General features: G+C 41.0%; 1 protein-coding gene across 1 annotated transcript; it reads right to left on the reverse strand.

Moving 5' to 3' along the window:
* Positions 1 to 33242: 33242 nt before the first annotated feature.
* On the reverse strand, positions 33243 to 58087 carry HSD17B3 (hydroxysteroid 17-beta dehydrogenase 3; the record flags this gene model as incomplete). The annotated part of the gene is made up of 11 exons (XM_080363081.1): positions 33243 to 33353; positions 34031 to 34180; positions 35589 to 35654; positions 37315 to 37396; positions 38440 to 38474; positions 40590 to 40625; positions 41587 to 41654; positions 42371 to 42478; positions 48907 to 48982; positions 55830 to 55876; positions 57934 to 58087. 11 exons carry the CDS (start codon positions 58085 to 58087, stop codon positions 33243 to 33245), a joined length of 933 nt encoding a protein of 310 aa, XP_080219207.1.
* Between the last annotated feature and the right edge of the window lie 4530 nt (positions 58088 to 62617).

Raw genomic sequence — 62617 nt, forward strand, 5'->3', positions numbered from 1 at the left:
TGACTTCTCCAATTGTCATAAATTTAATAGAAGAAAGGACTAGATTATCTTGCAGCTTTTATCAGATGCAGATGAAATGAGGAACAAGGAAGAAGAAATCCCCTCTGTGGAGTTAAATGTGTTTGTAGTTCTTTCTTTTAACTATTTGTTTTTCCCTCTACAACATGTGAGATGGATGGAGAATACCGGAATAAATATTAACGAATCTACTTCTCCTGTGTTTATTTGTCATCCACTTATTTTCCAGACTCCATACAACCAGTATTTTATTGTTCAACTGAATAATAGAAGTTAAAAAAAAAAAAAAAATTACTTCCCTAGAAGTAAAAAATAAATTCTGCATACAAAGGAAGAATTTGTTGCACTGAAAAATGTCAAATAGCCCTGCAGAAGAGTGTGCTAATCAAAGATTTGCTGATATGAAGGGAATCATTGGACAGACAAAATGAATGTTCTTCCTCTCATCATTCCTGACACTCAATCTTGCTCCAGATTTGCTTCTCTGTTACATTAAGGAATCTTTAGAAATCTCATTAAATTTTCTGTTATGTTCACAGACATTTGCAGTGTATCTCAAATTGGATGCATTTGCAGGCAGGTCCAGAATCTGCAGAGGCACAGTTACATTGCTCCGTGGAAATGCAGCCAAGGACATGGTCCTCATCTGGGGCAGCTGCAGTTTCCTGATGAAACTATTCAGCATCACTGAACATGGTTCTGGTGGTGTTACACTGTCAGCACTATCAGAGCTAGTAAGTTTAAACTTAACTCAGATGTGTCTTATGGTATTAAACTATTTTTCTGGTTATAGCACAGATCAATCTCAAAGAAAATGCAAGGACTGTAAAACAGATAAATTTTTACAAAACCCAGCCTGTCCACAGTCCCTCTAACCTCCTCTCTTAAACATTCCTGGTCTGTTGGTCTGTCAGAAATACCTCCTTCCAAGGCCATACAGGGAGTCTCTCTGCTGGGGTACACACAGGTACATTACTGCAGTCACAGGACACTTTCTTAAGGTAGAGAGAAAATGAAGATCGATGATATTCACAAAAACCCACAGGAAGCAGAGCAAAATAATTTCTCCCTGTCTGCTCTGAATTCTGTCTTATGCTTAATTCTGACTCATGACAACTCCCCTCAATTTAAGAATATTGTAAAAGTAAATGGTCCTATGGCTGCTTGAGATTCCTGTGCAGAGGCCAAAAGGTAGGAGTGGGCACTTAAAAAAACAAATGGTGAATTCTTCCCAGAATTAAGCATTTCAGGAAAACAAAGGGTTAACAAAAGCTATGGAGGCTCAGGACTACAAAGAAGGACCTTGTGAGGGTTCCTGTTTTCTAGGTAGCATCGCCACCTCTTATAGTTCCCTTACCCGGCCTCCAACTCCCACGCTTCCTGACATATTCAGAATCATGAATGCCATCCTTGCAAACATGTAGACATCAATCCAGTCTTTCTGCATGGCACTAAAACTCCGCAGAGCAGGATTTACAATTTACAGTGTGTGCCAATGGTGGAAATGAAAAGGTACCTTTTCCAGTTTCTCAGTGCCGTTGCATGCCATGAAATTTCACTGGGCTGAGCACCATCCAAGCTGTCTCCAAGGCCTAAGGGACAGTATTGCAGTGAAGTGAGAAAAGGACATGTACCTACTTTCCTACTTCATGCAGCCATGGAATTTAAGCTTAAGTGCTTTCTAGATGCTCCAGCCCTTGCAAAAGGGGAGGAGCAAGCAGCTGCTGTTTTCCAAACCCAATCAGTCCTCATTTTTGACAGTTTGTGCCAAAAAGGCTGTCAAATACAGTGACAGGGCACACTAAACATGGGGGTGGGGGAGGGAAGTTGGATATGGCTATTTTTCCTTCAGAAAACAGGCTAAATCCCAACAAAGAGCCACTGGAATCAAACCTATGACCCTGAGTGTGATACCTCCCAAGTCTGCTTTTGGAAATGCATATGGGATGAAAAACTGTATCCTGGAAAAGCACAGAAAATAAATATTTAAAGAAAAAGAAACACAATGAAACAACTGCCTTGTGTTTATATTTCCATGGGCCACTGCCAAGTATCTCTCAGCCTGTTACCCTTCTAATGTTTAGTGTACCATATGTTTTTTAAATGAGTGGATTAAACTCTTCCATGGTTGTGAAAAGCATCAATGTTTTTGTTCTGGACTTCCTCTCTCTGCATTTGTTGTTAATTTACAAGTTTCTCACATCCCTCTGACAATTTCTGTCTGTCTGTTTACATGTTTTAGAGTTCTGATGGAATGTATATATCGGTCTTACTGCCACCCAGGATCTGTTGCCCATTATTGCCAGGAACATCAAATGTCTGTCAGCCATATTTAAGTGGACATTTGAAAACACAGCCCAGGAGTAACTGTGGTGTCTTTTCAGTCCCAGGCTCCTTTTGCTTGTCTTTTAACACTCAAAGCATGATCTCCCGTCCTTCACAGGAAGACTGTGAAGTCTCAGCCTCTGTTCTAAGCTCAGGAGAAGTTTTTGGGTGAGGAGGAATAAGAACCAGACACTCTCAATTCTAACTTAGCCTCTGTCAACAGCTATTTTAGTTGCATTCTTCACTTTATGACAGTCGATGGTCAAACATCATGTCACAAGCCAGGTAAGGAGATGATTATTTGCACATTGTGGTTTTGCGCATCTCTGCAGATATGCCATCTCAGAAGCTCAGAGACCTTGAAGACACAACCACCAGTGCCACTCGTTTTTCCTCCTCTTGGCTCTCTGATCTGCCAAATGAAAAAAGGACTAATTGTCATTCATATAGGCCTATGAATTACACAGCAACATACTATAAAGCACAGCTTTAAAAGTCTTCAATGTTACTGATATCTGTGCGGAGGCTTGTGGAACTTGGTTGAATGATAAGCGTTCTTCTGTGTGGTTTCCAGTTTCTCTGGAAGCAGAAAATACAAAGCACAAACAGAACTGACGTAAAGACTAGCAGAACTGCTACCTTCCTTTTGAATGTGCAAACAATTGGTGGCATGTTGCAAATGCCCTGGAGAATATGTTTGTTAGTGAAAACCTGATTGGAGAAATGACATATTCTAATTTCTAGATGTGACTGTTCTCTTCACGAATCTTCTTGTCAGAGGGGCACTCACCCTCACTGGAGATATGAAAGTGTGCCACGTGCAACATGCTCTTCAAACATTACAAAATATTTGGCTCTGGGTACCTGCGTGGAAGGAAGTTGGTAAAGAGTGGTCACTTCCACTCCTGAGCAAACAGCCTTGTCTTCTACACGTTCCCTACACAGTCACAGGTACGGTGCTTGAATGTTCGATTGCCTCCTCTGTCAGATGTGGCTGGACATCTCATGCCCTTACGGAACCCCAGCCAGTAGTACATGGATTGCTGGGAACTTGCTCATTCACAGTGGGAAAAATGATAAAACTGTTGCTTCAAATCACAGCAGCAATCCTTTTCAGTGTTAGATCATGGGTGAGAGCTCATTTCTGATGTGAGGACAAGCAGCGAGCTGTGTCTAAATATTCTGAAAATATATTCATTTATTGAAAAGTTCTGACTTGGCTTACACAATGAGATAAGTGTTTGGCTGTCATACTACTTAACCTGGAAAAGTCTGTATCTCTTGCTGGAATCCAAAGTAATGGGAAAAATATCAAAATTTCATTGTTTCAAGAAGGAAAACAAAGTGAAAACCTTACAGGTTTTGTCTGGGAAGAATATTAATTGGCGCTCAGCTCCTCATAAGTGCTTAGTACCAAACTTTCATTGTTTTCAATGACTTTTTCTTTTTTTTTTTTGAGGAACTGGCCTACCTTGCTTGCAGCCTGAGCCTTCAACAGAATACGAGGCATCAAGAACTGTTTTGACCTAAGTACTTTGGTTTGGCTTTTTTGCTGCCATCCCCAGCAAGGACTGTGAACATTCCTGCAACTGTTAGTCAAAATCCAGAGCCAAGACTGACTGACAAGTCTCAACGACACACACAGTGGTTTTCAGAACAAACAGCAGCCTACACACCTCTGTTGACCTGCCCTGCCTAGCCTGGACTGTTGCTTTCCATCAGATGGAGAGAACTGTGGAAGAAACCATCTTGTCCAGACTACATCAAGCTCAAAGCCCACTACTGTTTGAGTTAGGCTTGTCTTTCTTCCCTTTGCCTTTGACCTTGTTTTGCATGCTTTCTGTCCATAAAAGATACAGCAGAACATATTTTTTTTTAAGAAAGTTTGAACATAAAGCCAACTCTTACTCTGAACTTGAGTGGTGGAAAAAAGATTTGAGGTGTCACTGGATGCAAGAGTTATAGAGCAGATACAGTGCCACAGCACTGAGGAGGGCAAAATTTCCATCCAGTATGACATCTTTCTTCTAAACAATCTTCTTTCAGTGTCCATGATGGGTAGGACACAACTGGGTATGAATCATAGCAAGAGATTTGTACATGATTTTAAGAAAGCATCTCTAATGGTAGGGCTGGTGAAGCACTGGCATAGATCAGCAGGGGAGAATAGGAGTTCCTGGAGCCGGAGGGTTTTAAGAGTGGGTTTGGCAAATGTCAGTCAGGAATAACATAATTCGGGGAGATATTTGGGTCTTATAAGGCTTCTCTTCCTATGACTAAGCTTTTCAGAAACAACCCAGGTAAAAATCTCGTTTACTCTGTAGAGCTAGGCAGGAAAGCACTACGGCTTTTGAGGAGGAAAGGTATCCTCTAATCACCACACAACAAATCCTGTCAGCCTCATACCAGCTTCCTACATCATGAGAGCCCATCTCCCGGTGCTGCCGGAGCAGAGACAGAAGCCAGACTGCTGCATTTTGTGCAGAGGGCACGGGGACCAGCCTCCCGCACTGCCCATGAGTGTCTGCAGCTCTCACCAGGGCAAGAACCAGCAACGCTCTCTGTGTAATCATTATTATTATCTACACGTAAGGAACAAAAAGGCACCTTTGGCCTAGATGGTCCCCACACCTTCCTAACACCCTCCTTCCATGCTGGACCTGGACTTAGTCTGAAGGGGGAGAGATATGTGTAGAGCCTGGGGATGCCTATCTCAGGCCAAACATGTGTGTGCACACACGTTCAAATGCAGCTGGGGTATCAGACTATCCCTGCCTCCAAGGTTATCTTGTTGGTCCTTCAGGCAAGAAAATTGCTGTGAGGTTGCAGGTGGGTCATGTTTGTGTGGTACAGTGTGAAGGGACCGTGCATTGTGTGGTTCTGCCTTGGGACAGCCTGTGTCCCAAGAATGCAGGTGTTGCTATCTTCTTTACAAAACAGCCACAGGAATGTGAAAGTTGTTCAAAAACTAGATAGGCAATGTCTGGTCGAAGTGCTGTCTGGAGAAGTGGCAGGTGTTTGTTCTCATGGGACCTCTTCATGTCACAGCTCATCTGAATATTAAAAGGGATCATTTTTGTCTGAAGGGGTAAAGAAGGGTCAGGGTCACATTGTTCTTTGCTCTCTTTGTTCTGTTAGAACAAAGCAAGGAGTCAAACTTGAATCTACAGAGCAGAGGGGCAGCTAAAGTGTGTTCTTGGGAACCTGTTTGCATTTGTAACTAGCATAGTGTTAAGTTGACATGAATTCACAGGCATACTTTCTGTGCTGGTTCGCTTTTCTATAAAACTATTTCAGGGATAGGAGGGAAAGAGGAGAGACATTCCTTTTGTGCATATGTGGGACAGCTTAAGCACTGTTTCTTAACACTCCAGCCTTTTCTGCATGCATGGTGCAAATCACAAGAAGACAATTCACAGTCTGGAATATTATTGTAGTTCTTACGTTAAACATACTTTAGCTTGGCTTTTTCACCAGAAATTGTATAAGGAGTCATATAGAATAGTTATATTGCCAGTAAAACTTGGGCTTTAGCTAAATTAAAAGGTATGATTCCTACAAAGAACAGCTCCAAACTTCAACTGGGATTAAATTGGTATTCAGCATCAGCACTGCAGCCTTCAGTTGCAGCTCTACTCTATAAAATATTAGTGTGAACACAGCATTGAACAGATTCTGTGTTTCTAAATCAATCTATATAAAGTTAGTTCGGTGATACACACACAGAACAGGCCTTCTGTCTGGTGCACTGCTACTAGTCTGTGCTTGCAAGGCCAAAGGATATACACAGCATATTTGACTTCAATCTATGAGATACACAAGAAGCACATTTCCATTTTAAAGTCATTCTCCAAAGCGGAGCTGAACCTGAAACAGAAATATGTTGCTCCAATAGAGAGAAAGATGGCATTTAGGCTATGAGATGACCAGCACTGCTGTGTCTTTAACATCGTTTGTGTCTGGTTTGGCTGTGAGGAGGGCTATACAGGGAGTTGTGGGACTTATTGTGCTCTGAAGTGTTGCAGCCAAAGCCAGGGTTCACACAGCAGGCTAGAAAATCTGGCTTCACCACTGTCCTACCTATCACTACAGCAAGATGCTCCAGACCAGCAAGATCACTCTATGGCTCTGACAGTGCTGTAAAGCAAGGAGTTGGGAGGTAGTGGAGGATCTGGCCTCTGAGAAGACCAAGGTCTTCTGCCTCCTGCCAAGTCTTCAAACCAGATGGGGAAGGGAAGAGATGTTTCCATGCTTGATCAGGAGAGGAAATCCCCAGTGCCACTAAGACAGGAACTTGGCCAATAACAGGGACCAGAAGCACTCTCCATTTCTATAGAGAGGACCTGGCCACTGGGAACAGCAGTGTCTTCCCACTCTGAAGGGGTTGGAGAATGGGTGGCAATGGCCAGCTGCACCTTGTCATTCCTGAACTGACTGTCCACTGAGGCTGAGTACAAAACATAGAACAAAATCTGTCTGCAAAACGTGACATACTTGATCTAAAACTACATTTCTCTCAGCTTCTTACAGATGCATCAATGTACATGTGGTCTCTTGCTAAATACACTGAGCATCCAGTTAACGACTTTTATATGGATGATTTATTAAAAGGAAGGATAGTGGCTGTCTTGAAATCAAACCAGCTCTTTGCCTATTGCATTGGCAAGGATGTTGAACCCACTTATTTGTAATTGCAGCAGTGGTACCCTGACTCCCATAGCCAGTATGATTCCAAAAGGCTTTGGGCCCTATTATTTGGTATGCTTTCACTAATTTACACTCCTTCAATTATGCCAGTAGTGGTTTAACCTACCACCTGAGGGTTCTTTTCCTGCATGAGGACATCTGACAACTAAGATTTTCTTTTTGCCTTTCATTAGAAGTTCTGTATTAAATGAAATTAAGATTTTTTGTGTGTGTGGATCCTATTTGCTCTAATTTTTTGTTTCAGACAACTGAGTACAACTGAGACATTAATTTGATTCAAAGGGAAGAAGGAAGGAGAAGTGTGATCTCATTAAGCCCTTTTATTTCTCCCTGGGAGCAATAGATTTTCCTTCCTGTGATTTCAAAGCTTGCTTAAAATTTACTGGAATCTTTGGAAAATGCAGGATGCAGTTTCATAATTGATTATACAGCTAGGATTTTGCAAAGTTAAAAGCAGGCCCCCAGCAACTGCTAAAGATACTGCTATCAAGCACTTGTGACTCTGTTTACACTCTCTCTCTCTGCTTACTCACTATGTGTCCTAAATTTGGCATTAAACTGATTTTCTTTCATTTTGCATATTTGTAGAAGTGAAGAACACTTCCACGGTCACAAGACACTCTGTTGAGGATTGTGGGAAAGAAGTTGAAGGATAAAAATGAGTCTTACTTCTAAGTGTTGGGCTTCCAGGGTTTGGTGGTGGCTTTTTTGCTTTTTGTATGAGTTTCAGACGCAAACTGACAGAGTTCATATGGTGGCATACAATGCTGAACTCAGGAGCAAGTCAGATCTGAGAATCTGCCTTCAAGGTTTGAAACTCGCCCTTTTGGGAACAAGAGATAAAAGTGGTATGACGAGACACAGGGCAATTTGTGTGGGCCTGGGATTCAGAGAGATTTCCAGTAACCTGTTGGTGTTCACAGCTGCTTCTCTTGACAAATTCCAGGGACTGATCCCTCCCAGACTGTGGGCTCAGGCTTGTCTAATTGAGAGGTGCTGATAACTGTGACAAGTGTCTTTTTCAGATTATTTATGAGCAATTGTATTGAGAGACTGGGGAAATCAATGAACCATCACCATAGCTCGCTGCGGCTAAGTCAGGATTTATGACATCTTCACTGAATCAAGCACTTCTGGAAGCCAGTTTTGCCAGGCACCCTACAAAAACATTCAGTTTAGCCACCCTGCATCTGCAAGATGCATCTAGTGACAGAGTTCATCTATGCCTTACCTCCTATTGTGGTTGAGGTTCATCAGCCCTCCCTCAAATCAGGTGAACAAGTTTAAGGAGAAAGCAGAACCAGTAGAAAAATCCCTTGTGACCGGTCTTCTTTCAGCATTTTTCCTTCAATCAACTTTGTTTGCACCATGAATAGACAAGTGATTTCACCAGAAGCAGTGTTGCAGTGTGAAACTTTCTTCCCAGGCAGCAGGTAGACAAAAAGACTAATGTGTGAAGCGATAATTTAATTTATTAAATCACTGTCACTTTGTAAATCCAGCAGTGCAGAAGCAGTGGGGAGGGAGAAGGGAGAAGGAAGGAGAGAGGGTAAAATTATGCAGATGGTGATTTCAAAGAGGATTTACTAGAATTATGGTAATTTACCCTGTTTTTTTCTTACTGACACGTGGAGCTAAGGGTGGCTACCCAGCTGATTTAGTCAATGAGGTTTCTGCATTTGAGTGATGTGAATACCCATGGATTCAGCAACTGAAGTATATGAAAAACTATATGCTGTGTCAGCCAATACGGAAAGTTCCTATTAACTCTAGAGAGCATCTGTATTGTAGCAGACATCTGTTTTCCTTGTTGCAGTTTAACATCAAGATAGAAAAAAGAGACAGTGTAAATGCAATAAAACAACTTAAACCTGTTTGCAATCTGTTTGTACACCCTTGATAAAACAGGTGGAAATTCATGATCTTGCATCTCCCTTCTACATTGAATACATCCTTTAGCCTAGAAAGGAGGCAAGCTGACGACAGGGCTTCAAACAATATTCCTTCAGTTTTGCTAAAGCTGACCACTGGCTTGGAAGGTGAAAGGTTCATTTGGAAGAAGCAAGGAAAACCAAAGTATCTTGTGATGGCCATTTCCCAGAATCTTTGTTTTGAAAGAGACAGGAAAGGTGGTTTCGAAACCGCCTCTGTCATTGACTTCCCATCGGAAGGCCGAGTGCTGACAGGATGTTGGGGTCTCTAATGACACCATTTGGTCATTGATTATTTGTAGGCTGCAGCTTAGTGGGTGGCATTGGAGGTTTCTGTGAACTTTTTCATCTTGTTGTTGCTTTTGGCTGTTTTGTTGTTGGGTTTGGTGTTTGTTTTTTTTGTTGTTGCTGTTCATTTGGTTGGTTGGGGTTTTTTCCATCCGTTCCCTGGAGTGGCCAGGAAAGGGTTGTGGTGGGAGAACACAGCATTCACAGCGAGCCTTAGACACTGGCCAGTTTATTTACTTAAACAACAAACATCCAGCATGCCAGAAGAGCAGTGACAGAGGGCAGTTCCTGAATGGGATGAGACAGTATGTCTTCTAAAGCGCCCACCCACGTTGCCTGAAAGGGTTTAGTGGTGCTGACTCCTTGGGAGGAAATGACAGCTTGTGTGTTCAGAAACGTCACAGGCTACCCAGCAATGTGTGTGATGTGAAGATCTCACAAGCTGTTTGCAAATGGCCAGAGGCAAAACTCTGCTTATTTTCCCTTTATTTCCTTCACCCCTCTGTTTCCCCCTCCCCTGGCCCCCTTTTGGGGGCTGTCATTCTTCTCACCATCCTGTGTGCAGCTGGCATTAAGCAGCAGAGCTCATTCTCCATCAGATGGAAGGAGAAGGGGGTTGTATAAACAAACAGAACAACAAGAACATTTCTAGGAGCAACATCAAACCCGACCTTTTGTTTTATGGCAAAAAGTAACAAAGATGTTCTTGGGAAAACAGCTTAGCTGAGAGGGGAATAAACACGAACCCTTGAACTGTTGTGCCTGTGTGGAGCTGACCAAGCAGTGCTTTGCTTTCTTACCAGGGCTCTGAACTCTGCTGGACTATAAAAATGTACATTGTCGTTGTCATTCTACAAATGGCTGGTAACCTCAGAACTCAGCTGAAATGAAGCAAAAGAAACTTTTTTGCTACGTGTTGTTTTTCTAGTAAGCCTTGAATTGGATTTCTGCTGACAGCTCCTCAGCATGGCAACGTGTGACACCAGTGCTCTGTGATCTCTGCTGCTCGCCTGCTGCTTTTCCAGATTGAAGTGAAGGTGTTGACTTTGACCTACAAATACCTAAATGGCTTTGGACTTCCCTACTCAATTTTCTCCTGCTATCTGTGACCAACAGAGGTGCCCCAGACGCTCTGTTTAAGAGAGTGGTGAGAGCAGTTTCTCATTAAGGATGCCTGATAGATGTCATAAACTCCTCCATACCCACTCCAACATATTCTCATGAACCCTTATCATGAGAAAAGCTTGCAAAAGAGCAAACCATTTCCTGAATCCTGTCATAAGCCTGATGCACACTTGAAAGAGGACCAGGGAATCAAGTTTTGCCCTGGGTCTTCTAAATACCAACTCATCAACTCTCTAATAGAGAGTTTTTTACTACTTGGACACTGGCAATGAAGTACCAACTGCAATTCAGTTTCCACAGCATTTGAGAGATTCATTTTCTCAATCATAGGAAATGAAGTTAATATCTTTTAAGTTCAGGGGCCTGGAATTCGGACATCAACATTTATAATCTAATTAATTAGTTCTTTTCACTTATTATTGCTGAATCTAAACATTAGATATGAACTATTAGACTGAACTTATTCAGCAGTCAGTGGGGAGGAATTTCTGTGACTTACTTAAACATCTGCCATGGGATTAGAGGACACAGAACTTCCCTTTTCTCTTCACTGGTTAAAGAAAGTGTCAGCAAATATTCATATGCATCTGAAACTCAATAACCTACATAAACTTAAACAGATAAATATCAGACAGTGGGTTACATAAACTATTTTTTTTTTCACCATTCCCTGTTAACTTAAATACTGTTCTGCGGTACATATTTTTTCCCAAAATGTTTATGACTGCTTCCTGATGCTGTGTTCTTTTTAGCCACAACCCATAGGTCAGGATCGACAGCAGTGGTTAGCTGTATTATACCCACAAAGCATCAAAATATCTTTCTGGATCTGGACTTTACTATCCCAAGTCACAGTCTATCACGTCCACTATTGACCAGTCAGCCTCGGCTTTATAGAAAGCCATACGCAGGCATTGCCTTCTGTTCCTTATTCTTGTGAGAAGTAGACAAACCAAAGCTGATTCTCCAAGCACACATCCTTGGTCAGTTTTGAAATCTACCAGAACAGAAGCAGCAACCCCTACTTGTGCCCCATGTGTTTAGGGGACCAGTGAAGCTCTGAAGTGGCTTCAGAGCACTACTCACCAGCCTTCTCAGAGAAGGGCACTTCTCTTCCTGATTATCCCACAAAACACTGCAGCAAGCTAATAAACACTTGTTACATCTCCTCCAACAAGCTTCACAGATTCATGTAATATTCAGAGTTTAACAGGAGGCTTGTAAACTACAGAGAATGATGTTTTTGAAGCAAGGAAGGCCAGATTTCTGTGCACCTATGTAGACATGCAGTTGTGAACCAGTTTCTTTACATGCGAGAACTACAACTTTAGATGAAATAGACTGAACTATTCAAATAAATGGAAAAACTGAGTTCCACAACTGAGGACAGACAGAGCTGATTCTCTGTATTCTGACCACAGAAACACACGATTATCTGTAAAATGTGCCTATGTCACAGATACTGGCGTCTGCCTGACAGCAGTTCATTTTTACTGTTTCACTGTATCGAGCAGAGAAATTAATCCATGTGAATCCGTATGCATGCTCTCCAGGTGCTGTGAGTGCTCCCTTTTCCATAGGGAGCCATGGCATAAAGAAAGGTACAGCTGCTCTGACACCTCTATGGTCTAGTCCACTACGAATGTTAAAGGTATAGAAATGCCTACATACACACCCAAATTAATCACACACTCATAGAGGTCTATTGACTGAATGAAATGCATCAAAAAACAGTACTCCTTGTACCTGGCTATTTCAGAAGAGGCCTTGAAATAAGCAGTGTTTTTCCATTCCATGTGGACCATAAAGATACCCTGCCTCTTTTGTGAAAACTGAGATTTATCAGCAGTCACAATCTCTCTTGATTGTGTCACTGAACACCATTTCCTAGATTGTTACCTGTCCTAGAGTTGTCAACTGGTGCTTGGTTTTATCATCAATCAGTTTTCCTATTCTGTAGTCTGCACACTGATCTAACACACAACTAAAGCGTCTGTCTGAGAGATGTAGCCCTGCATCCCACCCTGTACATAAGGTATAGCTTTGTGTATTGAGAGATGAAACCTCTACTAACAGACCATTTTAAACTATGTGCTGCTACTTCAGTTTGTATTTCTTCAATTGTTGTTTGCTGTGTATGGATACTGAGTCTCACACAGCAAAAATGAAGCACCAAGCTACTGCTAAATTCTCTCCTAGAAAGGGCAAGGGGCATTTATAAACATTGCTGCCTTGCTTTGAGTCTCTGAAAACCTTTGCTCTGAACATTACACTATGCAGACAGTATTAATGGTCAGATGCTTGAACTACAGTAAATATGTGGTTTTACGTTTCATCCGTGAATGACAGCACAATCATTCCCTGGTATAATTTTAATTGGAGCACCTGAATGTCCCTGGGTAAGGGAGAAGGAGATACTAGTCCATATTTTTAATCAGACATTTCTACTACACTCCACCTGAGGGAGAAGACACTTGAATTATCTGACAAGTAATGATTGATCCTGAAAAATTACCTTCAGGTGTGTGTTTTAACTGGCAGATTTTGGCCTATTTCAAAGTGATCGCATGAGAAGTAGTAGGAATCCTGTTTGTTCACAGGCCTCAAGTGAATAACAAACCTCTAAGTTAGTGCCACCAGTGGCAGGCATCTTAGTTGTGCCAAGAGTATGAACACCTGTCCTCAAGGAGGAAAGAGGTGAGTGACCAACACCTGTAATCTGTTTGTAGTTCAGTAAAATATTGCCTTGTGTCCACACCAGCCAGGGGTGACAGAGCTCTATGGAAAGTACATTTTGGGAACAAGTGTTTGTCTCCAGAGTGTCACTGCCCACTTCTCAGTGCAGCTTTGCTCGTGGACTTCTGTAGACAGTGTTAGGACTGCTGTGCTTCTTGATTTTGTGAGATAGCATGCAGCTCAAATTATGTAAACTACATGACTTATTTTGGAGCTAGAGTGGAAAATCTGATGGCAAAACAGCAGGGCAGACACAGACAGAGATGAAGAACATTTCTCCCACGTAATAAGAATACCCTTAATACTTTAATCCTAAAATATTTAGAACAAAATGAAGAAAAAGCATATTAATACACGCACTGGCACTCAACCATGTGAATATATGACTGTAAAAATGACTTGTCATCTCTCATTCTGAAGATCTTGATGTGGTGGAAAGTCTCCTGAAATCTATGTGGAACGCAGATAAATTCCAATTGCCTAAGTAGCTCCGGGACAACTAATCCAAGAGTCATGATTTCAAATAAGTTCAAATACTCTGTGAGTTTTAGAACCGAAAGATATGCCTGACATCTGGGAAATCTGAAATTTGATTGCGTTAAATCTGACCCATCTGAGATTACCACAGTGCTGTATTACTGATAGCTCTATTAGGGATTTACAGTATTATCAAATTCAGACTTTTGCAATCAGAGATACAGTCCACCCAAACCATGTATCTGCCAGAACAGAAAGCAGCTGTTTTCTGCTAAAAGACTTGCCACATATATTGATTTTACCATTCTGGATTGCAAGATTTTGGAAGAGACTGGGTAACCATTAACTTCATTAAAATTCTCAGAGCAATCCCTACACACATGAAAAATCTCCAAATGGGGGACCAGAGTATTGTAAATTATGCAAGATTTTTTCCAGGGAATTATATTGCCTCTGTTACATAGAAGGTCAAAATTAATGATAACAAGTCTCCCGTGGCCTTACAATCCATTAAACCTAAATAAATCTAGACATAAGTGCAGTTCGAGAGAGATGAACCACATTTTCAGTAAAGTTCTTTTATGCTGATGTTTACTTTCTAACAAGTAAGCTGGAATTTACATTGAACTTGTCAAGCTGTTTCAGTCACACAGAGGAAAGCAAAAGTCCTGTTAGATATCTTAAATCAAAATCTGAGAAGTTTGCTTTGGTATTTTGAAGTGACATTCTGTTTAGAAATTTATCCAGCTTTACTGTATGAGAGAGAAAAATCTCTGAATGAAACACTTTATTTTCAGATTAAATAATATGCCTTGTACATTCTCTTCAAAATTGCTTTTCTAATTTAGTGGTCTGCCTGTGATTGAACACCCAATTGATCCTACAGGTGGACTACAGGAAGATGCATTTTTTTAAAAAAATGAAATATCTTCTCAGGAACACTTCCTGCCATAGCACAGCAGTAGCAAAAATGCACACACAGCAGCATGCCAATGAATCTCTGCACTCTCAGCAAGAGACAGCAAGGCTGTGAGGTACCTAATCCATTGCACATGCCCTTTCAGTCGGGGAAAGCAAGGCAACAGATGATCTTATACTGTATGAAGTGAAAATATACTTAATATCCATTGTATTTCTAATTTACTCTCCCTCAGATAAAGGAGAACAGGATTGAGACTGTAATAATTTATAAACTTTTTATAAACTTTTATAAACTGTTGAAATAGACACAAGAGTTTCAACTTCTATAGAAAATCTTGTGCTACATTTATTTGAATTCATCATAGTGTTCATAAGATAATAAGTAATACCCACATCAATCATCATATGGGACTGCAAACCACATGTCTGCTTCAGGAAGCTCAGATAGTTCTCTTTTGAATTGCCACACTATTGCAAAACCATTTAAAGCCTTAATAAGTGGGACTCTTGTCTACATCCCAATGAAGAAAAAATATACAGGCATTGCCACCCCCTCTCCCCAAGTGATTTTAAAAATTTATCTCTTCTGTGTCCAGTCTGATAGACAAAATAATGGAAGTCTGTGAAAAACATGACAAAATTGCACACAGATAGACAGACCCACAACAGAGCACGTTGAACAGCTGCTAAACCTATAGAAGTCACTCTGTCTCCTGCACTGATTGTTTGAGGATCTGAGCTTATTGAAGCCAGGGTGATTTGGAACAGCTTAGAGAGGAACTATTGACTGAAGAGCCCTTTTGTATGGAAAACTATTGTTGGGTAAAATTTTATGACTTCACAGCTTTTTAACAAGAGGAATTTTAACATGGAAAGTTTCCTTCGAGGTTTCTTTATGAAGTGGGTGAGCCGAGTTTCCCATTTCTCCGCAGATTAAACTCTATTCTAAGAAGCTTTCTCATCTTTCACCTACTGGAAAAAACACAAAACATAGCCCGGGTTTAGGAGTGCAAGCCCCTCATCATTATTTAATCCCACCCACATAAAAAGAGAAAAAAGAGTTACCAGCATGATGATTATCAAAGTTCTGATGGTTTTTAGATGAGCTGCTGGTGGTGACTAAGGTATCTGCCCTGGCTAATAGTCACATTTTCAGCAATCTCCTCCCTGTTGGGCAGGATATTTGCCAGCAAAAAAAGCTTCAAATTTCTCTTCAGCACAGTGTCATTCCAACAGGGGGACAGAAGGGCAACTGTTGACTCTCATATCACCTAGGGTCTGGTCCTGCATGGCATTCAATGATCCAGAGGTAAAGCTTCTTTCACCAGATGCAAGAAGGTGAGAAGACTGGGGCTACCACAACAGACTGTGAAATACACTCTGTGTAAATGTGTGTTCCCTTGACTCATCCCACTGCTGTGAGGAGGTTATACTCTGTGTCAGGGCCTTCTTCAGTGGCTTGTCCCCAGGGCACAATCCACCAGTAAAAACTGTGCATTATCAGCTGCACAGGAGCATTTGTTCAGCACTTCTAACACTGCAGCATTAGCCCTGGAGCACATGGAAGGAGAAGCAGATACCAAAATAAGTAGACATCAAAAGTACCCTCATTACATTCCAAAGTCTTATTAAAATCCACTGTAATCCTCCTTCCCAGAATCCTTCTGCCAGACTATCACTCATGGTCTTTACAACCCATACTAAAAAAACTGAAGAATTATGTTCCATCTCACAGTAGATTTTAAATGCCATTTCTAAAATGTTGTTCTGTGTCAGGACCCACCCGGGACAGTATTTGAAGAGAAACTAAAGTGTAACTCTTTATTATACTTTCAAAACATATCTGAATGGAGGCCAAAAGTCTTTTATAATTCTACAAGCATAAAAATATTCTGAACTACTGTATTCTAATAGGGTGTATATTTTTTCATGCTGTCCTTTTTCCTTGATGCTGGAAGCATCTTCCCAGTCATATGTCCTTTATGCTTCACTCTGATGGGGGTTTTTTGTTGTTGTTTTAGGGTGGTTTTTTTTTCCCCCGATTCAACAAAACTTCATCTGAAATAGAATACATGAAGGTCAAAGCAGAAGATATGAGTGAGCCTAACAAAATAAAGACCCTTTTTAGTATATCTTAATATCCTAAATCTTCATGCTTTGTAAATTGCATCATTGTGGGATTTATTATCCACATTTTTTCCAGTGTTCAGACTTGATAGGAAAGCCTAATGGTCTCAAAAGAAAAAAACTGCATCTTGAAAGGCAACAATTACTCCCTATGTGGTAGTGAACTCCCACAACTACAAATTGATGTCAATGCACCACACAGCCAGCTGTAGGGGGTGGGGAGGGCAGCTAGAAACACACCTCAGGGACAAATGCCATTTATCTGTCATTTTGTTGATGAGGCACCATGCAGAATCATGTCTAAGTTGAGCAGTGAAATTATGGGTTGATTGGCACTCACTTTTTTGGGTTTTATTCTTTTTTTTTTTTTTTTCAAAATTGCACATATATTTGAAGTAGCACCACAGGAAATATTTGAAAAAGCCATGAGCTTATTTCTTTTTCCTGGCATTTGAGGCTCTGTGCTGTACCAGCAGAGGGGAAACCTCAGAGAAACCCACCTATAATTCCCTGGCACTGTGCTGTGTGGGGGGTTCCCTAACACTGCTGTGGGGGGAGCAGTGGCAGCTACAGCAGCTTCCTCCTACGCTTGCACCAGATCTGCAGCTGCAGCTTGAGTCATTTTGCATTCTGGATTTGATAACTGCTGCCGCGGTAACTGTGTGAGATGTGTGGTCTGAAAGGGAAAAGGCTCTTCCCTGGGAGACAGCGGCACAAGTGCCACGTACTTCAAGCAAGACAACTTGGGGCTGACATAGTGTCATCCCACTTTTGTACATGGGAGAAAGCTGCCTTATTTTATTCACTTATACCTTTATTCTTGTCAGGTTTTTACTTTTAAGATACTTTCTTCTGTTAAACAGTCTGTGCTATGACAGCCTTTAAAAGTGGGTATGAGTTTTATGAATTACAGAGTGCCATGAATATTAATGGTGCCACAAATACAAGAGAGGTATAGCGTCCCTGAAGCTTTTTATCATATCAAACAGCAGCAGAAGTAAAGAACTGAATTCCAAAGATTAGCAGCCCAACTATTTATTTAATATTGTTAATTCTGAATTCAAAGCATATTTGATAAACAAGTATTTTACCCAGTAACTTGTCTTTATTTTCTTCTCTCAGAGTGAAATAATTGTCATACTTCCAAAACATTACAGATCAATACTTCACTTTTAAAGGAAATGATGGGAGAAAGGCAAATGGGATATATAAGAATTGCAGCACCATTACGGCCAGGTGCATGAGAATATTTATTGCTTTATAACAGCTGAAAATAATTTGTGAATATGCAAGATGCATACATGACAAATTTTCTGTCTACTTGGTAATAAAAACCAAACAGCATTATAAATGACCTGACATTCTCAGAGCATTCACGTCATGCATGTGCATGGTGGGGGGGAGGTATTACATGTATTTCACACGTACTTTGTTCGTGTGAATGCTAAAAGGTCTGGTCCCCTCAGAAGCTGAAAAGGACTTACATGGTCCTGAGACTGCTTGGGCTTACCCAGGTGTTACACTGACCTCCACGCTGAGGTGCAGCATTCCCTATGTCAGCGCTACACGTGATTCTGCTGGACCCATCAGGACTGTCACCCCAGGTGGGCAAAAGTAGCTGACCAGCGCCTAGAGGAACTCTGTCTCCCTCCTGAATTATGTTGCCACGTTCAACAGATAAAGTAGCTTCTAAAGATAAAATAACCTGAATTTCACTTTTGCATATGCAGGTCGTGTCTCTCTCTGTCCAGGCCCATCCACAATAGCTTGACCAGTGCTGGAGCTGAGGGGCACACCTCTGCCCCAGAGGCTGCCCTGTTGTCTTACATCAATTGCATGGCCCAGTTTCAGGCTGGCCAGGGCCAGGGTCAGCAGCACAGTTTCTGAGCACCAAGACCCCAAGACAAGTCTTGTGAGAAAGAGAAGGGATGATGTCCCATGCTGATGTCCACCCTGGGCACAACAGTGTCTGGCAACAGTGACCAGACCAGGAGGACAGCACCCCAAAACCTGTGGGAGGCTGTACCTGCTCTGTCTGCTGCTTCCTTGAGGAGGGGAGAGGTATCCCACAACAGAAATGGAGGGTGGTTGGTGACAAAAAAGAAGGCCAAATCCATATACAGGACCAGTTTTGAAGCAGGAGTCAGCCACGTTCAGCATCAGCATGGATGCACCAGCTGGATATCTACAGTTACTGAAGGGTGTGAAAATGCACTGAACAAGCAGTTATCACCTTTTTGCTGTGCTTGTGAGCACACCCACAAGTCAGTGCTGGGTGGCCTTTCTCTTGGAGAAAAGGTAGTAAATTGCTTCACATTTAAATGGGATTAAGGATATGCCCACTGCAAGAACTACACCACACCTGGGAGAGCCAGAGCCTGTCTCTGTAGAGTCATTAAGAAGCCATTAAGGAAGGCAAACCTGTTACTGATGTTAAGCAGAGGTCTGCATCTACACTGGAGAATATCCAAGAGTTTAAGAATTTAAAAAAAAAATATTGAAAATACATTGATTTTATTTTTTACAGTGAAGCCTGTAACCTTGCAGGATTTAAAAAAAAAAAAAAAAAAAAAAAGAGAGAGAAAAGGAAAAGTAAGGCATGGCTGAGACTCTGTCCTTAGAAACACCAAAAGCAACATCCGAAATTTTCAACTAGCAAATGAGTATGTGTGCCTGTTGTTCATAAACATACGAATTCATTATACTAACAGTTGTGTTGACGTAGTTGTGATGGTACCAGGATAAAAGCAGTCAAGGTTTGTTGAGAGAGGTAATATCTTTTATTACACTAGGATATGAAGAAAGTCATATGTGCCTGTAAGATTACCTGTTTTTTCCAGCTACACCACTCAATCACATAAAGGACATTATCTCTCCTGACAAATTTTGCCTTGCTTTTATTACACTGTGCGGTTTTCTTGCTTTCTGACAGACTTGCTTATATTACAAATAAATAAACAAACACCACCCCCCCAAAAAAACCCACATTGTATATAACTTTTATTTAAAATTGCTTTAATATTATCCCAAAAGGTGACTGGGGGAGAGAAGAGGGGAGGATGTTCCTCTGCCATAACATCTTTTTCTCCCAACAAACCATCACAAGTCATTTATTAGCAGTGGATTTGTCTGGACTGAAACTGCTGGAAACAGACTAAAACAATAGGTTCAGAGTACAACATGTTGTTCATGTGCTTGCCATATGCCTGTGTTGCAGGCACTGCCAGGTCCACACACAGTTATTCAATATTGAAAGAATATTATTCAACTTTTACTGAAATCCTCTGTGATTTCATCAGTACGATGGGTTTCTGTAATCCAGATGGGATCAGTGACATGGCTTAATAACAGAGGCAGCTCTGGAAATCAAGGTGATTATCAAGGTACGGGCCACCCACTCTGCCCCATTCATGGGGATCTGCCAAACAGAACAGGAAGAGAAACTGGCATCTACTGTGTATCAGCAACAGAGACATTTTGTTACTTTATTTATTGATCTATTTATTGATTTATGATGTGGGTGGAGCTCTGAGGGGAAGAAAGCTGCCTTTTAAAGTCTGCATCTATAAAATCAGCATGTGAGGATAGTTAGACACTGTTCTGTGAACATTTGTGTCAGACACCAAGAGCTTCTGCAGGTTTTTTTTTTTTGTACAGAATACATCATTAAACATCCTGCTTTTCAAAATTGTTGCTGCTCTGGAAATAAAGCGTAGTGTGCTTTGTTTATCCACTCTGAGCAACTCACATATTTGCAAATCACATATTTGGGTGCAAGTGGTTAAGTGTGATATACATAAAACTTCCTCAGAAACTTTTAGTCACTGCAGTCTGGGGAACTTCCTTACCAAAAAATGTCAAGTTTTAATTAAAAATGTGGTCTGTGGGCCATACTATGTTGTCTTGTAGGAAAACAGCCCCAAAAGAGTGATTGGAATAGGTACATTTAGAACACAAGTGGAGTTACTGTAAACTATCAAAACTAGAAGACACAGTTAAACATGAAATTGCCCTGGTGCTGTCACAGCTGTACACCCAAACAGTGCATTTCAGTGGCTCACATCTCAAGGCAATATTTCTCAAAAATGCAGAATTACAACAGTTGTCATGCTATGGGAGAACTTGCTGAGGGAGGCAGTCCACACAGCTCATTGTAGGGAGCAGCAAGGGCCACATAACCTCCGACTCTTTCCCATTGTGTGATTGAAGTCATGTTTGCAATGTGCACCAAAATTGCAGAGGATAATGAAGAAGTGGGACAGGCCTGGGTTTTGGCCACTGATAGGCATATACGTAAGCCGTGTAACAGGGATGAGTTTCAGGACCCTTAGGAGTGAGCTGCTAGAGCAACTCCACAAGTCTGCAGCCTTGTGGAGAAGGAATGGGACAGGCAGTAATAACTGAAATGTTTATAGATCTTTGATTGCTCTTAAAGCACAGGCACCAGAAGCAATCTTGACTGTTGCTGCTCATTCAGTTTCCCCTCTACAGAAACCCCACCCACTTGCCATTGGGCGTTAGGCATTTGCCTCACAAGCTGATTTCCCTCTCTGTGATTATTCCTTTCACCCTCCTAGGTTCTTGTTCTAGTCCCTCTATTGTGGCACATCCCTCATCTTTATGTCTTCAGCCTTCATCCTCACGTTGTCTTGTTGGAGGTTATGTCCAGAGCTCACATCTTTCAGGCATCTCTACAAACACCTTTTGCAGCCAGGCCCACTTCTTCTCCTGTAAGTCTCTCATCCCTTTCTCTAGCTATCTCTTGTTTACAGATTCCTTTCTTCTTCACGAGATGCCTTCCTGTCATGAACACCTTTCTTCAGTAGAATGCTCACTTTCCATGTGACCTAGGCATTTTGCCCCTGAAAAATACAGGAGAGAAGAGAGAAACTAGGTAACGACAGGCCCTTGGTTGAAGCTACGAAGTGTAGGACTCATGCTAGGAAAGAAGATATCATTTATCTTCATCTTAAAGGGGCTTTAATTTTCCCAGATTTTGGTCCCATCCAAGAACCAGAACAAATTAAGGAAGACAAAAAGCCAGAAGGTAGAAATGATCCACCTATGTGCCTGAGATCAAAGAAACACAAGAAAAGAAGAAGACATAGCATAAAAGCTGCAGCAAACCCTGGAGAATCTTAGTGGGATGTTTGAGTTAACTCAGATTCTTTACACTAAAATATTAGGGAATCAGGACTTACATGTTTTAAACACATATTACGCCCTCGGATTATTTAAACTGACTCAAGTGACAAGTTACAAGTTTTACTTGTATGATAACTCTCACATGGACTCAGAACTCCATTTATATTTTTAGAAAGTCAGCTCTGGACTCTTCAGTTCAAGGTGATTTAAGGTTGAAGCACAATTGAAAAATGCTGCTGAGAAGCCTGTGTGTGATGGACTGTGCCACTGAGGGCAGCAGGAAGCCTTGCTCCGTGACCTTTGTGGCCTCTGACAGTGCCCAAAATGCCTCTACGCAGATAGCAGCTCCTGATGTGCCCAGGGAACTCCAACCTCTCTCTGGCTGCTAATGCTGAAATTCAGTTCCTTTCCTAGCCTAGTTCTCTTTCCTACTTTTCTTTCTCCCACTCTTCCATGCATACTGAGGTCCCCTGTCACTGTCCCCTTGCATGTGAAGGAGAATGCCATTCTGGCCACATCTGAGAAACTTCCAATCTGTTTGAAGTGAAGTGTTTACTGTCATCTTACATAGTCAGTGCTGCTCAGCTGATACATATAGGCATGGCAGTAGAGGGTGGAGTCGATTAGAAAGGAGATGTAGGTGAAAAAAACAGGCTAGAATTAAAAAGGACTGTAAATACTCAGTTACATTTTCATGCTAAAGCTTATTGGTCAAAGTAGAGATAAAACAAATGCCAGACAAGCTAGGAAATGTGAGTGACAGATTAAAGTGGCCTTACATGCTGTAAATATAAGACAAATAAAACAGTAAATCTGTATCTCTAAGAAAAAGGGCAATATAACCACCTTTGATCAGCAAGAAGGTATACAACATTCTTTCATGTTCTTCAAAGGTAAAAAGGTATTTTATTTACCTAATGCCACATATGCCATTGTTTCCTCTACCAGACTAAGATCTAGAAGTATTTCTGCTTGTGTGGAGCACAGTGAAAGATAAGAGCCCATAAAGCAGTCAAATGATCTGACTCCTAGCCATGTGTTAGCCTGTGGATGGGAACAGAACAACATAGGGGATTTAGACCAGAGTCTGCAAGCAGAGCAGATATAAACCAGAACCAGGTGTGCCCCTGCGGGCTGATCTCCTGTAGCGTTGATCCTTCTTCAATATTGTGTTGACATCAGTGGGCTTTTGGCGTGAGCATGCCCAGTTGGCTCTTTTGGAAGTTATTAATGTGGACGGCAAGCTGTAGAGAAATGTATGAAAGGCAGGACTTTCTGCTGTGTTGTCAGACTTTCCAGCTCAGTTTGGAGCTGAAATTTGCTGTGGTCGGTGTATGGCTGAGATCAGAACAAAGATCACAAGCTCTGATGTCTTTACCTGGGCTTCACTGAGTTCTGCCTCAAGAAAAACGCCCTTGAAATCAGTATTTGATTTGCTTTTTGATCTTCTCTGTATATACTCGGAGAGAGGAGTTGAATGGAAGTACAAAGCTTACAATGACTTTAGAAAGAAAAAAACCAGAGAAATAAAATAATAGGGAAATCTGTCAGGGTTCTATTTTGGAGTCATAGTGCCCCCCTGAGGTATCTGTGTTCAGATAGTTGTACCGCTCTCCATAATTTTTAAGCTTTATTTGTACAGCAGCGTTTATAAACCCTGCAGATCTAGCTTGTTCTCCTGACCCTGACTTGTTCTGCTTTTCGAACCATTCGGTGTGCCCCTGAATAAAGCGAGTTTCTGTAGATTTTAGCGTCACGTATTTCCCACGCACAAGCTGCAGTTAGGCTGCCACGTTTCAGTTACATGCTCTCACAGCACCTCTTAGTGGCCAGGCCATCTCTTGAGCCGCTGCTTCCCGAGAGGCAGCCTCACTCGCCAGGCAATGCTTCTCCTTTTCAGCCTGACAGGAGAAGGAGTCAGTGGCACAAAGGCAGCTCTGCAGCGCTCACCTACCTCGTCCTGCCTGCTTCTCTTCAGAGCACATCCTTGGTGGGGCTGAGGTCCATCTCCGGAGTAGGGCCACCTACACCTTGTTCCCAGAAAGAGAGTCTGTGGTCCCGGCCTGCGTTAGTATATAAGATCTGATGTTTTGTTCTCTTACAGAATCACAGAATCACAGAATGTTAGGGATTGGAAGGGACCTCAAAAGGTCATCTAGTCCAATCCCCCTGCTGGACCAGGAACACCTAGGTGAGGTTACACAGGAAGGCGTCCAGGCAGGTTTTGAATGTTTCCAGAGGAGACTCCACAAGGCCCCTGGGCAGCCTGTTCCAGTGTTCTGTCACCCTCACCATGAAGAAGTTTCTCCTCAAATTTAAATGGAACCTCCTGTGTTCCAGTTTATACCCATTGCTCCTTGTCTTATCGTTGGTTGTCACCGAGAAGAGCCTGGCTCCATTCTCGTGACTCTCAACCTTTATATATCTGTAAACATTAATGAGGTCACCCCTCAGTCTCCTCTTCTCCAAGCTAAAGAGATCCAGCTCCCTCAGCCTTTCCTCATAAGGGAGATGCTCCACTCCCTTCATCATCTTTGTTGTCCTGCACTGGACCCTTTCCAGCAGTTCCCTGTCCTTCTTGAACTGAGGGGCCCAGAACTGGACACAATATTCCAGACGTGGTCTCTTAGTTTCAATAAAAGCAGTTCAGTATTCACTATGAGGTATGAACTGGTCTGGATAACACTATCAGTCACACCCCTGCAAGTAATTTGTGCTACCTCAAATACCATATTAGGACTAAGTAAGTAAATTCAATTACAGCACTGCATTTTTGCTTGAAGTACTATACCCCTTCTGAGAAGATGATGTCTATTTTCAGGCAAAAAGTCATTCTGTCTCACTAGAGACTGAGCCAAAGTCCACTGAAGTCAGTGGAATTCTTTCTCTGTCTTTCTATCCATGCTGACAGATCACTACTTTCCAAAGAACACTTGTAGAAGTTGGCCTAGCCTGCTCAGCAGAATTTAAGCAACTATAATGCTACTACACTACTATACACTGCATCTTTTTTCTTCAGTAAGTTATTTTAGGCTGTGCATTCTTTAGGGTAAGAATTAAATTCTCCAGCACTTGCAGTGCCAACACATTCTTAGTCATTAAGCACCAGTAATACTAACCAGCTGTCCCTATACTTGTGTTAATAAGTCTTCCAAGAAAGTTGATTCCCATCATAGTATCTCTGACATGGGATGAACGTCCTTGTCTGCATGGAGGGACACTTTGCCCCAGAGACCTCAACAATCTTAATGATCACCTCTGACCACATACTGAGTCCGTGCCAGCATCAGTCCTCAGCCTAGATCACTTCCCTTCCATTGCTCCAGCTCAGGCACCTGATTCATACACACACACACACACAAGTATGCATTAGTCTGTGTCAAAACAAAACTGCCTTTGTCTTCTTCCTCCATCCTTTCGACAAGTATTTTTGCATGAATATGATTTTACCATTATTTCTTTCCAGTAGTTATTTATATGGTAAATCCTAGGTTACCTGACTATTTGAAGACAGTGAGCAGAACTTCGACATCCGTTTATTTAATTCTCATTGAGCTATTGGCTGAAGACATTTTCCCATCACAAACTCACACTGTGTTCACCATGTAGCAAGGTCTTGCGTTAGGAGGACATTTCCTTCTAGGTCACAGCATTTCAGCAAAGTTTCTCTTTGTACTGAAATGGGCCTTTATCACCTCAGACAGTAGCAAGCATAATTATTTGTCCGCATGGAATTTTGCCATCCTTGACATTTCCACAAGGTCCCCTGGGAAAGCCAAATAGATTTTTAATCTGTTCACAGGGAGCAGCAATCCTAGTTGCCTCGAGACTTCAGGGAGGTACAAACTGCAGTAGGTCTACCTCCAGCAGATTTTACACACTCTCCTTGTGCAAGCAAAGCTATGAAGTTGGGACTTTGGTGTGTAAAGCCATGTTTGACCTTGCTCCCCACTCCTTCTCGCTGTACCATTCAGCTCTGAAGTCTGCAGAGTGACAGAGGGAAGAGAAGGGGAGAGAGGAATGTAATAGCCCTCCTGGGCCGGCTGCCTTTCCTGTGTTTTCCTTCACTGAGCAAGTAGCCAGTAATGCTAGCTAGACTTTTTTCATTCAGCTTTTTTTCTTGGCACCAAAAAAAAAAAAAAAAAAAAAAAAAGAAAAGAAGAAAAAGAAAAAAAGAAAAAGAGGTAGAACCATTTGACAGGTTTTTTTCTTTTTCAGTCCAATTACTACAGTTTTTCATTCCAAATGCCTGTATTCCCTTAAATTTGCAACACTGGAGAAGTTTAGATAGCTTTAGTTTGAAACATGCTTTATATAAACATTTAAGTTACTCTTGTTTTTCATAGTTTCTGAAAGGTTAAAATACATCAAAATCAACATATGATATTTTGGTCAGAAGCATGCTTTGCTACCACTCTCTCAAGCTGCTAAGTAACCTGGCCAGCATATTGAATGTAAATCACCCATGCTCTTCTAAAAGAGAGACCTAAGTGTGTGTGGGTGTAGGTACCTAGCTTTAACATTCAAGACTGAAAATGGGATTTAGAAAGCTCTCATTGTCTCACAGATGTCCTAGGAGATGCAGAGGGATGTAAAGGGGCGGTTTTTACCAGCTGTCTGCCATGCTTCTGCTGGAGCCACAAACAGTGAGTGATAGTCACTCTCACCTTGGAAAACTCTTATTTGTAATACTGAACTCTGTCTTCACCTCCAGAAAGCCCAGCATACTGAGATGTATGTTATCATGACTTAAAGAACATGCAACAGGATCTCTGAGTATGCTCTTAACCAAGAAAGCTCTTTAAAAATATTAAAAAAAAAAAAAAATAAAAAAAATTGGCCCTTTACACACAGGTTATGATTAATTAGTGATTCTTGAACTGCCATTTTGATGGAAAGATGAGAGGACACAGCAGAACAGCCAAGGAGACCATTTGCAGACTTTCTGCTGTGTTTTAGGAAGACTGACATTTTCTGAAGTGCACACTGCAGTCACTGTCAAGGCCAATCCCATCAGCTGCTCCCTCAGCAAAGCACTTCTCCTCACTACTACAGTTCCTTCATGCTGTTACCACATACCAGTATACAGCAAATAAATTTTTTAGGCAAGCTGCCATATCAAATTCTTTCTCTTGTGGGTGGTCCTTGAGAACAGTAGGGCCCTGTCTGTATTACCAGTCTTGATAACAGACTGTTTACAACATTAGGATTCAATGGTTTAGATTTTTTTCCTTCTGCTGTAAATTGCTTGTCTAGACAGATTTGGAGCTCCAATCTTTGTGAAAGTAAGGCTTTGACTCAGTTACTGATGTAATCCACTGATTGAGCACATAATATTGTTAAAAGTAGTCTTGCACTGAGTAGTTCCCATTTTCCTTAATCTTGCAGGCTAAGTAATTTTTTTTTCTTGAGTGTTTAGCTCATTTGCCTGAACATGTGACTAGCTCAATAACTGAAATCAGTGCGAGTCAAAAATTTGCTGTTTGCAACCTGCAGCTGTAAATTCATTATTCAACAAACAGTGATTCGGGGGGGAAAAAAATCAAGAGTCAAAGTAAAATAAATAAATAAATAAAATCCCACAGCTCTATATTGGCCTACACATACAAAATCCTTGTTGAACGCTTGCACAGTGATGCCTAAAAGGAGCCTGACATTCAAAAGATAGAAGATCTGATTTTCTGCAAACTGGTGCCCTTATGGAACCCCAGCTTCAAGGGAACCTAAGCCGATAACACTTTGGCATCACCCCTGGGTGACCAGGCACATGCACACCCACAGCGGCAGAGTGGGGAAATTAAATCAGTGTGAGTGTATGAAAGGAAGAAAAGGAGATTCTTAACATACTTTGCTTTATGTGCTACTTTGTACTTTCAGACCCCGTTTGCTTCTTTCTATAGGTCCAGTGCTTTTCTTTCTATCTTCCTTGCACTCACCAATCAATCAGAAAAACAGACAAGGTTTAGTTCCCTGCAGTAAAACTACCAAATAAGCCCTTTTGGGAACAACAGTGGGTACAACACACTCCTGAAGAGCTTTCCATCCCTTGCCCTTCACTCGAGCACTTTTGCATGGCCATCAGTTGGGTGATGGTCTCAAGTCCCTGAACAAACCTTCCTGGCACCCAGACAGTGAAGAATGTGGCCATGAGCAAGCGTCTTATGCCATGAAGGTGACAGCTCTGAGGGGAATCGGAACCAATGGTTGCCTTTACTGCTTCCTGAATGCCTGGCAACAGGGTCTGCAGGCAAGTTTCAGGTTTGTTTCCATTGCACAGCCCTGACTGGGGCCAAAATTGGCATACAGTGGGTATGCAGTTGCTGAAGTGGCCCCGAAAAACACAGGCATCACTAGATGGATCTCTTCTTGCAGCTGAAGGGACTGTGAAATGTTGAGGTGTCCTGTGACTTGGGACTGGTACTGTTCAATATCTTCATCAACAAGATTGAGTGCACCTCAGCAAGTTTGTGGATGACACCATGCTGAGTACTACAGCTGATGTGCTTGAGAAAAGGAATGCCACCCAGAGAGACCGTTACAGGCTTGAGGGTTGGGCCAATGTGAACCTCATGAAACTCAACAAGGCCAAGTGCAAGGTCCTGCACCAAGGTTATGGTTATTTCCAATATCAGTACAGACTGGAGAATGAGTGGATTAAGAACAGCCCTGTGGAGAAGAACTTGGAGATACTAATAGATTAAAAAATGACATGTGGGCTGGCAATGCGTGTGTGCAGCCCAGAAAGAAAGCCATATCCTGGGCTGCATCAAAAGGAGCATGGCCAGCAGGTCAAGTGAGATGAATCTGCCCTTTTGCGCTGTTGAGACCACACCTGGAGTACTGTGTTCAGCTCTGGAGCCCTCACTACAGGAATGACATGAGCCTGCTGGAGAGGGTCCAGAGGAGGCCACAAAAATTATCAGAGAGATGGAACACATGTTCTTTGAAGAAAGGCTGAGAGAGTTGGGGTTATTCAGTCTGGAGAAGGGAGGGTTCTGGAGAAACCTTCTTGCAGCTTTTCAATACGTAAATGAGGCTTCTAAGAAAAAGAGAGAGACTCTTTACCAGGACCTGTAGTGACAAGATAAGGGATAATGGTTTTAAACTGAGAGAGAGTAGACTGAGATTGGATATAAGGAAGAAATTCTTCATCATTAGGGCGGTGAGGCACCAGAACAGGCAGCCCAGAGAAGCTGTGGCTGCCCCCATCCCAGGAAGTGTTCACGGTAGGGTTTCGATGGGGCTTTGAGCAACCTGATCTGGTGAAAGACATCCCTGTCCATGGAAGGGGGTGTGGACTAGATGATCTTTGAAGGTCTCTTACAACCCTCCCGATGCTGTTATTCTGTGACCCTGGGGAAAAGGGCCATAACCCTCCATTTAAGGCCTGGAGGGCAGTTTTTCCTCAGACAGAATCACAGAATCACAGAATGTTAGGGAATTGGAAGGGACCTCGAAAGATCATCTAGTTCAATCCCCCTGCCAGAGCAGGAACACCTCGATGAGTTTACACAGGAATGTGTCCAGGTGGGTTTTGAATGTCTCCAGAGAAGGAGACTCCACAACCTCCCTGGGCAGCCTGTTCCAGTGTTCTGTCACCCTCACTGAGAATAAGTTTCTTCTCAAATTTAAACAGAACCTCTTTTGTTCCAGTTTGAACCCATTACCCCTTGTCCTACCATTGGTTGTCACTGAGAAGAGCCTGGCTCCATCCTCGTGACACTCACCTTTTATATATTTGTAAACATTAATAAGGTCACCCCTCAGTCTCCTCTTCTCCAAACTAAAGAGACCCAGCTCCCTCAGCCTTTCCTCATCAGGGAAATGCTCCACTCCATCATCTTTGTCGCCCTGCACTGGGCTCCAGCAGTTCCCTATCCTTCTTGAACTAAGGGGCCCAGAACTGAACACAAAATTCCAGGTATGGTCTCACCAGGGCAGAGTAGAGGGGAAGGAGAACCTCTCTCGACCTACTAACCACCCCCCTTCTAATACACCCCAGGATGCCATTGGCCTTCTTGGCCACAAGGGCACAGTGATGGCTCATGGTCATCCTGCTGTCCACCAGGACCCTCAGGCCCCTTTCCCTTATGTTGCTCACTAATAGGTCCCCATGCTTTATTGAAGTCAAGGTAGACCACATCCACCACTCTGTCATCATCTGTCCACCTCGTTATGTCCTCATAAAAGCCTAAGGTTGGTCAAGCACAACTTCCCCTTGGTGAAGCCATGTTGACTGTCCCTAATGACCCTATTATCCTTGATACGCCTTGAGATGGCACCAAGGATAAGTTGTTCCATCATCAGCCGGAGTCAGGGTGTAAGCCCAAAAGCACAGGAGGGTTTGGGTCTAGGTGGTTAGCCTTTTTTTTTTTCTGTTGTTAATTAATTTGGGGGTATTTAACTTTCCCAGCCCTGGGTCTCCCTGCCAGGTAAGGAGTGCAGCTGGGTCTGAAAAGAGGTGGATGGTATTGTCTCAAGGTGATTCTTTTTCCCCTTGGTAGCTTGGGGCAGACACTTTGCCTCTCTGCACCTCTCCTTCCTGCTCCATAGAACAGGGGAAACACTGTGTCCTTCCACAAACTCCAGGGAGAGCCACTGCTCCACTGTGAAGGTTTTTTTATTGTAATTAGCAATGTTTTATCACAAAACAGGAAATTCCATGCAATGGGTGCTGGGGAGGAAGCAGAAGGCCCAACCTGCTGTTCTACTCATCCACCTTCTCCACAGTCAGGAAGTACTTGGAAAAACTCTGCTATTTTCCCCCTCTGTTTCTGTTTCCCTATCAACCAAGTCCAAGTTTAGCAGCAAGAGTGGATGATACAACTTTTGAGCTGTTTGGCACTCAGAAGAGACATGTGGCCTACAAAATGAAGGAAACAGCACGACTGCTTCCCCTCCAGGCTTACAGACTGATGGCTGAAACAGCCACTGACTTCTCTGAAGGGCCAAAGGAAGCCTTTCTCTGCAGCCTTACATTAACATAACCTCAGAGAGAGCGCCCCAAAGACCACAAGTCAGCAAGATCCCAGCCTAAGAGTGTGTAAACAACAAGCCAAAAGGTCAAAACATGGCTCCTTTAGTAGAGTGACCATGCAAGAGCAGCAAGTGACAAGATCCTTCTGTTCATCAAGAGAAACAAATCTGCTTTGAGCTGCTAGCTCTACTTAAGTAACAGCCTGCAAGACTCACACAGCATGCACAACCATAAACAAACGTGAGACAAGAAATATGGAAATGTCACTTGTCATAGATTACAGGACTTGTACACTTTGGAAACCAAGTCTCTGTTGCTCACTAATCTCTTCTTGTGCCAATGCTACTTCTGTGTTACTGGGGTTCTTGTACATCAGATAAACTGGTATTTGCCTCCAGTGGCAAACATACAGGTATTTTTTTCATTGTGGGAAGGCTAAAAGGGTGTTCTTTAACCTGAGTTAGGAAACTTAGGTGAAAATCAGAGAGAAAACAAGGGAATTTGTAGCTATATATGTGGTATCGTGACAAGCTGCAGGCAAGGGAGTCCTCTGGTCTGCTGCTGCTGCCACTGAATCCCACAAGTCACCTCCACGGATGAGCAGAGCAGGAGCAGCCATTGCTCAGTAGGGTTGCTTCATCCTGCTGGGACTACTCGCACATGTAAATCAAAGATGCCAAGAGCTGCCTGTGGACAAGGCCTCAGTATGTATTTGGAGGGGAGGAACAAGGGAAAGAGACATGCGCTGCATTTCATGCTGTATCTGAGAAGGTATTGCTTGAAAATATGCATGCACGGAGAAGTGAGCACTTATAACAATGGCAAACATAAACTCTGCATTCCACACTCAGGCCTCTTATTGAATCCGTATTTCCTCCAGGGACTTCAGCTTGTGGCCCACACATAATATGTATCATATATTATATTCCGTACTTATTTGCTGTGCAGCTGCACAAATATCACACTTAGAAGAATATAGTTTAATCATTCAAAAACTTAGTCTTTATGGAGTGATGAACAAACCATTCCTATTCCTTGCTTTTCAAACCAGCAATGCTGAAATGTCCAGCACAGATGTCTCATTTTCACTTCCAGATGTTTTCTACATTGGGTGGTAATATTCAGTAGCAGTTTTATTTGAAGAATTACTTTATATTAAGGCATGGAATACAAGAGGCCGTAGAGAAATATACAAGTGAATTAATTTAAAAGGCTATGAGATGTAAGGGCCATATAGTACATGAGAAGGTTTTTAAAAATTTCTACGGTCATAGAAATGTTTTCTTGTTCCAAGGAACAGAATGTCATCATTTGATGATGAGACACAACCTGAAAGAAATTAATTAGGAAACGTTTTGAAAAGACTGAACTGATTGCACACTCTAAGAGTCAGTGATAGTTTTGCTCCCAAACCACATAATTTGTTTTAAAATTTATTCACAGCTTTTATTTCTAATGATGATTAAGAGCACAAAAAATAAATGTCTCCCTCACTCCTTCCTTAACAAACAGCAAACCTGTCTTGAAATATACACTTCCACATGCACAAAGTTGAAGTTAAAAACTTCTGCTTACAGATCATTAAAACTAGTAAGCAAAATTTCTTCTGGAGGCTGAAGGTAATATTTATTAAGCTTTATTCCCTAGAGATGCAATCATAGATATTTCATCTCAGGGGTATTCTGGAGAAAGGTTCCACCATGGATACAACCTCCCAAGTGCACACTGCTGCTGGGACATGGCAGCACTTTCACACCTCAACATTTTTTCTGCTGTCCTTCAGGATTGTGGCTCAGGTATTTTTTTTTATTTAAAGACAGGATTTCACTTCCAGCATAGTCAAAAGACTCATTTAAAATCCTGTCTCAAGAGAGAAATGATGATGTTGACACTGACATAATTTTTTCAACATCCATGTTTGCTTGTGTTTTCCTTAAAGCACCAAATTCCTGAATCATGCCATTATATATGAATTGGAGCTTATCCTCTTAAATTTATATAAAATAAATGTTTGTGGGGTTGTTTGTTTTTGTTTTTTTTTGGAGGTGGGGCACAGAAAAAGAAGAAGAAACAAAAGACACAAAACATTCACTGAAAGCATCAAAATACACTGTGAACAACTTTGGAAATTAAGCAAATTATTGTTTTATTCACGAATATCAAGTAAGTGTAAATATTTGTGGCCTCCAAGCTTATGTTAACATAGTAACATAAATTTCTTAGAACATATCTAAGGTTCACAAAATTCACTGAAACAGCTCTAGCAAATTCTATGATCTTTGGAAAGAGACAGGAATGAAGTTACTTAATAGATTCTTTTGATCAAATCACTTATCACTTCATAGGTCATTTGGATGTAATCCAATCAAACTGATTTGTTTGCTTCCATATTCACACATACAGAGACACAGTAAAAGGCATCCTGTTGGGATTTCCCATTGCATCTTCCGAAAAAAATGATTCTGCTACGGGTTCCTCCACCTCTTCTTCAGATAACTGGTAAATGCATGCAGGACTGCTTCTTGAAGTCTGTCACTGTGTAATACCCATAAAGGGATGAACCGCAGGACACATGCCTTCAGAATAATCAAGCAAAAACAATACAAAGGCAAAGGGTTATAGAAACCTCTTGAAAGAAATTAACTGAGAGTTCAGAAAGTCATAGAAAACAGTAAATGCAAAAGCTTTTATTTCATACTTTCAGTATGTACTTTTCTCTTAGAGTGAAATGTTTGTTACTCTAAGTTTTCAGCAAATCTTTTCTCTTCCCTATACTTTCATTTAAAGCTCATCATTAACAGCTGCCATGTATAAATATTTATTCTATTTTGTTAGCTTGGTGTCCTAAGGAAATGATGTTTATATGATAGTACAGTCTGGTTTTATGTCCTTCCCCTTCCTCACTAATAACTTTTGAATCTGCTGGCCAATTTCTGGTCTCAGAAATATTCATAATAGGATCATGAAAACAGGCAGATGGAGAAAGGATAAAGACTAAGCAGATATAAAATTGAGCTGAGCTCAAGACACGAAAGTGCAGAAAGCCACACTGTGCTGATACCACTATGCTTTAACTGTGTATTCCTCCCTTTGTAGTTTACCAGTGCCATGTTAGCCTTAAAAACCTTAACAAACTGTTTCTTGTTTGATGCCCAACCTTAAGTTCTCTGAAATCAGTCAAAAGAACCTGCTGAGCCCAGACAGCCTTGGTTCAGCCTTTGAAACACATTTACATGCTACCAAATTAAATTACCAGCATTTCATGGGCTAAACATCCAAAAATCTCATCTCCAAAGGTGACATAATCCAGTGATTCACTAACAAACTCTTCCGCCGTCTTGGTAATAAGACCAGGTTTTTGGTACATCGTCATTGGAGTAGAAACACCATAAGGAGCCACTACCTAAAATAAGAAATCGTAATAACAGTTTAATGTCCTCTAACATTTACATAAGGCCATTCACTTTGAAGAATCCCACAGCATCTTACAAATTATGGATTTGTATGGTATTTGTATGGTATGGATTTGATGAATGGACTGCTGGGTGGATAAGGAACTGACTGGATGGTCACATCGAGAGAGTAATAGTCAACGGCATAATATCTGGATGGACACCAGTGACAAGGGGTGTCCCTCAGGGGTCCATACTGGGGCCAGTACTGTTTAATATCTTCATCAATGACACAGACAGGGGGATCAAGTGAACCTTCAGCAAGTTTGCGGATGACACCAAGCTGAGTGGTGCAGTTGACATGCCTGAGGGACAAGGTGCCATCCAGGGGGACCTAGACAAGTTCAGGAAGTGAGCACAAGCAAAGCTCATGAGGTTCAACGACACCAAGTGCAAGGTCCTGCACCCAGGTCAGGGCAATCACAGGTATCGATACAGGCTGCGGGATGAAGGGACTGAGAGTAGCCCTGTGGAGGAGGACTTGGGAGTACTGGTGGATGAAAAATTGGACATGAGCTGGCAATGTTCACTCGCAGCCCAGAAGTCCAACCATACTCTGGGCTGCATCAAAAGCAGCGTGGCCAGCAGATTGAGGGCAGTGATTCTGCCCCTCTGCTCTGCTTTGGTGAGACACCACCTGGAGTCCTGTGTCCAGCTCTGGAGCACTCAGCACAGAAAAGACATGGACCTGTTGGAGAGGGGACAGAGGAGGCCACAGAAATGATCAGAGGGCTGGAACACCTCTGCTGTAAGGACAGGCTGAGAGAGTTGGGGTTGTTCAGCCTGGAGAAGGTTCCAGGGAGACCTTATTGTGGCCTTTCAGTACTTAAAAGGGGTCAATAAGAAAGATGGGAACGGACTTTTCAGCAGGGCCTGTTACAGCGAGACAAGGGATGATGGTTTCAAACTTAAGGAGGGGAGACTCAGGCCAGACATGAGGAAGAAATTTTTTGCAAAGAGGGTGGTCAAACCCTGGCCCAGGTTGCCCAGAGAGGTGGTAGATGCCCTAGCCCTGAAGACGTTCAAGGCCAGGCTGGACAGGGCTCTGAGCAACCTGATCTAGTTGAAGATGTCCCTGCTCATTGCAGGGAGTTTAGATTGGATGAACTTTGAAGGTGCCTTCCACCCCAAACTATTCCATTATTCTATTGTTATAACAGATATTTGCAGTGGACTAAGGCAGCATGTGTAGTAAGTAATGGTACTAAGGAAAAAAGCTGCATATGAGGTGAAGACAAAGCTTTGACAGGGTCATCCAGCACTTCACCAAAGACAGCTACACCGTACAGATTTAGGCATCTCAGATTTTCTTGAAGGATTTGTTAAAATGAAGGCAAGTATGGCAAGATGTAGCATCACCTGTATGATAATTCCCTTTTCCTTATACTCTGCTTGTAGTGCTTTGGAGAAAGTGCTTATAAAAGCCTAGAATAAAATTAAACAAAATAACATTAGCATAGGAAAGTAAATACTTTCACATATGTTCACAAATATGTGCGAACAGGACTTTAGCAAAAATAGCCAAGCACCACACAACATAAGGCATACTGCAGTGGTGGAAAACATAGAAACTAACTTTTCACTATGCAGTTTCTGCTGGTGCACATGAGCAATGGCAAGATTGACTCTCTATCTGCACCAGAACAGATGGAGCCTGGCATTGGCCCAAGCCAGAAATGAAACAAGTACTTCTGAGGAGCAGACAGAAAGCTTTGTCACATTTATGAAAATGCAAAGACATAATTACTGGACTCCCATTTATTCTAGCTATTGTTTCATGTGGCTCTCATCTCTGGCTGACACCTGCCCTCACAGTTCAAGGCTTACACTGTTGCTTTTCTTGCAATAAAAAGGGGTGTGTGATACAACTCGTGCCTTCAGTGTATACCTATCAGCACAGCATAGCCTACAAATATGATTTTCAAAGTAATGCATTTGGGAATTTAGGTGGAATATGGGGAATTTGTAGCTTCAGCCTCTAAGGTTTATCTAAGATTTTCTCCATACCAGGAGTACGCATATACTAACTTCTCTGTGTAAAAGTTGAGTTTCTTTTAAGATTGATTCTAGGAGTCAGATCTTCGAGAAACATTCAGAAACTTGACAACATTGGACCATTGTCCTGTAATTCGAAACAAAAAAGTCCTACTAAGGAGAAAAAATGACAGCTATTCAAAGCCATCATTTGACAGGTCTTACAATTTAAGTAGCAATAGTGTTGTGATATGGCATGAAACGTCAGTATGCTGACAAGTAAAATAGCCTCCATTCAGGGCATTGCAAAAATCAGGCCATTTAAAAAGAAATAAACGTAAAAGATACCCAAGAATGAAAAAATTCAAAGTAATACAAGCGATGTACCGTATCACTTTGAAATAATGTTATCTAAACTTTTTTTAGGAACTAAAATTGTCTGGTTTAAATGTAGTTCAAGATTTGAGTAATGGGAATCTTAGGTTAAAAAGAGAAAAATTAAATGGAAGTACATATTTTCTTATCAAGAATAACTAGTTTTTTCTTACCAAGCTGAACTTCAGCTATATTCAAGCAAATATTGCTGGTATTTTTCATGTGAAGCAAACCTGAGCTGAGCAAGTTGCTTCTGGAGTTTCAGCAAAAATCATTCACTCCTCATTTTTATAAGCTCTGGGGTTTTAATTCAGAGCAAAATTTCAAGGTGAAACCTATGTGGCCAAGCAACTCACCACGCACCTACCAGGAATTTTATTCTTGGTTCAATAAGTAAAATTTAGCACTTTCTTACATCTACAGTTTTGAGTAAACTAGCTAAGCCAGCCTAGTAAAAGTCATCACTTCCCAGAAGGAGGACAGATTGTGAGCACTGGTGTAATACTATTTAATCAAAGGCAAAAGAGTTCCAATAATCAGACATACCTTCAGCTGGATTTAATGTATATAGCTTCGCTGATTCTTAGTTATCAGCTAGTGCTAATTTACATTACTTCATTATTTCAATGGTGCCACACTGATTTATGTCCTGAAAACATGGCCTTATATTGCTGACACAAACGCTTTGGTAAACACCTGATGGGGATTTCTTTATAAAGCAATGTGAAAGACTTACCTTAGAAGCTGAGTACATTGTGTATAATGGACAAGGGAAAGTACCCAGACCAGAGGATAGATTCAGAATAAGACCTTTCTGTCTGAAATGTAATTTAAAAAGTTATATTCAATTTATGTTTGAGAGTATTACAGTAAGAGCCTGCACAGTGGAAAACAACTTTTTTACCCCACAAGCCATAGCTCTCCTATTATATTGCAGACTACACTTTCAAAAGACTCAATTTTTACTGTCTAGTTAGGTGCAATTAATTATAAACCAGCTAGGAATAATGTCATAAATTAAATTTAAATGCGTAGTGCAATCAGGACTGCAGGAATATTGCACATGCTATTGTACATCTAACAGATTAAAAATGCCATCAGAGGAAGGATTTTATGCTTCTAAGTATCTGGTAGGTCCCCTTTGCTCATTAGCCAGCACATTCTTTATCCTGCTCCATGCATCTGTTTTTCTACCTTCCCCATTCACAACTCCCTGTATAAATCACTAAAAACAATTCTTTCAGCAACAAGCAGAAAAACCACCACAACAACAACAAAAAACCAACCAACCAAACAAAAAACCTAATTTTGTGCCAAACCAAAAAGCATTCACTGGCTTCTAAAATGCAGCAGTTAACAATGTTTTCTACAAATTCCATCTGAAGACCTTAACTTCTAGTTTAATGGTCCCTATGTCTAAAATACACGTTGTATTAAAAGGAGAAAAGGGACCTTTAATTGAATAGCTGAATTAATATCTCTGATGTAGTCAGGGATTTCCAGAGCTTGAAGAGTATTATTCCAAGCACAGTTACCGCTCTTAGAAGAATACAACCATATATTCAAATGCTGTTTCTTGCCTAATTGGACCCATCACATGCCATTTTATTTCTGCAACACATGCAGGTTTTTACTGGACAGAAACCTATATTTTATGATTTCTGTCTTGTTCTACAGTTGACTGGTAATTTGTGTCAGTTCCTATTGTTCATTCACACAGCACTAACAGCAACGGAAGAAATCATACTGATTGACATACTGAAAAGTACAGAAGTTAATAATGGAAAAACGTAGCTACCACTGAATAAAGTGGAGGTAGCAGCTAAAAGCTATTGAAAGTTCTATAAAAAATTACTTTTACCTTGGCTCCATTTGTTTCAAAATTATTTTTGTCATCTGTAAGACAAGCGTGTTATGAATTATATCCATTCTCCCTCTTCCTGATTGCATTTTTCAACTCATCTTGTTTTATTCACAAGATTTTCCACTTGCTCAAGCCCCAGCCATATGTGTACAGAACAAATAGCTAAAATGTGGCACATTCAAAGTTTCGGAAAACATTTTAGAAATGCTAATGGTCTGCAAAGCATCTGAATTGTCAAAAATTCCAAAAGTTAGTCTTCTAAGCAGTGAGTGTTTTATGCTTATCCAAAGCTTTTCAACGGTATCTGAATTTCATTATTCTTCATTACTGAGTCATAACTGTAAGGAGAAAGTCAGCCTCACAATGCTTTCCCATTTTTGCTTCCAGCTCTACCTGGACCAGAAATAGCAGAAAATAATTAAACAACCTTTTTTATTTACTTAATAATTCATTCTTATTTTAACAAAAGACTTAATCATGCTTGTGATCTTTAAAGTGAAATTAAATAAATTTTTAGATAAGAAATCTGCTTGTGTTTGTTGTATTTGAATCATATTATTGATAGTAGGCCTAAGTGCTTACTATCATACTATACGTATCATACTATATACTATACATATCATACTCATACTATTATTTATAAAAACACACATAATATAGGAATCTTCTCAGGATAAGAGTATGATGTAGCTAGTAAAGGGCAGTAAAGAAAAGCAGTGCAAATGAATGATGCAGCTTAATTGATTCCTTGTAAATTCCCTACTTTCTCGGTAGTGTCATTGCGCACAACAGCATAGTAGGGACAGCGTGGGGTTCACAAGCTTCATTTTCAGAGAGAATGACAGTGCAGGTTGGTCACATTAGCTTTGCTGAAAGAGAATTTCCAAGTAAAGCTGAAAATGTAGGAAAATATCCTGCTTTTGCAGTGCTGAAAATCCTGCTGACATCTGTGGGAGCCAGAAATACCTGGAGCGTGAGCATCCCACTGCAAGAAGTGGTGAGCAGGATCCCAGCAGGAACAAAGGCAGGGAGAGGAAAAAATAAAAACAAAACCCAACAAAAGAGATTTAAAGACTATTTGGACCCAACCATGAGGAATGGTGGTTAGGATAATGATTTCTTCATTGTATTTTGGAGAAGGATGAATGTTCATGAAAGACTGAAAAGGACGGGCTTGCAGCAGTGGAGAAAAGGAATCCCCGGGGCTTGGTGAAGCAGAGAGGTTGATTCTGAGGTATGTGTGAGGCTGGAAATTATAAAGGAAGAACCTTTTTGTATCCAGACTGAGAAGGTACAAATGTCTGCCTGTTTTTGCGAGACACACATACATATATATAGCATTCGGGTATTGCAGATATTTCTGTTTGCATAAATAGATTAAAACCCAGGAGCAGAAAGTTCACCAAGCTACTTTATGGAAGAATTTGCTTCAATTGACTGATACTACATGATTTATTATCTGAAGTCATTAAGCAGCATTACAAATTTGGGATGTAAAGTTTGCTAGCCAAAGGAAAAAAAAAACACAACATCTGTTGATAATCTTCATGTCATGTTTAGAAAGATATTAGCCAAGGTTGAGATGAACTACAAAGCTTTTGTTCTGCTCTTATTCGTGTTACCATGTTGCTTGCAAACAGCAATACAAATCTTAATCCGAGTTGGAAAGTATGAAACACTAACTGTTCTTGTGTGGGAAGCAGCCAACCAAAATTGGCACCAAGGGGTAGCAACACAGAATCAGGGGTCAGGTCTTTAAGTTCTGTCCTGCATAGATACAGAAGTATTTTTGCAGAACAGAATTGTGTAAAAAAATGCAAGTACTGTACAAAAAGTCAAACTGCATATCTTCCTGTCTTGAAGATTTTGATTCTGAAACAAATCTTCATGTTTACAAAAACAAACATTGTTTTGCAAAATATTTCAGCTGCAATGTAATGATGTGTCTCAATCAAACAACTGTGTTAAAACATTTCCATCCAGTTCTGATCAAAATATTTCATAGGCAGTAGAAACAGATGGGGTCCTTAAAGCAAGGCTGACATTCCTGCTGAAAACTACTACTTGCAAATAAATTGAATGAAAATACACTGGAAAGCTGTTTCATCACTCTTGTGATATTATTGGAAAACCAATGTGTCACATACCTTTGTAACAGAAATAATGTTGCAGTTGATGAGGTCCTGCAGGAAGCAAGAAAACAGTAAGTTCATAGTTAATTTCGGAGTTTGTAGCTGACCTAGGTAAGAGAGCTAGCAATTCCAACTGAAAAGCTTTCTAGCAAGGCATTTGCATTTGGAGCTGCTTTGCTTGCCTCTGGCTGTCGCTGACTGTGCCTGTGATGTGGGATGTGACAGAGGCAGGCTGGATGGGCAGCAAACGCACTGCCCTGTAGAGATGTCCACCCCTGAACAGCATGCAAAAGTCATACCAGCAGCAGAGGTGACATCCTATGGCTGCAGCTCTGAGGGAAGCAGCCTGCTTGGGGCCTCCGATTTGTAATATATGGTGACATACAGACTGAATGGATCCCAAAACAGGTTCTGGCAAGAAATACATTTAGAAATTCTGTTCTTTTCATGGCTAATACTACAGAGGTAAACAACAATAAGGCTATGAAAAACTTGATCAGATCCTTAATCCTGCCAAACTACTCTACATATGTAAATTAATTCCCCCCCAAAAGTAAACTATGTTTAAATGAGTTTTATTTTTTCTTTCTTTTTTTTTTTTTTTTTCCACCACATACGTAAACAATGGTGTTCCAAAGAAAGTAAGTTTTAATAACCCTAACAAGAAGCCAACACTTCAGCTGTGGCTGTGACCAGGCTGAAGCAAGTGACGTTACTCATGAGCCAGAGAGGCTGCTGATCTTTGCTACAACCGGGCCAGCTGTGCTCTCCCCTCTGTCACTGGGTGCTTGCTGCAGTTTAGCTAAAATCTACTGTTCTTTTTCTCTTGCAAGGTCTTCTAAGCATTAAAATCAAATCAAAATATGCTCCTTGTAAGCCCCATCTTTTTTCCCACTCAACTGAACAGTTAAATACACACTGATGGTAGCAGAGGCAGAATCTGCCCCTTATTAAATGGACTTACAATTCCTCATTGTTATACTGGAAGTAGAAATTCACAGAGTAATCCTACCTCATCTACGTCTGGTCCATTAAGGAAACGGCACGGAAGAGGATTATGAAGCATTCCAACATTGTTAACTAATCAAAGGAAATATAATGATAAGAACCAAATCTACATGAAGTGCATAATACAGCTAGTTAAACAAATCACTTCTTCTCAAGACCCAAAAGCTTTTGAGATATATGTGAACAGAAATGCTGTTTAGCATGAAGTCTTGTTCTCGCTGGAGTCATTACTACTGATCAGTACTGACTTCAGGGAACATAAAAGCAGTCTGTTGCTACAGTTTGGGGGTTTGTTTGTTTGTGTTTTGCTGTTGCTTCATTTGTTTCACTACTAAAAGGATGATTTTCTTTCAAAAAAAAAAAGTCTTCCCCAAAAAACATGTTTTCATTGTTGCTGCATGGATCATACCAATTAGTGTTAGCCACAGGCTCATTTCAGATTGAATGTAAGAATTTCACACAGCTGTAAAACAACAAATAGTGAAAATTAGTTCCTTGAGGCCAAACGGGGAAGAAGTCACCCCAGAAGCTGGATGTTGCTTATAAAGTGGCAAAAGAGGTTTTACAGTAACAAAACCATTCTACAGAGAAACAGGAAGCCTTTGGAGAATCCTAATACACTTTTAAAACTTGTTCATGATAAGTAATGCTCAAATGCATTAGGTAGCGGTATGCCTGGTTTTAACTGTTGGCAAACAAGTTGTCACAACACATCATTTATATAATTCCCTGTTTAATACATCGCAGCCATAAAAATACTCTTCAATTAACAGACCATAACGACTCACCTAGAACACCAATATCCAAGCCTTGCAGACTTTTTTCAATGTTCTCGTATACTGAATTTGTAGTGAAATCAGCTTGTATAACCTTAACCTTTTGACCTGTAGCCTGCTCTGTAATTAAACAAACAAACAAAAACACCAAAACCAAAACAAATAAACACCAATAACACAAAGAAAACAGAGATAGAGAGCTGTAATTAAGTAATGAGAGAAACAATCAGATGTCTCATTTAGTAATGTCCACTGCACAGTAAGCAATTGTTTCAACTTTCTTACTTTAAGAAATATTACAACACCAACAAAACACTTTCAATACCCAGTTGTTTTCAGGGTCTGGCAAATTCAGTGGAAGTTCCCTCACAAAATCTAAACACCATTTGGTCCTTCATAAGAAAAAAGTCCAGAAATAAACACCAGACTTCTTCCTGTGGTTGTCATAATATTTATAAATGAACCCTGTCACATAGGTTAGACAAGTGAATGTAGATGCCAGATCCTCTACATAAGCACAGTTTTGCAGAATAGTTTTGAAGTGTTTTAATTTTTAAGCTGAACACTTTAATAAGCAGAGTTTACCTTTTCATGTAGGAGGAGGGAAAAACAGAGCTCGATGTGATGCACTATTTTCTGCATTAATTTCGAACAGCTCCTCCCCTGTTTTAACATTTGCACTTCCATAGACTGAACCTTCCCCAGGATTCTTCAGGACTAAAAGGCATTTTAGGGAGGGTATAGCTTAGATTTTACAAGGTCAATTTACACAGAAGGGAAAGGGAAATGTGTGTGATTTTTCCAGTGTCATTGCTATGCAGGAGTGGAGCCCAGCTGTACATTACCATTTTCTCAGCAGTTGATTTATTGCTGTTCATATTTTCAATGAAGTTTCATGAGGAAAAGAGGTAAAGGCTCTTATTTACTCATTTTTAAAGGCAAGGTTCTCCTTTAAAGGGGCCCAGTAAGGTATCCTCTAACTAGATGTTCACATTGTAAATTCTTGCTACTAAACCTGCTTTCAAGTTTTATGGGCAACCTGAAATCCAGATGAAGTTTGCTGAAAAAGCGACAGGCAAAGCTTGGAAATGTCAATAGATGATCGGATTGCAGACTTGCTCAAGCGGGAGGAATTCAGGTGCACGTGGATGGCAGAAAGTCTGCTTTGGGTCCTGTTTGGGAAACTGTCTCTTCTTGTTCGGAGCCTGATTTTATCATACAGGTGACAGAGAGTATCGCCTTGAATAGGAATCAGACTCATTGATTTATACCCATAAATCTTGCCCCATCCCTTCGTGTACACATTCAGAACTTAGGAAGGGCCCTTGCACCAGCTCCTGCAGGAGAGCAATATTGGCAGAAAGCTGGCTCTGGGTCCAGCAAGTCCAGTTTGCAGCAAAATAGAGCCTCTGTTGAAGCAAGAGAGAAATATGTTGCCTCCTGATCACTTCTCTTCGCCCCTCAACATACTGCAATTCTTGACCACCACGCCATCGCTACTCAAGCAATGCAAGCCGTTTGACGGAACAGCCAATGCACTGACTCCAGATCTGAAATGCTACGTCTCATGTGCTGTTTTAGAGGACATCTGTCTCCATGACAGAAGAAAGGAGGAAGGAGTGCCCTTTTTCTTGCCCTCTTTCCAAGTTGCGGTTGGATGTATGAAAGGGATGAAACACTCTTTGAACCTTTAACCTATAAAAGCAACTCTAGTGGCAAATGACCCCCTCATGGTCCCAGGCTGGGGGAATGGTACAAGTATAAAGAAAAGGACATTGTGAGTGTAAATGCAGCGAGTGGGAAAGAACAGAGCAACAGCTGGAGCAGACACCTACAGTGACCTTCTGATTGAAGAGCTCTATAAACAAAACGAGATGGGTCTTAAAAAGTGTAGCGATGTTGTGGCCATCTTTCTTGCAGGCAATCAGAAGGGCAGCCAAAACTAGAGCAACATAAAAATGAGGATCAAACAAACCATTTGGACTTTCTCTGCATCCCCTTGTCTGTACAGAACTGTATGGCTGCAACCAGCACTGTCAGCCAACAAGCAAGTACTCCAGATGGCTTTCCTCTGTCTCATTTAAGAAGAAAACAATATATTAAAAAACAATAAAACTATCATGCTGATAAATGAATTATCCAGGATAGCTCTTCAGAAAATTATAACAATTCTGCAAAGGAGAAAACCAAAAAATAATTTCCAATGTTCTTATGTCTCTTCCTCCCTGTGACAAAGATTTATGACAGCCTTTGAAGACACAAGCCATTCCAACTCTAAAAAGTCCTAAGCGTGCCAGAAGCAAAAAGCCTAGGTTTTCAAACAGCAGGACAGGTTATTGTCTTTTTTTAAAAATGTAGAGAAAATTAATTTAAGGAAAATTAAAAACTTGAACAGGGTTGTTTAATCCAATGTGTTATAAAATGTATCATTAAGAAGGATACATATAACTCCTTCTGACCTCAGACCGCTCGGGAATCCCGCTTGTCAGATAGGATAATGTGCTGCCTTTTGAAATTTACTGAGAAGGTAATAAATCAGGATGAAGCACAAAGTTGGTTAGGACATGCAGTCTGCCAGAAACTCTCTCCTTCTGCTTAAAGAGTTATGAAGATTTTCTGAAAAACTGAGGTAGCAAAATGAATGCCTGAGTGACATGAGAATTGATCTTTGTAGAATGAGGAGACCCTTCTGAAGTACAACACCTAAATTTGAATATGAAGAGAGAAGTACTCAGGCTAAGATGCCGTTCATATTCAGTGGAAATTTGCAGAAAGGAGAGTAAAATGAGAAGTTATTTTAACAACAGAAAGAGGTTATAAAAACATTTAAGATTAGGGAGGAATATTAAAAGTTCTGTTAGATTATAAAGTGCAAGTTCTGGCTACATTTTGAAAGAGTTTTGGAGAAAAGTATCTCCAAAGAACTATAAGATAGGTCAGTTTCAGAAATAGCAGGAAAACAGAGGGGAAAAAAATGAGGGTAAAATCAGAACTGCAATAGGCAGTAGAAGATACCAGACAACACAAACTCAGAAAAATAATTTAAAAAAAAAATAATAATAAAAAAATTGCTACCAGAGCACTCAAAAAGAGAGTCAAGGCTCTCAAATGCTCTGCTCTTTTAGTGCATATGGGGAAAAGAGTCCTGAGCACTAACACTTTATCTCAAGGGATGAACCACACACAACAGGCATTTTTAAGAGCCTTTGAGGATGAAGGAAGATTGTGCCAAGTGAGTTGGTTTATGCTGGTCAATAATCTCAGCTTGTCAGCTGCTTAGCTCTTGGAGGAGGAAGGATGAGAGGCAGAGGACACAGTACTGCAGATTAGAAACTGAACCTGTAGCAGGGGGGATAGCTAAATGAATTAGCACCTTCACAGGTCATAGTGGGAGCAAGACATATTTGGTTCCCGATAATGTGGGGTGTTTTTTTTATTTGCTGCTTTATTCTGCATTAATAGGAATAATTTCAGGATGGAGAGGTGGATAAACTACCTCCTGCATCAGCAAACCCAATTTCATTAACCACATGCTCAGCCAGACTGAACTGATGGTGTTATATTTTCTACTGCTTTTTGAAGATCACACACTTTATCTTTCCTTAAATATAGATCTATTTCTTCTTAAAAAAAAAAAAAAAAAAAAACAGACCAAAACAAAACACCACACAAAACCAACCAATCAACCAACCAAACAAACAAAAAAAACCAAAACCCAAACAAACACATATACACACAGTCTTAGAGAAAGTGGCTTTTTCTGTGTGTTTGGCATTAACAGCCAAATAGTACAGAACCTGGTCATATAAAGAGATCCTAAGGTATAACTTCTCAGTCAGGATCTAGCTCTGCCTGTACAGCTGGCTTCAGAAGTGTAGGCAGAAGAAATAAAAGAGGAATGTCATTAATAGCATTTCATCATTTCTAATCCCCTGGTTTTATGGTTTGATCGATGTTTCACAACCACCATACTAATCTGTTAAATGAGCAGTATACCTGGTGTAAAGATCCTCCCTGTCTGCCCTCCACAAGACTTATTTTATCTTTTAACTCGTTCTAAAAGAGCTTCCCGGTTGGAGTGGATTGAAATCAGGTTTTCAGTTCCAGTGCTTCTTTAGAGAAATATTTTGCTTACTGTGTATTTCTGCCTGCGCCAGCTCTGGGAGCTGCTCTCAGGCACACCTGTGGCCCACAGGACCTGGAAAGCCAAACACTGAGATGTCTGAAATTACCCATAGTTCAGACTCTTTTAACTTACATTATTCACTATCTAAACTGAATGTGACAGTATGAAAAGGGACATAAGTCCCTCATTTATGGCAGCCAACTAACCAGAAAGAGATACATGGTGTAGCTGTGAAGAAAAAGAAGAGCAATGTGTCCAGTCCTGCAACAAATTTACATAGCCTACAACAAACTTGTTCTTTCCTTCTGTTAGTTCAGGGTAACAATAGCTGCTCACAGAGAGACACTGCTTGTTTTAACAGTTTAGAAAGAAAAAGTCAGTGAGAGTTAGAAAATTTAGAAAACAGCACATTCCTCCTGTTTAAGTTTCTGCTTAATTTTTGGTTTCCATTGTTTATTTTGCTCACATAACATCACAGTAAGTTTAAGTTTTCTTCCTTCCCAACGTCTTATTAGCTTAATTACAGTAAAGCCTAAGTCTGAAAACTGGAATCAGTGGAACATTTCCAAAGCTTTAACATAAGCCCACATTCAGATCTCCCTGCTGATTTTAGCAGCCTCCAGGTCAGATACTTTATGCTTTTCATGACTGTATCTTCCTCTCTTTCCTTCTGTTTGTGCCATCTACTTGTTATGTCCTCATTTCTAACCTGACACCACAAATAACAGATGAGTCACTCCAGGCTTCGGCCAAAACCCACTGAAAACAATGGAAAGATCTCACTAGGATTTGCCACCACTTTCAGTGATCTTTGGGGAGGACTCTTTGTGCCCACAACCCAGCTGAACATGGCACAGAAACCTGACCAAGCTCCTGAGGTCACTTCATCCACCTCCCTGCATCCTGGCTGACATGGATAACACTGGTGCAGTCACTGAGGCTTCCTCATGTGTGAACAGTCACGAGTCACTTTTGCACAAGGTGCGGGAGCGTTTGCAGAGTATGTTATCTTGGCAGGACTTTTCAGGACACAGTAAGTCCTTCATTAGGTGCTGCTACACAGCGCAGTGTGGCCTCAATTAGGAAGGTGGCAAGCGGACGGCCTCATAATAAATCATAGTGCAGAGGAATTTACACTATGTCATCTTTCCAGCCCTCCACCACTTTTTTTCTTTGCTTAGCTATGTTAGTGTCTGGAATCTTACTGTTTCCATTCTTTGCTTCTGATTATAATTTACAATGCAAAAAAACTACAGAAACTCTCTGGCCTTTTTTTCTTCAGGTTCCCATTATTGTAACTCTTTAACATCTAGCTGCAAAGAAATGCAACAATGACACCAAAGCTGACCTAATTTCCACAGAAATCATTTTTGCATGGCTGTTTCCTTAGAAGGGGCTGGTTTAGGCCATAGTCACATTGGCCCCAAGGTTATTAATAAAACTTGCTTATAGAAACTCTTCAGTGAGTTGGTGCTTTCTGTCTAGTACCCCTTGTTTCCTGAAGGGAAACAAGTTTATCCTTGGGGGGAAAAAAAAAAAAAAAAAAAGAGGGAAATTGGATAGAAGATTTCTGGGTCCAATCCTTCATTTTGGTAGCTGCAGTTTCAGAAGTTACAGACTTTTTCACACACTTCAAGTCTGCCATGTTCCTGTCCTCTCTGCAGGTACGTATCCTGGACCTGGTACTCTGCTGGAGCCTTGGAGTGACACATGCTTAACACAAGAACCTGTGAATCACGGAATCTGGTGGATAGAAGCCATATAGAGAAAAAGAGACAGTGAGAAGAATAACCTTGATTACAGCAATCTTTAGAGTTAAGGGAGGATATAGACTCATTTGTTTCCTAAAGAAATCCTAACCTTCGATGTATTCAAACAAGCCATTCCCTGAGGTAAATGGCTAATTTCCTTTATTTAACTGCTTTATTGAAAGCCAAATGTAACTCCAAAACCTTTTCAAAAACAAACAAACAAAAAACGACAAACAAGCTAAAAAACAACCAAGTAACTTGATTCATTTTTACTCCTCCTTTGCTATGTTTCAAGAACTAGTCTAAAGGTAACCTTATTTTTCCTATGCACAAACTGTTTCACAGATTCCTCTGACAGCTCTAGTATTACATCCTCTTTGCCTGTATTCACAGGTTTTAAGGACGAGTAAAGAACCCACGTTCACTTTTTTAATTAAACCCATTGCACTGCTTGAATGATTTAATGTATTTTTAAAGCAATCCATGAGTAGAAAGGTTCAATCAACACAGTAAACTAGAAATTATTTGTAGTAGAGGCGCAATATCTGGGCTATATCTGTAGTAATATCTAGGGCCCTACTCTATTAGATACAGTACCACGGCAAGAGACCTCCAGGTCCATGTAAAGCCAGCCTGCCAAACATGAAGATATGTTTGAGACGAACACTTACCAACTTCAGAGGCTACTCTCTGCAGTTTTTCAAGCGTTCTGCTTATCATAACTATATTTAATCCACGTTTTGCCAGCTACAAGAGAGGAATATAGAAGTTGTTAGGAAACAGTAAGGTGACAAGAATCTTTCATTTTTTTCTAGTTTTGCAACAAAAGTAATCGTGGAATTTTTTTTAAGTCACTTTCATTCACCTCTCACCTGCCTGATGTGTAAACAACATATATTAAAAACAGGCCAAATGATAACCGGTCTTCTAATGGTCTTCCAAAACATCTCCTTCACTGTATAATCTTGGACCCTTATGAGAAAAATATACTGGACAATAATCAAACTCCAATAATATGAATGAAAATAAATAAACTGAGTCTATTTCAAATGAATTAAACTCTGGAAGGAGTGAAAGCACCATGACATTTCCCAGAAAGACATTTTTATTTCTACATGGATTTAGGAGGCCAAATATGTTGATGGATTCCTAGTTGTTTTACAACATCACCTTCTACCCTCACATTTTTTTATCCCGAGGAAGCAGATTAAGCATATTGAATTGAAAGCTCAAGAGTTTGAAAATATTTGGACTTCATTTATATTTTTTATTAGAAAGAAAATCTGGTGCGGGTCGGATAGATACATTTTAACTGGTTTTTTTCCACTAGATGCAAACAAACAAACAAACAAATAAAAGGCAAAAAGGCAAAGTCCATGCATGAAAACTCAAAATACATTCACACAAACGTATATTCTCAAAGATGCTGGCAATATTTGAAGTTTATAGCTGCACACACTATTTAACACAGCAGTCCGTTTATAGTCAGTTTGGTATTATCATGTGCAGAACAAATGCAGAACAAATAGAGAACGGTTTTCCCCTGCTTTCCCAAGGCCTCATGTTCCCATCAGTTAAAGAGTTTTAGGCAAAGCCTGAGAGAGAAACATAGCCCCAGCTTTTGAAACCAACTTATTAACAAGTGGAAGCTGAAAGGAGTTGTGTGGATAAAGGAAAGATAGAGCTGAAACTAGAAAAATGCCTGTGAGAGCAAAGAGAAAGAGAGCTAAATTAGTCAGTACAAAAGATAAAGCCAATGTCATCAGAAAGTATCAGCTTTGCTTAGAAGAATAAACTAACCAGCGAAGGCCAAACACTGGAGACCCATCCATTTCCATAGCTGACTCCCTGCAACGCTTTCTCCTTAAGCCTATTTGAGGGAAACAGTTTGTCCTGTTGGGCTCTTCTGAAATAATGCAGAGGAATGTCAAGAAATAAAGACCTTTGTTCAAAAATTCACTAGATCGAGAGTACAAGGGGCAGACTGTCTATAAAATGCATCGGCCACAAACATTTGCATTTTCAGCACAAAGACCACGATCACAATTCTGTGCTTTCGAAGACCCTCTAACATAATTGACTGGTGCTCCAAAGAGACCTGCACAGACTCATATGCTCAGGGGTTTCAAAAGCTTGTTTTAAGGGCTCCATTTGAAGTTCTCAGGAAGAAAACTCTAATTGCCTACATACTGGCAGATTTCCCTTTGTCCACAACGAGACTGACTCAAGCCGTTTCCAGTTGGAGACATGGTCTCAGTTTCCATGGTCACTTGCTCCTTTCTGCCATTCAGGGTCTTTGGATGGGGATTATTTTATCTTTTGCGCCTTCAGACTTGAGGCCACATATCAGCTGGGTCATATACAAAATAAAAAGAAAGTTCTGCTTCACTGGGCTTCTCAATATCATCTCAGCTATGTCTCTGTATTTTGTTTGGTAGAAAAATCCCTCCTAAAAAACAAGTAAAAAAGTATTCCTCTTGCTAAGATTGCATTGTGTTTCACCTAAAACCACACGTTTGTGGCAATCTTGCAAAATTGTTAACCATCAGATGAGAAGACTCTCCCTTGCTGCTCTACACCAGACCAACCAGAAGTGAAAGGCTGTAGCAGCCACTTCTCAGGGCAAAAAAGGCTACACACCTGACTGTTCCTTTTTTGCTTCCTCATCCACATAAAAAATGTGCATCCTTTTCAGAAACAGGTTTAATAGGACATTGTAACTACCATGAGATTCAGATGCAACCTCAAGCGAACAAAAGAACTGTGCTCAGAAAATAATTTCCTGGCCATCCACGGGAAAGGTTAAATCACTTTTAACACCACCACATTTCAAATAAACGTAAATTTTAGTGTAGATGCCTTTAACACAAAGCATTTTCTGAACATACAAAGGCTTTGACATTAGAGGATGGTATTTCCCCTCAGTGTTAAGACTAAACCCTGGTTCCCACCACTGTGTAACATGAAAGTGCTTGTGTTAGGAAATCCTGACTCCCAGTGGCAAAGGACTAAAATGCTGCTGAATATCAGTGATCTGTAAGATCATTACTACCGACTCGACCAATAACGAATCATGACAACTTAGCATTTATAAATGGCTAATGATGAAGAAAGACCATGCAGGACCTGCACTCTGGAATCTCACAAACTCATGCTTAAAAAGTGTAAACCTACATTAAATTAAAGTCACTCTGCATTTTCTAGCATGGTTTTGCAGCTCAGTCGAAGGTGAGTTTTTCAACAGTAAAGCTTCGTGAAAGATAAGACATAGGTTTTAAATCCAAACCATGCGTGTATCTACTACAGTTACACTGACAAACTGGTTATATTCCACATGGATCATCTATGTAATAATCTAAAATCCTTAATAATGCTTTACAGAATCTGTAGCTGCCCACTGTAAATTTTTCCGTATTTAAAAGGGGCAATTTTTCTTTCTCCAGGATTGTGTTGATATGGCCTCGGTGCTTCACCCCTTTTCTTTCCCTGCCTGGGTTTCAGACCTGCAAGGTCTCTATGATTAAAAACTTTCAACCCTTTCTGGTCCATCAGACCACGGCTGAGACAATGGGCAGAAGGATTCTGCAATCTTTCTGCTAGCTCCACACCTGTGCAACGCAAGTACAACAGCAGTATTTCCGGGAATAATTCCAAGACCAGGAGGAGAAACTAGAATACGTTTACAACTGGAGCAGGAAAACTCAGATCATATTTAGCTTCTGTTACACTGCTGGTAATACTACTCACAATTTCAGGAAATGAAACAAAGGTTTAAGATTTGAGAAACTGCTGTATTAACAAATGAATGCAGTGCCTGTCTCAAAATGTTCTGCTAAAATATTGATCTAGAGACAAACACTGGCCTTACTTGTAAGAGAGTTATGAACAATAACAGAAATGGTGACCATGTGAGCCACCAACATCCTGCTCATGCCCTGACATCAGATGAGAAGTGTGCAGAGACTAAACTACAAATCTCAGAGTATGGCTTGGCCTCATCCATAAACCCAGTATGTTTGAGGTTACTTTAGCATCAGTAACAGATGCTAAAGCACATTTGTCGTTACTACATCAGAAAACCAGAACAAACAAGACTGCACCAATACTCAAAATGCTAACAGTTGAGTAGAGATGTGACAGCCTACCAGCTCACAGTTGACTTGGTTTTGTTTCTTTTTTTAAGTCTGATGAGTCTAAACCCCATCAGCCCAGGAACTAATGGGCCAAATCTAACAGAAACCTGGCTTTTGGAGTAAGTATAGCAAACTACATTCAAAATCCCAGTGCTCAGACATCACAGCAGTCAGTTGAAAGGTCAGGGCCTTTATGTCTAAGAAGGCCTGTCCTTCAACAACACCCTGATGCACTAGAATACAAACAGAGCCTTCATGGAAGCCTGGACTTCCACGCAGAAGAAGATGAGCTCAAGTTTGGTGTGTGCTTGCCTCTCAGTACAAGCTCAGTAAACTGAAGGGACAATAATTTGCTCCAAAAAGTCTGTGTCTTGGCATCAGCAAAGCAGTGTCCAAGTCGGCAGACTTGACATCTGCCGAGCATTTCACACAGCCTCAGCCTACTCTTGGCTTTGCAGAGACCTGTATCTAGCCATAAACCTTGCAAACAAGGGTACTGAACCACTAAATATTGTAATTGTTGCTGTACGTCATTCTGCTGGGTTTTACCAAATGAACCACCTACTGGGATTTCCACATAAAACACCAAGCAGAGAAAGCCACATCACATTAGCCTTGTAAAACACAAGAACTACTCTCCTTAGTCGCCTGTACCACAATACTACCAACAAGTGTGGAACCCTTACACCAGCTGTTATCAGGCCATGCTTGAGCTTAGGCAAAATCTGGGCAGGAACAACCCCAGGTTCTAGTATAGGCTGGGAAATTACATATTAGAGAGCAGTGTAGGGGAAAGGGACCTGGGGGTCCTGGTGGACAACAAGATGACCATGAGCCAGCACTGTGCCCTTGTGGCCAGGAAGGCCAATGGCATCCTGTGGTGTATTAGAAGAGGGGTGGTTAGTAGATCCAGAGAGGTTCTCCTTCCTCTCTACTCCGCCCTGTTGAGACCACATCTGGAATATTGTGTCCAGTTCTGGGCCCCTCAGTTCAAGAAGGACAGGGAACTGCTGGAGAGGGTCCAGCGTAGAGCAACAGAGATGATTAAGGGAGTGGAGCACCTCTCTTATGAGGAAAAGCTGAGGGAGCTGGGTCTCTTTAGTTTGGAGAAGAGGAGACTGAGGGGTGACCTTATTAATGTTTATAAATATATAAAGGGTGAGTGCCATGAGGATGAAGCCAGGCTCTTCTCGGTGGCACACAATGATAGGACAAGGGGTAATGGGATCAAGCTGGAACACAAGAGGTTCCACTTAAATTTGAGAAAAAACTTGTTCTCAGTAAGGGTGACAGACACTGGAACAGGCTGCCCAGGGGGGTTGTGGAGTCTCCTTCTCTGGAGACATTCAAAACCCGCCTGGACATGTTCCTGTGCGACCTCACCCAGGCGTTCCTGCTCCAGCAGGGGGATTGGACTAGATGATCTTTTGAGGTCCCTTCAAATCCCAAATATACTGTGATACTGTGATACTGTGATGTTAGAAATAAATTAATCACTTGGTGTCAGAGCTCAAACTCTAGAAGAACAGACACTGCGGCTATCAAACAAGGCTTGCCTTCACACCAGCCCATAACACCAGAAGAACCTATGCCAGAATAACATCAGAGAATTTTCTACCCTGACATCAGACCAGCAAGACAGCAGTCCTGAGCCAGAAACTCCAAAGGCACACAGATATTAAAACAGCGGGGCCAGATTTCTTTATCCACAAGCCACGCACAAGTGTGTGCTTCGACCTCAGCCAGCAAGATGACGTGCCAAGCTGTGAGCTCATGTGGTGTGGGCTTGGGATCTGCCCCACTGAGCAGTAGCTGAGCACAGCTTCAATCAAAGAGACCACCTGGGGAGGAAGGTACATCTCAGCACGGGTAAAAAGGGCTCTCAGTCATCCTGTAAAAGCCAAAAACAATGAACAAATGTTCCACAAAAGCTAGCCAGTTCCAGCCAAGTTTAAAAACAACAACAAAAATCAAAAAAACCACACAGTAGTTGTAGCTGTTTTTCTTTCTTCATGGAATAAAGCATTCATTTGCATGCTATAGCCGCCCTTTTAAATAGGACTTACTCTTGCATAACCTATAGAGTGCAAAGGAAGCAGAACAATGACAGAGGCTCTGATCTAGACATTCACAGGTTCCTGCAGCCTTCACATGGCTAAAATATCACCAGGTGCTCATGCACAAAGTTATTCCAGCAAGCTGCATGTGCAGTGACTTCACCCAGAGGCACGATGTTAAACAAATGTTTAAACATTTCTGATGATTCCTCTCCCTGTTTCACTTCCATCCCACTAATCAGAGCCTTCCCATTTGCTCATCACTAGAGCAATTCAGTGAGCAGACAGAAGGCAATGTTTTCCCTTCCCTCTCACGGGAAAGAGAGCTTGTGATCTTTACCACAACTATGCCAAATGTTAAACTATAATACCTGGTATTTGTCTCCGCACTTCCTACGTTCAATGTACTTTCAAAAGTAGCTATTTTACTGCCATTCCCAGTAATTAAAATACTGAGGTTGGTGCTTAACAAGCACACACACTTACACATAAACTTAAAAAGACCAGCTTAAAAGTCCTGTAAATTAATTCAAAAGCCATCTCATTTTCCTTTCATGTGAGATATATTTTGTAACTTATGAGCTGAAGGCACCACATCCAAACTCTTGCATATTACAGGGTGATGATTTTCACATGGTCACCTCAGCTCTGAGGACAACAACTCACATTTCACTGATGTTTAGCTTCTAGAAAGGGAGCCAGTTTTGGATAAAGACACCAATGAGAAAATCTAATGTTCAGTCACTATCACTAACAGCAAGGCTGGTACAAGACACTACAAGGCCACTCTGCCTTTGCTGTTGATTAGCATGGGTCAATAGAAAGGGATTGCTCCAGTAACTGCACAGCAGCAGCTACAGGGACAGCACAGAGCTCCTTTCTTCTCCTGCAGCTTCTTAGAGCTACCAATTCTTAATTAAACCATTAGGTTTCCTTATAATTTCCATAATTTGTAGTTTATATTAATTCACACGGATTTCTCCTTTATTTGTTGTTTTAGATATATCTTTCAAAATGTGTTTGCAAGTGTAAAGGCTGTAAAATCACATTTTGTATGTTGATACTGGACCACTCCACTGAAAGTCAAAAAACAGATTAGAGAAGAAACTGGGAAAAAAATAGGACAATTTAGGAGACTTCCTACCCTGGACAGTCAATGTGAAATCTTTTGGATTACTCATTTCTTTGGTCTGAGGAGACCACTGATGCATGAACAACTTTCCTGTGAAATGGAGCACCAGTTTCCTTTCAGAACTTGGTTAATGCTATTCTGCACATATAGAGGAATATGTTTATCACAATGGCTTTAAATTCTAGAATATTTTACTAACTTGCAGAGGCTGATGAAGGGGTAGCAATTGCCATTTTGTTAAAATAAATTTAAGGGTAAGTAACCTGTCTTACCTCAAAGGAATACGCTTTCCCAAGACCATCTCCTGCTCCTGTGACCACTGGAGAAAGAGAATAAGGATTGCATTTGGAAGCCTGCTTTAGCTTGCTCTTTCTTGAACTTTTTAATCTTCATCATCTGTGTTTCTTGAACATTCCAGCCTAAATGCTTCTTCGGAAACAGAATCAATCCTTTTTAAAATGTATTTCATTGTGACCTTTTCATCTCTCTGTTGCTTCATTTAGCACTTTTGTCTTCAAAGCAAACCCCTCCTTACAGTAACGCATCTGATGCAGTAGATAGTTATTACTCTCATTTTCAGTGGAATCAACAACAAGCACCAAGTCAATTGCCTAGGAGGTCTTAGAATTTTCTTCCATGTAATTTTTTACAGATTCTGTTTTGCAAGTTTTTCACTTATATGCTGGTGGCAGAAGGGTAAGAGGTAAGAACGAACTGGTGACCAAAGTTGACATAATGCTTTCTCACACAAGAAGTCTATAAGGAAATACCACAAACTTAACACCATCTATAAAATGCTCTTCTTCAAGAGCTGCCCTACACAGTTTACCTTTGGATTTAGTGTTACTAGGAAAGTAAACAAGCTTCAGCATTTGTGAAGCACCCTGAACTTCAAATGTTACGCAGAAAAAGAAAATACCAAAGGGAAACAAAATCTTTATCACCTTAGAAATAAAGAAGAAATGTACAAAGATAGAAAGTACCCAAGCAATTCCAAGGTAAAGCTGGTAAGTTTTTGGGGCAAAATGAAAATTAGTCAACATCTAAAAACTGTGAATTAAGGACTTCTAAATTGCGAGAGACACAGGGAGAGTGGGGGAATTCTGAAACATTACATTTGTTGCCCACAGAAGAGCAATTACTCTCTTATTTCACAAAGAGACCCCTCAGTGAAGCAGCGGTAGATCTTTAGCTTTCCAGCAGACCTGCAGATGAAAAAAAGCAAGTGCCTGTTTGGAAACAAGCTTCCAAATGCCAACTTTAATTTTCATGATTCTCAGGATCTCAAGTGCCACATGATACAGCAGGTCATCCAAACCTTGTGAATTTTACTGGGCTCAGAAGACTTTATAAAAAGGACAGAGCATAAAAGGTCCAATAAAGGAAACAAGTCTCCCAGCCTTCAGTGGAAACAAGGATTTTACACAGAAACTTCCACAGGATGCTCCACACCTCATGCACAGAATGGAGGTCCTTGCCTCACTTAAATTGAGATCTATCACGTACTTCAGAAGCAGCTGGTATTCAGGCAGGTCTTCTGCACAGGGGTAGATTCAATTTCTTATTAATCCACTGTGAGATGTGCTTATCAAACACATATACAATCCAGTCACATCCAAGTCTCTAAAGTGGAGGAAAGAAACAAAACCCAAGTATACTGTTTGGGTGATTTCTTAATGAGATGCCACCATCACTGAGATCTGCAGCCCAGGAACTCAGAAACTGTAGAACCTGATCACTCTTGCTTCATACTGATAATATAACAAGCTTAAGAAAAATATCAGTGATCAGTAGGAAAAAGAGTTGTTTATTAAACATTTCTGTTTTTTTACAACAATGCATAGTATCTTTTCAAAAGTACTGCCAAGTTGCAGCCTTTGAAGTTTTTAGGCTAGAGTAGATTTGCCTTGTTAACAGTATCATTAAGGATAGGTCACCAATTTGGAAAAAACACACTGGAGCAACGTTATCAGGAAGAAAGAAAAGTTGCTTTGAAGAGGGGAGACCATATGCTGGACATAAACTAGTTGCTTCACATACCAGGAAACTGAGGATATAGGCAACACTATTAAAACGAAAGCATTTGCAGTAGAGAAGAAACATCAGAAGTGGGAATGGGGAGAGAATCCACATCTAGACACCAGGTGCAAGAGCTGTTACCCGTTTGCCTATTTTTCTGTTCTCCCCAAGTATGCAAAACCTTCAGGCTTATAAACCCAAAGTTTCTAGGAGAAAACACAAAGAAATTAAGCAAACCACACTTAGTGGAAGCTGTGGAGACAGGATAAGGAAATGCAAAGAAAACCGCTCCCAATTAGTAATGTGACCACCCACCAGCACTCAGCTACAAGAAGAACGTGAAAAAGTTTCCTTTACCTGCCCATTCTCCCAGCGACGGAAAGAAAGTCTGAGGCAAAGCACTCCAGATATGTGACAAAATATATTTCATAAATCTGATGCATTTTACCAGAGTCCAGAAACAGATCAGACCCCCGGTAAGAGTGAGCAGCTCATGCTGGAACACTTCCATGGCGAGAGAACACTGCACGCTAGTGCGAATCAGTCGCTCTCTCCCTGGGAAATGCCTCTTTCAGCGCTCTGCTTGTCTCTGAGCACTGGCGGAGAAGTGAGAAGTCTAATCAAATCACGTGGTTTTCTTTTTCCAAGGAACATCCAGAGCTTAGATTAGAATAACATCTCTACATTACACCCGGATTTGTAAACTACTGAAAAAATCCAAGCTCAACAATAATTTCTGGTGTTCGCTTCAGAGGAAGCGTTTCACTCCTTTTCTGGATACTACCCAAGAACAAAAAGAAAAAAACTATTTTTATTGTCATTGTTTAGGATTAATAGAGACTGAAGATGTGTCTAAACCAAAACCTTGGATAAGAATACTCCAGACCTTGGGGATAAACACATATCAGCACTACTTATTAGAGCAAAGAGTTAAAACTCTAGCCCAGACATTTCCAGGGCAAGTTCATGCTGAAATTCTGCACAGACCAGAAAAACAATTTATCTACCAATCTGAAGAAAAAAATAATTAGAGGTCACTAGAGTCACTTAATTCTTCCTATACAGACAAAACAATATTATACAAATTTTCACAGTGCTTTCCATAAAGAGGTTAATATCATTATGCCTCTTTCACAAATGGTGCAATTATGGCATGAACAAGTACGGTAACATATTGATAAGGGAACAGGACTTAGAGCTTTTCTGAACAAAGAATGTTTGAACTAGTATTAAAGTTGAGGACATGTATCAAAACCTTAAGGGGAAAAATGCTTACAAAAACAGTATCTCACTGCAAGACAGAGATTAAATCAATTAAACTCAGACTTCAAGTGATCAAAAAAAATCACAGAATCACAGAATGTCAGGGACTGGAAGAGACTTCCAAAGATCATCAATTCAAAGTCCAATACCCTGCCGGAGCAGGAACACCTAGATGAGGTTACACAGGAAGGTGTCCAGGCAGGTTTTGAATGTCTCCAGAGAAGCAGATTCCACAACCCCCCTGGGCAGCCTGTTCCAGTGCTCTGGCACCCTCACCATGAAGAAGTTTCTTCTCAAATTAAAGTGGAACCTCTTGTGTTCCAGCTTGATCCCATTACCCCTTGCCCTATCGTTCTCTGCCACCGAGAAGAGCCTGGCTCCATCCTCATGGCACTCACCTTTTACATATTAATAAACATTAATAAGGTCACCCCTCAGTCTCCTCTTCTCCAAGCTAAAGAGACCCAGCTCCCTCAGCCTTTCCTCATAAGGGAGATGCTCCACTCCCTTAATCATCTCTGTTGCTCTGTGCTGGACCCTCTCCAGCAGTTCCCTGTCCTTCTTGAACTGAGGGGCCTAGAACTGGACACAATATTCCAGATGCGGTCTCATCAGGGCAGAGTAGAGGGGAAGGAGAACCTCTTTCGACCTACTAACCACCCCTCTTCTAATACACCACAGGATGCCCTTGGCCTTCCTGGCCACAAGGGCACAGTGCTGGCTCATGGTCATCCTGCTGTCCACCAGGACCCCCAGGTCCTTTTCCCCTACACTGCTCTCTAATACGTCATTCCCCAATTTATACTGGAACCTGGGCTTGTTCCTGTCCAGATGCAAGATTCTACACTTGCCCTTGTTATATTTAATTAAATTTTTCCCTGCCCAACTCTCCAGCCTGTCCAGGTCTCACTGGATGGCAGCACAGCCTTCTGGCATGTCAGCCACTCTTTCCAGCTTGGTGTCATCAGCAAACTTGCTGATAGTACACTCTATTCCCTCATCCAAGTTGTTGACGAATATATTGAATAATACTGGTCCCACTACTGACCCCTGAGGCACTCCACTAGATACAGGCCTTCAACTGGACTCTGCCCCATTGACCACAACTCTCTGGCTTCTCTCCTTCAGGCACAGTCCACCTCACTACCCAATCATCCAGACCACACTTCCTCAGTTTAGGAGCAGGGATGCTGTGGGAGACTGCGTCAAATGCTTTACTGAAATCAAGGTAGATCACATCCACTGCTTTGCCATCATATATTTACCTTGTTATGTCCTCATAAAAGGCTATGAGGTTGGTCAAGCACAACTTCCCCTTGGTGAAGCCATGTTGACTGCTCCTAATGACCCTCTTATCCTTGATATGCCTTGAGATGGCACCAAGGATAAGTTGTTAGATCAGTTTCCCAGGGATGGAGGTGAGACTGACCAGTCTATAGTTACCCAGGTTCTCCTTCTTGCCCTTTTTGAAGACTGGAGTGACATTTGCTGGTGCCTCCAGTTCTCAGGCACCTCTCCCGTTTCCCAAGACTTGGCAAAGATGATGGAGAGCGGTCCAGCAATGACCTCAGCCAGCTCCCTCAGCACCCACGGGTGCATCCCATCTGGACCCACGGATTTATGGATGTCCAGGTTGATTAACTGCTCCCTAACCCAGTCCTCATCAACTGAGGCAAACTCCTCCATTGTCCTGCCTTCCTCTGGGGCCTCAGCGGTACGGGGCTCCTCAGGACAGCTTCCAGCAGAGTAGACAAAGAAGGCATTCAGTAACTCTGCCTTCTTTGTTTCTTCTGTCACCAGGGCACCCATCAGTGGGCCTACATTGCCTCTAGTTTTAATCTGCCATGTATTTGAAAAAGCTCTTTCTGTTGTCCTTGACCTCTCTCACCAGATTTAATTCTAAGGAGGCCTTGGCTTTCCTAGCTGTCCCCCTACATCCTCTGCCAACAAAAAGTTAACATATGGAATTTCGCAGGGAAGGCACAGGAACAACCTTGACTCTTCTCTGTAGGGGCAATTTGAAACATCCATTTTTCAAAAAATCAGTTTAAACTGGAGAAAAGAAGTACTGATGCTTACACATGCACTTAGGGTAAGGTAAAATAATAAAAGCCATCCTCCAACTGAACATCAGCAATGTATGTCAAGTGTCACGTTACTGACACCCTCAGCCAAAAAAGCACAATATGCAGATGCATTACAGAGTACAAATGATGCGTGAAGGAATGTAACACTAATTTATCTATAGTAAGACACAAATATCATTACCATCTTAGCTTAACAACCCAGTTTCCTCATACATAAGGTCTCTGAAAATTTCATCTTGTTTTACCTCATAAAGAAGGCCAGTCAAATAAAAAAAAGGGTCTTAGTATTAAATTTCAAAAAATATTTACACACAATCACAAATCCCCCAAAGGATCGCACACTGTTCAAGAAATAATTTAAACAAGTTACATCGTGTTTTTCATACACAACAATGGTGCTACCTCCTGAAACAAACAAAACCAAACCAAAAACCAAACACAAACCAAATCCCAACGCTTACATTTGACCATGGAGTCAAAATGCCAACTTCCACGGCTGCCCATCTTCTCTTCTGCACTTCCAGCTCCGCCCCTGCTTCCCTACCATTTATTTTCTAAAGGCTGGTAACAAGGCTGAGAGATGGTTACAGTACTTCACGGGCCTCATATTTGTAAATCAGGCCCAGACAGTGAGAGGAAAAATAATAAATTCTTATAAACGTGAAGAATTTGTCATCCAGCCTAGTCTAAGGTGGGGGCGCGGGGTGGGGGGTGGAGGTTTGTTGTTGTTTTTTTCATTTTGTTTTGTTTTCCTGAGGTATTGTTTCTCTGACTTTCATAGGAATCACTGCAAGAGCTTTACGCATTGCATGGCTAGAAAGCTTATTTGTGTGAACACTGTACTTCTCTCTCTTAATCTCACCCCATTACAGCTAGAAGGCTGCTAGGCAGTCCTTACAGAATTAAGAGTACAAACAGATCAACGTACAGTACAACATTCCTTTCCAACCCAGTTAGTGTTCTAAAAGTTTATTTGTATGTTCCCTCCTAAACAACACCTTGCCACCTGTAGAACTTCAAAAAGTTTTAAAAATATTAGACTGATTTCTGAAAATCAAGTTTTGCAGCTAGCAGCATGTAGCCATGAGACAGTTCTGTGACAGAATGTGACTTTCAGAAGTCAATCCACTATTTCTTAAAAGTAGCCCACTTACTACTTTTAAATGTGTATCTTGAAGGCTAATGCTCTCTTTAGCGATTTTTACCATTTTCTCAACAGAAAGAAAATGAAGCCTCACACAGCAAATAGGCCACCTAGTTTGGCAACTGTTTCAGTATTTCATTAAGCTAATGTGAAATCTGTAGAAAAGTAAGGTTAGGACTATCTACAGGTGTATCCTAAGATAAATCAGTTTTAAATTACTACCTTATTAACTGAAAGACACAGATACTGAGGTTTTGAATGAGACACCAATTTCCATAACTGCCTGAATTCCAACATGATAGTTGAGCCCCATATTCCCAGAGTTTAAACCTGGAAATTTACCAGAATTAACATTATCTCCATAGATGCTGAGGAAAAGAGTGACTGAAGCTGAGGTGCTTTGTGAAAGGATGCAAGGACTTGCAATTTCTTCTAGATAACGTCTACTTTTTGTTACTCCTAAATTTATCTTTTGGAAGATTCTGAGTAATACTATCGTAAAGACTGTGAGATTCAGGTTTGTGTTTTAGGTGAGAAGTCTAAGACT

Source organism: Nesoenas mayeri (genome assembly GCF_963082525.1).
Source record: "Nesoenas mayeri genome assembly, chromosome: Z".
NCBI classification, from domain to species: domain Eukaryota; kingdom Metazoa; phylum Chordata; class Aves; order Columbiformes; family Columbidae; genus Nesoenas; species Nesoenas mayeri.